The sequence below is a fragment of the Humulus lupulus genome, chromosome 7, assembly GCF_963169125.1.
Source record: "Humulus lupulus chromosome 7, drHumLupu1.1, whole genome shotgun sequence".
Taxonomy (NCBI): Eukaryota; Viridiplantae; Streptophyta; class Magnoliopsida; order Rosales; family Cannabaceae; genus Humulus; species Humulus lupulus.
Genome location: NC_084799.1, coordinates 129,036,205 through 129,108,293, shown reverse-complemented (window position 1 = coordinate 129,108,293; position 72,089 = coordinate 129,036,205). Strand labels below are relative to the sequence as shown.

General features: G+C 36.7%; 3 protein-coding genes across 3 annotated transcripts; 2 read left to right on the top strand and 1 right to left on the bottom strand.

Moving 5' to 3' along the window:
• Window positions 1-24,007: 24,007 nt before the first annotated feature.
• On the top strand, window positions 24,008-36,176 carry LOC133788624 (probable E3 ubiquitin-protein ligase ARI8). Its single transcript, XM_062226182.1, has 15 exons — window positions 24,008-24,482; window positions 26,145-26,269; window positions 26,489-26,594; window positions 26,754-26,844; window positions 27,995-28,167; window positions 28,724-28,828; window positions 30,602-30,690; window positions 31,423-31,530; window positions 31,903-31,993; window positions 32,086-32,175; window positions 33,767-33,814; window positions 34,628-34,699; window positions 34,786-34,885; window positions 34,967-35,093; window positions 35,335-36,176. The coding sequence occupies exons 1-15, from the start codon at window positions 24,288-24,290 to the stop codon at window positions 35,597-35,599; spliced, it is 1,785 nt and encodes a 594-aa protein (XP_062082166.1). The 5' UTR covers window positions 24,008-24,287; the 3' UTR covers window positions 35,600-36,176.
• Window positions 36,177-36,676: 500 nt separating this feature from the next.
• Window positions 36,677-64,351, bottom strand: LOC133788623 (gamma-tubulin complex component 2). The gene is made up of 21 exons (XM_062226181.1): window positions 64,187-64,351; window positions 64,033-64,091; window positions 63,907-63,952; window positions 63,642-63,776; window positions 63,150-63,281; window positions 62,696-62,779; window positions 62,515-62,613; window positions 62,292-62,383; window positions 61,716-61,788; window positions 61,490-61,642; window positions 61,231-61,350; window positions 61,024-61,077; window positions 50,575-50,658; window positions 50,410-50,484; window positions 50,196-50,327; window positions 39,121-39,246; window positions 38,929-39,036; window positions 37,952-38,014; window positions 37,769-37,843; window positions 37,117-37,319; window positions 36,677-37,044 (listed from the first exon to the last, which is right to left on the bottom strand). Exons 1-21 carry the CDS (start codon window positions 64,271-64,273, stop codon window positions 36,918-36,920), a joined length of 2,127 nt encoding a protein of 708 aa, XP_062082165.1. The 5' UTR covers window positions 64,274-64,351; the 3' UTR covers window positions 36,677-36,917.
• On the top strand, window positions 48,142-50,181 carry LOC133788625 (uncharacterized mitochondrial protein AtMg00810-like). Its single transcript, XM_062226183.1, has one exon. The coding sequence runs from the start codon at window positions 48,564-48,566 to the stop codon at window positions 49,728-49,730; it is 1,167 nt and encodes a 388-aa protein (XP_062082167.1). The 5' UTR covers window positions 48,142-48,563; the 3' UTR covers window positions 49,731-50,181.
• Window positions 64,352-72,089: the final 7,738 nt, after the last annotated feature.

Below are 72,089 nucleotides of genomic sequence, written 5' to 3'. Positions count from 1 at the left end.
TTTATACAAGCACGTATATAACTCTTGTGCACATTGCATTGTCAAAGTGTATAAGAGCAAAATGATCAAAGTGCCCGACAAGATAAATCTCGCCAACCACTTAGGGGACAGTATACATAGCAAAAAAAACCTTGCAAGGCATCTCTTAAATGCATGAGGATTAGCTACCCTTATGGATATCAAGGGAGCGAAAAGGTTCCACAAGGACAACCTCGTGATAAAAGCTAATACTTCCACGGGGGGTAAGGTCTCAAGGAGGAAGTATGCCTATAAGCCTAGAGCGGCCACCAAATCTTCTAGCCAAAAATGGTCCTAAAAGAGATGCTTGTAAAAAGGATTTAAAAGGTTCCACAAGGACAACCTCATGATAAAAGCTAATACCTCCACTGGGGGTAAGGCCTCAAGGAGGATGTCCATCAATAAGCCTTGAGCGGCCACCAAGCTATCTAGCCAAAAAGGGTCCTAAAAGAGACGCTTGTAAAAATGGTATTATGCATAATAACTAGAAGGACACTTCTCGAACAAAAATAACAAGCTCCTGCAAAATTTATAAAAGGATGGCAAAAACCCAAAGGGTTAACATGCCCTTACAAAATAAAATATAGTCAAGGTGCACCAAAAATACTATAGTCATCATGCCAAAGAAGGCATAAGGAATTCATCATAAATGAAGGGTTTATCAAAGTCCCTTACACACGAAAGAGGATGATAAAGGCTCAGGAGGCCAATACATCCTCACAACTACTACAAAAATAAAAAGGGGTTCCAAGCATAGAATTTCTACGCATGATGGCGGACTTAAAAAAGTTCCACACATGAAAACGGACTTAAAAGGATCCTAAACATACATTTCTACACATGGTAACGGACTTGAGAAGTTCCATACATGAACAAAAAATCTAAGATTAAAAGGAAAGGGTCATGTGACACCCCTTCCAAGAAGATAGAAGATAAGCCCCAAAGATGGCCCTATGGATCCCCACCTAGACCTCTCCCCTCATCAACCTTCTCAACAGCATAGTCACCAAAGGGAGACAGGTTGACGTCAGGGTAGGTCCTCCACACAGCATGCAATGTTTGCTCAACTATATTGTTTCAACATCTCAAGAACACCAATTTTCTCATTAAGGGATTGTATGGTAGCCTTGAGCCTAGTGTTGAATTGGGAGGTCGATGCAACCTTGGCTATCACAGAATCCCTCTTGTGAACAACCTCGGCAAGGTGGCCCTCCAAATCACTAACGCATGCAGTCATCTCATCCTTCTCTGTTCTTGCCAAGGCTAGGTCCTTCATCACCACCTCGAGCTTGGACTACAAGTGCTGCATTGAGCAAGAACTTGAGGTAACAAAATGGTGTCCCAAGATGGAAGCCTAAGTAAAAATAAGAAAATGAAACAAAATGTCAACAATCGGACACTAATAAAACTAAAAGGCATATAGTGAGTGTCTTGACGCATACCTGAATAGAGGCTCACAAATGAGCCTTGCCAGAATCGATGTCTGGAAAATCATATATAGATTTCCATGCAGCCTCAGGAATCACCATACTGGGCCACCAGAGGATGCCCCCAAGATATAGAGGTATAGGCTTGATGAGGCAAAGCGTGCACATCTGTGGACGCATGCTTAGATAGAAAAGGGTATCGGGAGGGTCCGACCCATCGATAGAAGCATGGGGGCAGAAGTGCAAGGAATCACCTCCTTGGGAAATGAGGTACCCGAGGGTCCCCATCCCAAGTGTGCCCCCGAGGGTGGAAGAGTGTCGTCAAAAGAAGGAAGGATGAAGTTCCTCTTCGGGACAGAGGAAGAAGGAGGAGAAGCGACGAAGATAAACTCATCACTTATTGCTAATGACAGAATTCGAGAAGTAACATCATCGGCGCCTCCATCATCTGTAGCATCCTTGCCCCTATTAGTCAGGGACCTTAAACATGAATAATTCTATTAATCCACCTCAACCTCATCCTTTGTATCCATCAAATCGTCATCAGAATAGTGGTAGTCCTCATCGTCATCATCACCATCATCTGCACCCTCCAGAACAGAAAGTTTGGATGAGACAGAACACAAGGAAATCGTCTAATCAGGAGACAACAACCCATATGAATTAAGGTTTCCTTCAGTGAAAAGAGTACTGGCCTGCTTGCATGTGGATGGCAAAGATAGGATCCTCGTTACACGCATAGATGCTGCATTACCCAAGTTAAGGCCAACTACCCCCTCAAGACCTGAAAACAAAAGAAAGGAAAGAATCCAGTAAGGCAAGCCCTAGGAAAAGGATGAAGATAAAAAAAAATATAAGACAACGAGCTTACTTGATTGGTTACATGCTTACCCTCAAAGTGAACAAATGATGGACCTGCTTCATTGAGGGTCCACCCTGGTGCACTTGCTCGTACAAAACATACAAACAACTCAACATGACCCATGAGTTAGGTGACAACTGGAGGGGTGCCAGTTCAAAGTGGTTGAGTACCTTCATAAAGAATGGATGGAGTGGAAAGGCCCCCCCAAATCTGATCACATATTCGTTAAAAGCTACAAGCCCTTCCGACGGGTTATACGCACGACAGTCGCGAGTCGGAATAGTGTAGTTGATGTTTGGCTATAGTTGATGGGCTTTCAACATGTTGGAAAGCTTAGTCTGATTCATGGTGGGCTCGATGTCCATAATCTCAAAACTTTCGAGGATCCTCCTTGGCATATTCGGTATCTGAATACAAACAAGATGTGGTTTGTGAGCAATTGACTTCGTCAATCCCCTAGAAGACTCATTGTGTGTCCTATGTCTACCTGCATACTGCTTAACCCTATAACATCAGGCCGCAGATGGAGGAAGAAATGAGGGAAAGACCATGGGAAGAAACTTAGGTTCATATGAATTGCCATCAGTTCCCCTATGGGCAAGGCCCTCAGCATCAGTGGCTCCAGCACCATATTCACCACAAGGAGATGAAGGTTGGGGAGCTAGTTTTCTTCTAGGTAGGCAATCTCAGCCAAGTGGTCCTGAAGAGTCGATTTTAGCTAAGCTATATATGACTCATGCCAAGGGGATAATCTTAAACCCTCCCCCCTGGTGACGAACTTAAGTTCACTCTCAAGGCCCCATACATTCTGTCTAAGGTCAGATAGCCGTTGTAGATAGCGCATTTGCATGCCCGAGTTCGCGGGAGGTTTGTGGGTATCAAGTTCGAAGTCAGAGGATGACAACTCGATAGTTTCAACACCAGGAGGGACTTTAAAGGACTGTCGAGACGCCATGGGAAACCTAACACTAGACGGACGTGTAACGCCCTGGTTACCCCATAACAATTACAGTGATCGGTGAACCGGAAATTTGACCCGCTACCCGAGTCCTTTGGTTAAAAACATGCTCTAAATGTGATCAACAGGTTAAGGTAGAAAACTAATAGAAAGGAATGGATATCTTTCATACAAACTGCTCTACAGAGCTAATTAAAACATTTACAAGTTATTCTCAGTACAAAATAGTCATTACTGTTTCAAATTTACAACCCCGCCGACCTAAGCGGCAAAAATAGGGTAAACCCCCTAGTTCCTCTGAGAACACCTTGGTCGTGGTGGTCATGCGGCTGCATATGTACACATCACCGCCTAAGCTCTCCACTCAAGGCTGGGTGAGCTTTTTTTTCCCTTTAACTGCACCACATAGCACCCATGAGCCAAGGCCCAGCAAGAAAGCACAATATAGCATGATATAATATCAACAATGATCGTAATAGTCATCCAGGACTATCAGTCCAAAACAGATAGGTGACAGCCGCAAAAGTCACAATAGTGGGTGCAGCCCCCTCAAGCCATGTGACGATAGGGTCACTCGGGCTTAACTGATAAGTAAATCTTTCATAAGTTTGAACAGGATAGGTGTATGGTGAATAGTCACCAACATAACCCTCCTCATGACCATAGAGTCATAACCCTGGAACATCGTTCCCTAGCCATGTGACAACAGTCACTGGGCCATATGCCCTGGCTCTGAGTAACTAGTCTTAGACTAGCAAGCGCTTATAAGTTCATCGACCTTAGGGTCGGTCCAGTGTTAATGCCTTAGAGCCATTCAACACTGATATCGATTAGATCTAATCCTCGTTCGGCCCTGCGTTCAGGACGCTCATGCCGTTTATGACTCTTAGGTCAGTGTCCCTGACTAGTCAGTGCCATATACAAGTAATCAACATTCACTAGTATTTAATATGCAATCCATGTCCACATTGTCAATCAACATGCCTCAATAACCATCACGTATGTCACATATACACAGGGTGCAGTTTTCTTACCTCAGGTTCGAGCGAGAAATATAATAAGGATGACCCCTGAGAACGATCGATCTTTTAGTTCCTTAGCGATTACCTAATCACAACCAATTATAACCTCCATTAATGAGAATTCACAATAATAGGGTCTTAACATAAGCACTACTCTCGGGACCTCGAAACATGCCAACACGGTGAGTAGATTCGATCCCGGGCCTTAAGGATCGAAACCCCAAGTCAAAAACACTCAAAACGGGACTTAGAAGGAACAAGGTAGCGCTACAGTGCTCAACCCCAAGCGCCCCAGCGCTATACTCAGAACCCCCAACATGCCCAAAAGCCTCCTAAGGAGCGCTGTAGCACCCTAGGGTGGGCACTACCTCCAGACCAAAACTCCCTTGAACCGACCTTCTTCATCTCCTTCGATTCCAACCTGATTCCCACGCTTCCAAATCCCATTATTAATGCCAAATGAACCCAAAAACCATCCCAACACATCCCAAACATCACAAGCATAGGAACCCTAGCCAAAACTCCCAACAAAACCAAGTATTCACCCTAGAAAACTCAGCTGCAAAACAAAGCTAAAACAGGGCAAACTAGAGAATTCTATGGTTAGAAACTTACCCAAAGCTCAGCTTATGATGCTCTTCAATGGAGAAACACACTCCCAAACTCCTAAGGCTTGCTTCCCAAGCTTGAATCCTCAAGAATGGTTCAAAAATTACAAAGAAAACTGAAGGAGAAGATGGTACGGGAGAAACTTTGAAACTTGCTCTGTTTTACTCTCTTCTTTCAGCCAACAATGGTTTTATCTATCCTAGGGGTGAAATGACCATTTTACCCCTAGGTCAATTTAAGATTTCTAAAGGCTCCCAAGGGCATATTTGGTACTTTCCTCCTATCTCTTTAATCATAATTAACACTCTCCAATTCCCGCTATTCTCAATAATCTCAAACACCATTAAATCACATCCTGTTACCCTTTAATTCCCGATAACGGTCTAATCATTAAAATCATCCCGGAACTCAACCCTAGCCCCGAACTTAAACCTATCGTGACTAGACCGCTAATCAATAATCCAAGATTGTCTCATGCCGAATAGCTCGAACAAACCCACATTATAATGTGGTCTCAACATATATCACCGACATGCATAAAAATATACAATTATACCCTCAACGGGCCAAATTACTATCACACCCCTGTAATTAAAATGTGGACTCACATGCATGCATTTAACATCATATTATAATATAATTCACATATACATGCATAATTAAACAAGTATGGCCCTCCCGGCCTATTATTCCCGCCATTAAACCACATCGGAGAATTCGGGGCATTACAGGACGTTTGTGCGTGAAAACAACCCAATATCTACAAAACGAAAAATGGTGCAGTTAAGGTAAAATAAGACCCTATGCATACACATCTAGCAGACCTTGGAAATAAGGAATTCTTAAGGAAAAAAATAAATATGAACCTACAGCCTCTACCCTCGTATAAAAACAAAGAAAAGTACATATGGGTCATCGATAAAGAAAGGCATACCTAGATGTGCATAAGCGGGTCCTTGGATATGTGAGGGCGGACCTTTGGATGTGAAAAGAGGAATCCTTGGCTATGTGAGGGTGGACCTTTGGAAATACGAAGATGACCTCTTAACCTCATGCTTCCTACAAAACTTGCATGGGACAAGGATGAATGAGTAAAAAAAAGGAGGAAATTTAAAAGGGGCAAAAATTACCTCAAGAATGCTTCTATGGAGGATAGAACCTCGGAGCCCTTGGAAATGTCTTAGAAGAAATACCACTAGACTAAGTAAGTTTTAGTGTGAAAAAATGAGTCCAAGCCTTAAGGTACTTGTAGGGAGAGACAAGACTTCCTAGCCTTTGGATCAAATCTAAGGTGAATGGTGGAGATCAAGATCATTGGTAACTTTGGGATCCGCACCTAAAAATAATTGGCTCTCATTTAATTACAAGGAAGCACTTGAATCACCACCCAAGCTATTTGGTTTTTTTGTTTCTTTATACACTACAAAGTAACACACCACCCAAATGCATTTTGTGTTTCTCTATACACTACAAGGTAGCACGCCAACCTTAAGCCTTCCATGTCTCTTGAAGTAAGACGAAACACAAATGCCATACATAGCACATGAAAAACATATAAAAGAGTCTACAAGCACAAATGAAATTATACTTAAAGACTTGGGGGCAAGTGTGAATAGGGAAATTTTTCCCTTGAGAAGTACCTTCAAAAGAACCCCCCAAGGCGACTTTGGGGTTAAGTGGATCGCACACATAGGAGCGCCTCGCTACTCAAGGCTATCCCTGAGCAATGCAAGGGCGAGGCAACCTTGAGGTGGTCATGGCGCAAGACCCAAGGGGACAAAGGCCTCACTATGCGGGATCTAACCTATGCGAATGACCCTTCTAATGAGGTCTGAATATGCAAGGGCCTCGCTATTGGAGGCCCAATCCTCCTGGGCATGTCGCGCGCCTATCTATTTGTCATGAAGTCCAAATATGCAAAGGCTTCGCTATGTGAGGCCACACCCATCTGAAGACCTTGACATAAGGCTCACGTGAAAGATGGCCTCAGTTTGCAAGGCTCAACCAGCCCATAGGGCCAAGGAGGAAGGATTATGTATCCCCCGTGCACGCATGCGCGGAGCTGAATGTAAAAGGTGTCTTACTAAAGGCACAAGGCGCTCAAAGAAGAAGGCCTCGCATAGCGAGGCCATACCTGCCGAACAGCCTGTGCGAGGCCTTGGCATAAGGCCCATGTGAAAGAGGGCAAGGCACCTGATGACGAGGGCCTTGCTATGCGAGGCCAAGACCCCAAGGCACCTTGTCTCATCACATGCAACTCATGCCTCATTGAGAGGCCCTACTTCCCTTCTTGAAGTAGGTGCCACAAGCGAGGCATACCCTCAACGCAGCTTCTCACAAAATGGAAAATTCAAAGCCTCGTGACTATTTGTACGAGGAGAACTAGGAAAGACCCAATAATTATTGGTGTCAAGTCATAATTAATGAAGACGATTGAGTGTGACGTTCATGATAACTCATCAATTTTCCTACACTTAGGAAAATATAAAGAAACTTGGAGCAAAGGCATACCTTGAAAATGTGAGAACAACCATCATGTATGCGACATGTGTATGGGTACGGAACGTACCATACTGAAGAGGTCAGAGGCATGGCCCCGACATTCGTATAACACAAGTAGTGGGGTACAAAATGGTACACAGAGTGGTGAAACTACCTGCATACCTCTGGCCATGTACCAGAGCCAACACCACACTCTTCAGCACCACTACGATTTGTGCCACTACCCTAATAGTGTACCTATCTGCGATCTTGTCCCCTGGGACAACTATGTATCAGGAGTCATTAGAGCTCCACTATAAATAGATCCTCACCCCTTAGAAAAAGGGGTTGGAAAATTCATTGTATACTCAGGTTACTAAGCAATATGAAAATTTTTGCTCCATTGTTGTTTTGCACTTTTCTTCTTCGAGTTCTTTCTAAGTTATTTTCATACTAAGCTTTGAGTTTTCTGACCTAACGTCATTGATGAGTTCTAACCTTCAACAGTTGCTAGTACAGTTTACTAAGCATATGGGATGCGAGTAATCTAGATTCGAATTACTGATGTGGATAGACATTTTGGTAAAGGTGATGTATATAATAAATATTATATATGGCATGACCGATATGAATTAATTATCTTTGTAAACTTACTGTTTGCAATAAAGATTTAATTCAAAGCATAATAGATGATCATTTGTAGATCAGTCTAAATCATGAGTAATCATGAACTCCTGTTTATGTTTATTGGATTTTTTTATTCATTCATTAAGGTCTCTTAATCTAATGAGGCTAATGACTTTTTTTTTTTGGAGATTCAATACCATGAATGGCTGGGAACATGATTTTACAATAATGGAATTCATGCTTTCCTAACGGATCGAATATTGGTTCCCTTAAGGGTTAATTCTGGGACTGAATAGTTATTGAGCTCAAATCTATAATATGGTTATTGATTAATTATTCGCTAGTGAATTAATGGTACTTAAGGAACAAGAGGTAATTAGAAAGGTAAAATGATAATTTTGACCAACTCTAATTAGCAAACCAATAAATGGAGGACAGAAATACATTTATTGATTACATCAATGGACTACAATAGAAAACTCTGTAAATATAATTCTATAAATACTTAGAGTGCAATTCCATATTTCTACTAGAGTAATAATGGAATTGATAAATAAGATTATTGAGTTAAAAAGTTTTATTAATAATATGGTTTATTGGGGCTTCGTATTATAGGTCTATGGTCCCCGGGTCACCTCTGTCCCCATTGTCAAGGGTAAGGGTGTCACAAGGAAGATTAATATAGAAAATGACTAGATTACAATGGAATTAATTTTCTAGGGAAAAGAGATAATTATGGGTAATTGATTAATTATGAATTAATTAATTAACTAATTAGTTTTTATTTGAAAAACTTTATGTTAGTTACAAATAAATATTAATCATGTTTGGATTAATATTTGAGAGGGTTTAACTATTATCTTAGTATAAGATAATTATTCAAAACTGATAGTTTTTAAGATAAGGTTAATTTTGAATTAACTGATATTTATTTTGGGAATAAATATGTTGTCTTGGAATTAATTAAATAAACAAATGAGAAAATTATGGATAACACATTAGTGGCACACGCCACTCACTCTCTCAGACAATGAGTGGCGCCACATATGTGTGTGCCATATCCCTAGGAATTGAATTTTGAATTTCAAATTAATTAATTTATTTAATTATTCGTTTTAAATATGATTTAAATTAAATAATTAAAATAGGTTATATTTGATCATTTTTAATTTAATTAAATAAATAATATTAAAATAGTTTTAATTATCTTTATAAACCTGAAAATAAGCTATTCTTTTCGAAGTCAGCAATTTTTTGTTATCAGACTCTCCCAAAAGAAAAAGAAAAAAGATCCTCAAATTCTAGAAGTTTCCATAGCCTCCTCTATTCTCAAACCTCTCTAGATCTCATATTGAGAATATCTAGAGAGCATAAAATCAACCTGTGAATCCTACGTGTCCACACATGTCCTTGTGTGTTAGAGGAACGATTTGGAAGGCTAGGTGTGAGCTTTCAACTTCGATAGGAAGATCGTTGATTTTATGAAAAGATTTAAGGACACTTGATAGGCTACGAGAGGTAATATCTATATCCTTGTATGTGTTAATTTAATGTATATGTATATGTATGACCCTGGCTGTTATTAATAATTTTTTAAAATCCCCTCCCCTACCATCTGCTACGTATTTTGATATTTTTCTATTTAATACCAACATTAATTCCTATGATCCTCAATCAATACCATGTTCATTGTCAAAGTCTTACCCCAAAATTTTGAACCTAGTCCGGTGTCATGCATTGTACGACCCTTAATGGCCTAATCACCCAAGATCCTAATCACTCAATCACACTTAATGACCATTAAAACCTAAATCAAAGCAATCATAGTAATGTTACCCTAGTTTCCATTTTTAACTCACTTGATTCCCTCTTCCCTTCGATTTTTGAAATTACCCATAATGAGCTCCCAAAAATCTGCTCATCACCTTCATGGCATTAAGCTCAATCAAAGAGAATCAAATCCCTTTAATTAGTTCCCCAATCAGCCATGATGTCGAGCCCCTTGGGGCTCACCCAATCAGCGTCGGCCCTAGGTTGTTGCACCATTTTTGGGTGCACAACAAATCCCTAAGTTTTAGCATTATCTTTTATTTAATTAATTCTTTAAATTGTTTGAATTTGAAAAATTAATTATCTTGTTTTATTTTTATTAGAAAACTAAAATATATTTTAGTTGGTTAAGATCTTATCTTAAATTTAAATAATTATTTTAATTTGATTATTTTAATTATTTAAATTCTACTAAATTAAATAGATAATTAGTTTTAATTAGAAAATTAATTATTGGACCTAATGGATTCCTAAGAATTATGAAGATGGACCTATAGAGAAGGAGAAGCAGTTTGGGGTCTTCAAAACAACTTAAGCCCATTTTACAATTTAACTTTCTATTTTTCAAGGGTTGTAAATTTAGAAATACCCAATAGTACTCGGTTCATCATTTATAGTTTATTTATTTATTTATTATATTTATTTAAATAAATATTAATAGATGTTTGATTGACAACATGATCATGCATTAGTCTCTTACATGTCATACATGAAACCCCACAAAGTTTTGATTAATCATGCATCTTTTAGACACATGACTATCTAGGATTATCCTAGGTGTTTATTTGAATTTTTTTGAAGAAATCAATTGCATGTAAATTGCCAAGTCTTAAATTACCTAAAACTTGGTAAATCACACCATAATAAAGGCAATAGTAATTATAGGCCTTTAAGATAACCAACTTTATTTAAAAAAGTGTTTTAGTAAAGTTAGATGAATACAATGGGTAATTATTTAGATCACTTTAATTGTAGAAACAGACTCTTTTATAATTATATGATTTTTATAATTAATTACATTCATAGGGTTATTAATAAACTAGTAATTAATTAGTTTAATAAACACATATATTCTCAAATAGTAAGAGGGAGAAAGTTAACATCTTAATGTGACCTATGGTCTCCATTATTAGTACAACACCATGAAATATGAAAAGGGCCTCAAGGCGACTTTGTTTTCGTCCCCCTAAGGAAGGTTTCTGGTCATATTAATATCAAGGTTGACTTCTTACGAAGATAGGAAAGAGTGATGTGTTTTAGGATTAACTGGCCCTAAGGCGGCACTCTCTAAGTTAAGTCATAAATTCTGAAATAATGGGTTACACTTACAAAGATACAATTAAGCTTTTGTAGTGAATAATTTTATCTTGACTAAACAAGCGGTTCTTTATTTTTAAAAGAGAAAATATGAGTTATTTTGAGTTTTAAATAATAAAGATAAAAGTGTATTATAAGCTGTCTAAAATTAACTTGACCAACCATAAGGCGGCACTTTATTTGTTGGCTAGTTTTATCGCGGAATAGTAAATGTTAAGTTTATGTGTTTCAATTGTTGCATTCATGCATCATATTTACTTTCCAAATTATTGATATTTTTTCAAATCATAATGTTTTTGTATTATATTTCTTTCAGTAATGTCAAATGGTGGCAATCCTATTACTACTTTACTGTCACTTGAAAAACTTAATGGTGATAATTTTATAAGATGGAAATAAAATTTAAATTTGATGTTAATCTGTGAGAACCATAAATTTGTCCTAACTGAGGAATTTCCTGAAGAACTCGCTGCCAATGCCCCAAAAAATATTCAGGACAAATATGATGCCCGGATTCAATCCAACAATAAGGCTAAGTGTTACATGCTTGTGAGCATGAATGATGTTTTGAGAACAAAGCATGAACCCATGGAGACTGCTTTTGAGATAATGGAATCTCTAAAGGCCATGTTTGGGCAGCAATCTGATCAAAGTAGACATGAGGCTACTAGAACCTACATGACTACTAAGATGAAGAAAGGTGTTTTTGTGTGTGAACATGTCTTAAGCATGATTAACGTGATCCATGAAGCAGAAATACATGGGGTTGTCATTTATGAGTGTATCCAAGTAAGCATCATACTTGAATCACTCACTCCTACTTTCTCTACGTTCACAACCAACTATATTATGAATAAGCTGGAGTTCAACATGACCCAGCTATTGAATGAACTGCATATATTTGAGTCTCTTAACAAAATCATAACTAAAGAGGCAGAGGCAAATGTGACAGAGGAGAAACCTTCATCCTCTGAGGATAAAACCAAGAAGAGGAAGAAGAACAATGACAAGGACAAGAGTAAGGGCAAGAAGTCCAATAAAGGAAAGAAGGCACCAAAAGCCAAGGACAATAAGAATGACAATAACTCCAAAAAGAAGGAACCAAATGGAAAGTGCTTCCACTGTGGGGTTGAAGGTCACTGGAAGAGAGATTATAAAAAGTATCTCGTTGAGCTGAAAAAAAAAAAGGTAAATCTAATTTGCATGTACTTAAAGCTTGTGTAGTGGAAGACAATATGTCATCCTGGGTCGTTGATTCAGAGGCCACTGACCATGTTTGTTATTCTATGCAGATACTTGAGTCATCAAGGGAACTTGTTGATGGCTAGGTGACAATGCAAGTTGGAAGTGGAGCACTCGTGTCAACAAGAGCATTGGGAACAATCCGTTTATATTTTGGGAATAATTTTCTTATTTTGAATGATGTTTATTTTATTCGTGGATTTTCAAGAAACTTAGTTTCTTTATCTATGTTGCATAAATAATCTTTTGACATTGTTTTTTTATAATAATGCGATTGTTATTTAAAAGAATGGTTTCAAGATTTGTGAAGCGGAACAAACAAATGGACTGTATATGCTCAAGCCAAATCGCTAAATAACTTTGATTTATTTAAAGTAGCTAAACCGAAAGGGAACAAAAAACAAAAAGTTTCAAAAGATGATGACACATATCTATGGCATCTAAGGCTTGGTCATATTAGTCTAGACAGAATAAGCAGGTTAACAAAAGAATGACCATTAAGAGAACTAAATGTTGGAACTCTTCTGGTTTGTGAGTCTTGTCTAAAAGAGAAAATGACCAAACGTGGTTTTTTACTAAACTGTGATTAGACAAATGAAAGATATCACAAACACTCACACTTTTACGTGGTTCAATGGTTAAAATCCACCCAGTCCACGAGACAATCTTATTAATCTCTTTAGGGCTCTGGATGAAATTGTTCTTGAAAATTTTAGCAAAGTTTCTGTATATCAAGAATTGGTCCTGCCCATTCCCCTGGTTTTTATAGAGGGTTTTCCTGAACAACTTTGGGTAAGCACGTACATAAATATGGTAAATCATAAATTCGGATAACCTCCCATTTACATAGGGATATGATTGCCTATGGAATTTACATCTATTATCTTGGGTAATAAATGTGTAATAAAATCTGGGTAATAATGAGTGTATAAGGAATCTCCAAGTATTTTGGGATCCTTCACTGTATGTCATGATCAAGCTTCTGCGAGCTGGTCACTTCCTTCGAGTTGAATGCCTCTAAACTAACCTATCCTAACACAGGCTAAGTTTAGAGTTCCAAAGAAGGCGATCTGGCTATCATGCATCTCAAACTAGGTTGTTGGTGCAAGAGGCGATTTGATGATTATCTGGTTGGCGTAAGCTGTAAAGTTGAACTCGAGCTGCTCCATGCGCTTATCTGCCAGTTGTACCCCGTGCTAAGTGATTCAGTTCGGGGTACAACATTTGCCCCCAAGCTCCTGCTCGTGCATGACATCACCGCTGACACGCACAGTAGGGGCTTTTAGGCTTCTGTTATGTGAAATCGTTCCCACCCACTACTCGAGTGAGAAACACGTGGCGACCTGTAATAGATGCATGTTTGAATTTCGAGTAATGTGACAACTGTCTTGTCAACTTTTTGCCGTCGCAGGGGTTATTTAATCTAGGCCCTTGGATCCCGAACTGACCTAATCGGGTGACCCAGATTGGTTCCCAAAGTTTATGTATAAATAGGAGAAATAGGCCTGAACCTCACCACCTTTGCATTCAAAAAATTTCTTTTTCCTTCTCAAAACACCTTCAAAACCTTCGGCATTCCCTCATTCTTCGATAGCTTTTAAGCTACTATCTTTGGGGTTGTCATCACTTCCCTCAACTAAACATCCAATCTATAAGTATCTCTATATCCGGTTTAAATTTCATCTTCTTATTTTTCAATAAGTTTTTCAAAATTTTCCAGTATAATTTCTTACTTCGTTATGTTCAAGTTTAATATGGGTTTTTGTTAGGCCAAAAACAATAGTTCTAGGTTTGATTAGAAATAATGTGCATAAAGAAACGAGTAATTTTTTGGGTTTTGAAAGAGGATCATCTGAGTATGTGTGTAAAAATTTGACGGTTTTTAGGTTCAGTTCTGGGTAGCTTAAGGGTTACGATTTCTCGAGTGGTTTTGCATCGCGGATCCCAAAGTATCAGGGGATTTCCTGAGTGTACAGCACGTGGTTACTGGACGTGTGTGGACACACACGTTGTTGCTAGGGGAAATCTTAGCTCATATATCTCTTAGGTCGAATAGATCAAGTTCAAACCCTCGGGTTGCCATACCTTTACCACCATAGCAAGGTTTTATCTTAGGTCGCCTCTAACAAGCCGATTTGTCGCCAGGCGAGCTAACACATGGCCCACCAGAAGAAGTCAATCGTGAGCTTTTCTCCTCAAAGTAAGAGTAAGGTAAACAGATTGCATCTGAGACCCATATTCCCCACGTTGGCCCAATAGTGGATAGGGAGATCATAGTTGACCCCAACGCCTTTTTTGAGGCTGAGCGCATCGAATCCCAGATAAAGACTTAGAGCAAGGTGAATAACATTTTTTTGAGTCACCAGATCGAATTGGGGTCCGAGGGCCTTGTTGCCCTTCCTCCGCTGGAGGAGATCGAAGCTACACTCCACTCCAGGATGACTTCGGGGCCTGGAGTGACGAGCATCTGAAGGTAGGTTTCGTTCTCCCTTTGGACCAATACTTCGTAGATTTTTTGAACTACATCAAACTGGCACCATTCCAGCTTCCCCCCAATTCGTATCAACTTTTAGCGAGGTTGAAATATCTATTCATGAAGCACGAGTGGGAGGTTCCCACCCCCGCCGACATCATGTACTTCTTTTGTCTCAAAGCCAACCCCGAATAGAAGGGGCGAGGTGATGGCTTCTACTACATCACTAGATTCCCCAATACGGCCTCCATCATCGACCTCCCCAGCCACCCGAATGACTACAAGGATCAATTCTTCATGTCAAACGGATTCAAGAATTGTACCCATTGGTATTTCAACCATCCTCGTAAGTTTCTTAGCTCCTTGAACTTTGTACTTGAATTCTTTTTTAATCAAGTTTAAACATATTCTGATTGAGTTGTTACTTTATGCAGCTATATATAGGAGAACGGGGCGGTCAGAGACCCTCAGAGGTCAATATGAGACGTTGGCTCGTATTCTTGCCAAGGAGAAGAAGTTTCTACTGGTAGTTAATAACACTATCATGGTGGCCTGCAAACTGATCCAGAAAGATCAGACACTGGCCATCAGAGCTCGAGGTCCTCCCCCCGAGCTCCCTCCTCCTCAAGAAGTCATCCTTGTCGTTGAAGACTTTAAAGATGAGGAGGTCGCACAGCTTGTGCACAAAAGAAAGGTCTCTAAAGATGGACAACATCCTGACTAAGGCTGAGTTGAATCGAGGGCAGCAGTCGGCACATCCAACCAAGGTAACCCATATAGAGAATTAAATCGAGCTGCTGGCAATTTTAGGCTAGTTTGATTCAACCCATGACAGCTTGTGAGTCAACATCCGATTGATCCAGACCTGAACGTGACCCTCCTTTAGTGTGTGGATCACTTGGTTGTATGCTACAACCATAGCTACCCCCAGTGTACTGTAGTGGTAGATAACGCCCTTCATTTTAGATCCACCATTTTTTAGGAGTACGATACAAACCTTTTGTCATGGCCTTACCTTCGCCAGGGTGTTTTTTCCATGGGTATTAGGCAGGTCACACATGAGTTTAGTTCAGATAAGGAGCCTGAACACTCTAGGTCCCAAAATGTAATAATATTAGAGTCCCCCACTCTTCTGATAGTCCAAGAGTTAGAGGTTTTACCCAGCCAAATTCGTAATCCAAAATTGATCATAGTAGTTTCCTTCTCTATCTCGGAGGGTAAGGTTCTTGCTCTATTCTTTGCCTTGTATTACCCTGACTAATCATTTCTTGGATCTAAATTTTCTACTCATCCTTTTGTAGATGAAGATATAGACCTGAAGGGCGTCTTCAAGTCCGGTGGGGCCGAAACTGGACCTGTCGTCAAGAAGGAGAGAATATCAAAGAAAAGCACCTCCAGAGCCAGAGCTGCCACTGAATCTCCTGCAAAGGATAAGGTGCTAGCTCCACTCAAACAGCAGCAACAAACACAACTTCCAACTCAAGTAACTGTAGTTACCATTCATGAGGCTTCTCCACCTCATCCTCGCGAACCTGCTCCGGTTCTCTAAGTTGTTCAGGGCAAAGCCTCATCTGTGCAGCTCCCAGTCAAGCCACTCAAGGTTGCAAGGATCCAGAAGCGCTTCGAGGGCCCCTCCATGACATGGCGAACAACATGGTGGGTCATGCCAACCAAAAAAATGTCAAGGACCTGAGGGCCATAGAGGAGCATTTCCCAGGGGACGTCTTGGAGTCATCCTTGGGCATGAACCTGACTATAAGTTATCCTTCTTCCTCCTATAGTATTTCCCTTTTTGTTTTTACTTTCGCGAGCTAATCCTGTCATGCATTTTTCTTTTGCACTCTTGTTTAGCTCAAATCTATTGCATTGCCCGATTTCGAGCTCAAAGAGATGAGTTGAAGGCTGCCCTGGCTGCATCCCAAGACAACGAGCGAATAACCAAGGACCAGGTCATTGAGGTGAGCCACCGACGAGACCAGCTGCAGGTCGAGGTCGAATGCCTCAACAAGAAACTTGAGGAATTCGATGTGATAAAAAATAAGTTGTCTGGGGTTGAAGTCAAAGCCAAGGAGGATGCCAAGAAGGCAAAGCAGAATGTCGAGCAAACAAAGCTGGATGTTGTCAAAGCAAGGAACTCCCTGGAGGAGATGCCTTACCAGTGCTGGGAATACAATTAGGAAGGGCATTTCTCCTTTCTAGATGCGGAGCTTTGAGGATGATATCTTACGAAGTTCCAGAGCCAACTCTCGCAAGAGCCCTCCGAGATCGTGGAGGCTTCTGGAGCTGCTGAGGGGAGTGACGATGAAGTGACATCACAAGGGCCAGTTACCAAAGCTCAATGATGTTTATGTTAGGGTTTTATGCCCTAATTAAAACCCAAATTCTTTGTAATCTAATTTTATTATCAATAAAAGAATATAAATCATTTTTTTTTACTTGGTTAATCACTTTGTTCACATGTTTTATTTTCATGATTATTTGATTAATATAAACTTCTATTAAATCCCGAGCATATAGCTAATCTTATTTATAGTGACGTAATCACAGTGGAATATAAATATGATTATATGTTCAAAATAAGTTAGTCCTATGATTAGTCAGTGCACCAGATTTATGCTGACTTGTCAATCTACGATATGATCTACTTACACATTATAGTGTTATGTTCTTTCCAGAACATTAGCAAAGTAGATAAGATCGGATGTATTTGTTACATCGGACAAGACCGATATTGGCAGTTGATAAGATAAGTAAACATACCGTTATTATCTATTCTAGTCATATCATATAGTTGACCATAGGTCAATTCAATCTCAATTCTGAGTGGTTAGTATTCTAACTGATTGTATTATTTGAGTTCTTTGACTTGTTCGTTACCAGCTTACCCTATGGACTAGCCCATACTTACATCTTGGGAACTCGGTAGTATAATTGAGTGGGAGTGTTAATCATAGATATGAACATCTATAGCTTCTGATGAAGAAGTGAAACGATGGTTTCCTTTTATTTTGGTTCAAGGTGTTAAATGATAGAGATCTCATTTCAGTAATTAAATTAGTTTACTGAAATATCATTTACAATGAACTAAGTGTTTTAAGAATAAAATACAATGAGGGGTAAAACGGTATTTTAGTCCTATCTCATTGTAGACCGTCTATAGAGGATTGAGTGACAATTATGGTTGTGACAATGGATAATTAATAGCGTATCTATATTTGTTATAGAGCGTTCTATGAATTCAAGAGTGCAATTCCGAGTCTATAGTGGAGTCGCGAGGAATTAATAAGTTAGTAAATTTATTTGTTAGATTTATGATAACTTATTGGAGCTTGATTTCATAGGCCCATGGTCCCCATTGTACCTTGGATAAAATCATCTAGATAGTCTCAATTAATTGATTTAATCATCAATTAGAATTATTAAAGTTGACCAGGTCAATTTTGGATAGTTTCATAGAGTTGTGTAATTTTGAGAAGAAAAGAGAAATTATGGCAGATTTATTAATTAAGATAAATTGTTATCTAAATTAATAAATAAGTTTAAATCAAGGTTCAAATTATAAATAATTAATTTGATAAAGGATTTAAATAATGATTTAATTAATTAAATCAATAGAAAATAATACAGGCCTTGGTTTTAAGTCCAATGGGCTTATAATCAAATGAGAAATTTCACGAGCCTATAGCCCATGATAATTTCGACCCAGGGCTTTAAAATTGCTATTATTTTATTGATTTTTTAATTAAATTAAATGGCCTAATTGAGTCTATAAAAGGAGTGCTTAGAGAGAAGTCAAAAATAAGTCACAAGTCAGATTTTTTGATAGTTTTAGATTCTCTCTAAACACAAGTCATTTTCTAAGCCTCTTTGTTATTTTCTCTTCTTCTCTCTATATCTATCTCATGTATTGAGAATTGCCCATACTAGTCTAGGTGGTTCTAAGGATACATTGGAAGATTGTGAAGAAAATAGAAGATCGGTTCAATTTCTTGATAATACTCTGCGACAGAGAGGATACAAGAGTTAGAGAAACTGAAGGAAGGACTGTTTCATTCCGCTGCGTATACTGTAAGTATTCTTGTCTTTGTTTCTCTTTGAATTCAATTTTAGAAACATGTTTTAGGATATCTCATATTAATTTTTTTAATATTAGATATACATGAAAATAAATAAAGATCCTGTATAAAGCTAATCTAACAGAGACAACCTGTCCGCTATGAACATGAGGCACATGTCAATATTTTTGACATAGACAAGGATGACCTATTCACCTTTAGAAAGGCAATGAAGGATCCTAAATAGGAAAAATGGCAAGAGGCCATGAACAAAGAAATGGAATCGATGTATTCCAATTTTGTGTGGGAACTTGTAGATCGACCTGAAGATGTCAGGCCCATTGAGTGAAAATGGATCTTCAAGAAGAAAAGAGGTGTTGATTGAAGTAGAGACTTTCAAAGCAAGGGTAGTAGCCAAATGTTACACTTAGAGAGAGGGTATCAATTATGAATAGACATTTTCTCCTGTTGTCATGCTAAAGTCCATACGCATCCTCTTATCCATAGTTGCTGCCTATGACTATGAGATATGCCAGATAGATGTCAAGACAGCTTTCCTAATGGCTATCTTGATGAAAGTATTTATATGTTACAACCAGAGCGGTTTGTGAAGAAAGGGGAAGTTCATAAGATGTGTAAGTTGCTAAAATCCATTTATGGATTGAAGCAAGCACCTAGATCTAGGAACATTACCTTTGATGAGACAATTAAAACATATGGCTTCGAACATGATGTCGATGAATAATGTGTGTATAAATATGTCAAAGGTGAAGTGGTGATTTTCTTAGTTCTTTACGTGGATGACATTCTTCTCATTGGAAACAATGTAGAGACACTGTCAAACGTGAAGAAGTGGTAAGCTGAAAAGTTTCAAATGAATTATTTGGGTGAAGCAAGCAATGTTCTAGGAATCCAAATCCTAAGGGATAGGAAGAACAAGCTCTTGAAACTTTCTCAAGCTAATTATATAGATAAGGTGCTTGAAATGTTCTCAATGGAAAATTCCAAGAAAGGTCAGTTACCGACCATACATGAAATTACTCTTTCCAAAGAGTAATGTCCAAAGATACCTCAGGAAGAAGAGGTCATGAGAAAGTATCCTTATGCCTCAGTAGCTGGAAGTATAATGTATGTTATATTGTGTACTAGGCCCGACATATGCTATGCAGTGGGAATTGTAAGTCGTTGTTAATCAAATCCTAGTTTGGAACACTGTATTGCAGTAAAGCACATTTTCAAGTATCTTCGGAGAATGAAAGATTATATGCTTGTATATTCATGGGGTGAGTTAAACCCTACTAGATACATTGATTTTGATTTCCAAACAGACAAAGACAGTCGTAAGTCGACGTCTAGGTCAGTGTTTACTCTTGGTGGAGGAGCTGTAGTATGGAGAAGTATTAAACAATCCAGCATTGTAGATTCAACCATGGAAGCCGAGTATATAGCGGCTTGTGAAGCAGCTAAGGAAATTGTTTGGCTTAGGAGTGTCTACACTAATCTAGAAGTAGTTCCAAATATGGAGAAGCCATTAATCATGTACTGCGACAACAATGGAGCAGTAGCTAACTCTAAGGAACTTAGAAGCCACAAGAAAGGAAAGCATATAGAAAGAAATACCATCTAGTTAGAGAAATAGTGCACCGAGGTGATGTGACAGTTATGAAGATAGCGTCGGAACAAAACCTGGCAGACCCGTTCACCAAGACACTTCCTGCAAAGTCGTTTATTGGTCATGTTTGCAATATGAGATTGAGAGAGATGCCTCACTTTCTTTGAGGGCAAGTGGGAGATTGTTAGGGTTTATGCCCTAAAAGCATGTGAAAAGACATTTTATTGTCTTAAATAAAAGTACAATTTTATTATCTTTGAATGTTATAATTATAGTTTGAATAATTTGTATAAATATCAAAAAATTTCATATTCATTTATGAGAATATGATCTTGTATTCATACGAGAGAATTAGATTCTTGACCATTCCTATCATTCAGAAATGACAAAAGGATAGAGAATCTAAAGGAATGAGACATTATTCCGCTACGCATCTCATAAGTATTTTATGTTGTTTTATGTATTGATGAGTTTATTCATATGTGAGCATGTTTTGGTGTTTTCTATTTTCTATTATGTATATGAAAATAGGAAGCATGCATCTAGACAAATATTTAAGTTCCTACAGAATCTTAATGGCGTTAGCATTGGAAGTACTCCATTGGACTCATCCACACACTTATCTCTAAAACGAGACTCCTCAATTCTAAGGTGCTTTAGAATTTCTTCCAAAGATATACCCTCATTCTTACGGGGAATCTTCTTTCTTTAGCCACTCCAAGATGGAGGCAACTTGGCTATTATAGCACCCACCAAAAAAAAAATCGGCAAGGTTATCTTCAAAGTAGATAACTTGTTCACAATGATTTGGAGTTCATGCACTTGAGGGAGTAGGGGCTTCTCATCAAAAAAATTGAATTCCATGTATTGAGTTATTAGAAATTTCTTTGTACCTTCTTCCTCGACCTTATACTTGTTTTCAAGTGCTTCCCAAATTTCCTTTTCCGACTTGGTGTTGGTGTAGAAATTATAGAGGCGATCCGAGAGAGCATTGAAGATGTGACCACGACATATGAGTTCATATTCATCCCGCTTTTCCTTTGTTTAATGATGTCTTAAGAGTCACCATCCTTTGGTGGATCCATAGCCTTGAATTCCTTATCCAAGATGTAGGCGACCTTGAATATGGTGAGAATGAACTTAATTTTGTCTTGTCAACGAACATAGTTTGAGCCATGAAATTTGTCTAGCCTCACAAAATCTTGAGACATGTACTTGAATATCGAAATTTGAAGAGCTTTCTTCCATTGTAGTGAGGATTAGAAACTTTAGAACCCTAGGATTTAGAAATTAGAAATAAAAAAAACCCCTAGGAAAAGAGAATTAGAGATTTTGAATGTTGGGAAGGATCAAAACAAATCATAAACAATTATAATTGAAAGAATTAATTGCAATATAAACAAACAAAGAAGAATTTATGGAGAAGAAAATGTAACCCTAGAACATGAATTTGATTAGGAAAATCAAATTTGAGAATCAAAAGTTTGACACAATTGAAATTGTTGTCCAAAATCTCTATTCTTAGCATTTCTTTATGAATTGATTAAGGCTACAACAATGGTGGAATGATAATGTGATTTACAAGTCGTCAAATTCAACAAGTCAAGCAAATCTTGATGAATTTCTTGGAGAAAATAAGTAATCTTGGAGACCTAGAGGGAGAGAGAGGTTAGAGAGAAAGAGATGTGTAATCAACACCCCAAAAACTCTAAATGACCCCATATATAGTGTAGGCACCGTCATTAGTGTTAACCAATGAGATTAGAGCATTTTAAATTTAATTTTGAAGAAAGAAAAAAAAAGCATTTGTATGGATGTCGTACGGACATCCCATGTTGTGTCGCCATCTAATAGGTGATGCATTACTTGGCAAGTGATATGTCGCCCCCTAGGTGGTGATGCATCGCCTCTTCCAGGTTTTGGCATTTTTTGCCTTCAAGCAATGCATCGCCTCTCAACAGGAGATGCAACGTCTAAGAGCTCTCGAGCCTCCAGAAAGTGTCTTAAACACTTCTAGATGCTCCCAAATTTTTTTGGCACTCTTATATATCCCAAAGTATCACTTTGGACCCAAAATTATAATTTTTAGATGCCTATAACAAAAACTTAAATTTTACATCTTCATTATGTGAAACCATTAGGATTTTGCACAATGCTTGTAATGTGATTGATGTGCAACTTTAATTATTATTTTATTAAAGATACATGTTTGAATTTGATTTAATACATTTTGAATAATAAAATAATGAAAATATCAAAACCTTAAAATTATAATATATAAATATTATTGATTCTAGGTGCGAAATAAGTTTTTCAAGATATCCATATCTCACTTAAAAATATATATATATCCTATTTTTTTCTCTTAAAAAAAAAAAAAACTTGATTTCTAAGCCTATACTAAGATATCATACGTTGAGTACATCTTGTGAATCACAAATCAATCTCATTGTTTCTCTATATGCCCACACACATTTTGAGGTGTAGAAAACGACTTTGGAGATATTAATCTCATAATTTCTCTACATGCTCACACACGTCTTGAGGTGTAGAGAACAGTTTGGAAGATCGTGGTTGAGTTCTTGACGTAAAACTTATATTGAGTGTCCCAAACCGCTTGTCTTAACTTATTTTAAGTTGTTTTAGCTTCTAGGATTAAAAATGCATTTTCAAAATAGTTTGGGTAAAAAATAAAAAAAGTGATATTTTTTTTTAATTTAAAAAGTATTTTTGTAAAAGGTAGAATTCCTAGCTTTTTTTCAAAAGACATTTTTGAGAAACTAATTTTAAAATTAGAATAATTTATTATTCCTAATTTACTTATACAAAATCTATTATAATTAATATTCAAATACTTTAAAATTAACATTTCATTAAAAAAAATATTTATATAATAGTTATAAAATAAATTAAATCCTATATTTTTAGCTATAAATTTTTGTCAATCACACCCTAAAATAATGCTAAATTTACACATTGAAAACTTAAATTTTTAAATATTCTTATTTTAACTTCATAAAATATCTAATATAAACAAAAAATTAATGATAACTATCTAAAAATTAGAATTAAGTTTTCAAAGTATTTCAAAAGAATCAAGCGCATAAGTTAATAATTTTAATTTAGTGAAACAAAACATTTGACTAAAGTAACTCAACTTTTAAAAGGTAAAATAAGAAAATGGCAACAAAAATGAATGATGCTTCAATCGAAAAAAAATCTTGATTTTAAGCAACAAAAAAAAGTTTACTTAAAATTGCAAAAATCTGTTTTATTTTTTTTTGGAGGAAAATCTGTTTTTTTATTATTATTATTGAGGAAAATAATCTGTTAATGGAACATGAAAAGAGAAAAAAATAGTGATAACTAAAAAATTTAAAGATATAATAGTAGTATTATGTCTTTCTCAAAATATATATATATATAAATAAATATTAGTATTTATGTCTCGTTTCCTCTCTCCTGAAAAAGCCAACTTTTTTTTTTCTTCAGAATCCCTCGTTTCCTTATTATATCAACCAAACCCAAACCCCAACTCAACACCGAGATCACCTTTTCTTCTTCTTCGTCTTCTCCTCTCTCTCTCTCTCTCTATATATTTATAATTGTATAAATACACATATATCTAAAATCTGTACCCTATACTTTTTCTCAGGCTAGAAAATTCCTGATCGAATTCCGATAAATTTTCTCGATTTTAGGGTTTTTGATTTTTGCTATTGGTTTTGGAAAATCCTACCAGAGAATTATTGAGATGGAATCGGAGGATGACTTCGACATGCACGATGCCAACGATGATGAGGACGACGACAATGACGACCATTTCTATAGTGGTGGAGACGATGATGCCGCCGCCGCTATGGACAGCGACGACGCCGACATCGGCGATTACGAGTTTATCGATAACGATTCTGATGATTCGGATGATGTTATCACTAATCGATATCAGGTGGATAATTCCTTTTTTTAGCTTTAATTTCACAAAAGGTTTTTTTTATGATCGTTTTTTGTTCTGCGTATTTTTTTTCTTTCCGATTATAGTAATTTATTTCTTATTGGTCCTGGTTGGAATGAACTAGGAAGTGTTGCCCATGAATAATTGCATAGGTGCTAGGTCGATTTTGATGTGTTGTATTGCCTGTATCGGCTATTAAATACGTTATTTTATCTTAATTTGTCCATGTTTTTGTTAGTTATTATGGGTAACATCAATATCATGGTATAAATTTACCTGTGTACTCTTAGGCAAAGGGTATTCATTCAGAAGAATGGATGAATTTGCAAATTGCGTCCTTTTAATTTTAATTATTACGTTTTTTTTTGTAATTTGATTTTCTACCTTATTATTGGAGAAGGATGTTTCAGCTGCATTGGGAAAATTCTAATCTATATAAAATTGTTCTGGAAATTTAATTTTCTCTTGTTTGTGGTAGCAATTGTTCAGCTTGATTTTTTATTTTTGTGTTGGTTGGGTGCTTCTTATTCTGAATCAAATTGGTTCCTTTTAATTTTAATTATAACGTGTTTTTTTGTTTAAATTAGATTTTCTGCCTAATTCTTGGAAAAGTATGTTTCAACTGTATTCGGAAAATTTTAATTTATATAGAAATTTAATTTACTCTTGTTCGTGGTAGTAATTATTGAGCTTGATGTTTGTGTTGGTTGGCTGCTTCGTTCGTATCACAATACTTGGATTGATTTTATGGCACTATTTGGCGAGTAGAGAACTTGACTCTCTTCACTTAGCGAAGTAGTCACCCAAGAGGGGTAGCTCAACCGGTCAAGTTTGTGGTTTGCTCCTGGGCACCTTCATAGATTTTGCTATAGTTTCATGATCTTCAAATATTGTAGGTTAAGCAGAGAGTCTCAATATCAAACTTGGGGTTGCTAAGAAAGTTTGGAAATTTCTGGGGTATTCCCCCGCCACACACAAAAAAAAAAATAGCTCAGTAGTGCATATTGAAACGATGAGCTACTGTCACTGTCAGATTTGCTTAGTTTGGCAGTGCATTAGAAAATGTATCCTCTCTATCTCATAAAAAAAATCTTTAAGGTATTCCTGTTTGGATAACTTGTGAAAGGAAATAGTGCTTTGTTTTGAAGGCAAAAGTAACACATTTTTAAGTTTAGAAATTAAAGTGGGACTAATGTTGTTAACTTTTTATTTATTGTCTGTTATGGGACAAAACAGATATATGTTTAAACATTTACATGTAGCTGTTGTATAAAGCTAAGTGGATGAATGGGCGTATGTTCTCAAAAGTTGTACATGGTATGATGTTTGTTGAACTGGTTTAATAATATATGCTTTTAGGTAGGTGTTATTGGAGGGAAATAGGAGTAGGTCTTTAGCAATTATAAAGCATTTTTAACTGTAAGCATGGTGTCGAGGATAAGAATATTATGTTGAAGTGTTCAATTCTAGTTCAGTTGTTTATGGTAGCAAGTTAGCAACTTTAAAAATGGAATGACATATTGGCTTCTGGCCAAATGTTTACTTCAGAATGGTGAAGTGTATTGGCATTATGATGCCAACAAATTGTTACTACTTTTCTGTCTAAATATTTAGTAGTGGCCATAGCTGATGTAATTTTATGTTGTCTTGTCACAGCAAAACTATACAGTTTTGAATGAAGAAGATATTTGTCAACGTCAGGAGGAAGATATCATGAGGATATCTACTGTGCTTTCTATTCCGAAGGGTGCAGCTAGCATACTGCTCCGCTACTATAATTGGTAAATTTATGTGGTCTTTTTTCTTTTTTTTTATGTATATATATATGGATTCTAGATCTATAAACACAGCTAAACATGAAATATTTTATTTATTTTTCAGTTATATTTGTTTAAAGTCCGAGCTTGTATTTTCCATTCTTATTTGATAGGGTTGAGGTTATTATGATGAATTGGTGTGTGTGCTTGGTCTAAGTAAGCTGTTATTTATTTTATTAACAGGAGTGTTAGTAAAGTACATGATGAGTGGTTTGCAAATGAGGACAAGGTTCGCAGGGCTGTTGGCTTTCTGGAGAGACCAGCTATTGAATATCCTAATGCCAAAGAAGTAAGCCTGTCACGTTGAGTTTGTTGGATAAGTAGCATTTTTTTTTTGGAAAGCTGGTTATGCGATGTCTTATTATTGACTTTGTGCACTCTCAAACATCGACTTTGTGCACTCTCAAACTGGATTACAAGGTTTTAATTGCTCGTTAATTTTTGACAGTTGACTTGTGGGATTTGTTTTGAAGCCCATCCTCGTGATAAGATTCATTCTGCTGCTTGTGGTCATCCTTTCTGTAGTTTGTGCTGGACAGGTTTGCTTCAGAATGTATTATTTACATTATATCTAGATTGCCCTTATAAAGGAAAATTCTACCTGCATCACCATAGTTGAATCTGGTTCATTTCTTGAGTGAAACCTTACTTCTTAATGTTGGTAAAAGTAATATTTTTAGTTGACTCTCATCCCAATCTTATTATAAATTTGTGAAGATTTGGGAGGAGGTCACTCATGGACATGTGACCTTTGTCTCTTTTTCAAAAAAAAAATAAAAAAATTTTAGTTGACCTTACCAGATTTAAACTTTACTTCTTAGTGCCGCCAGACAGGTCTGCTTCAGAATGTGTTATTTACATTTGAATCTAGTTCGTTTCTTGAGTGAAACTTTACTTCTTATTGTTGGTAACAGTAATTTTTTCAGTTGAACTTACGGGTTCTAAGCTTAATTTCTGATCAATCTTATTATAAATTTGTCAAGATTTATTATAAGAATTTTAGAATTTTATAATTCATGGCTGAAGATGCAACTTTGGTGACTATTCTTTATCCGATGGTTGGAGTCCTACCATGTCACTTGTTTTAAAGTTTTTTTTGTAGTTTCAACCTAATATTTAATTTTATCTCATTTGGGACATTTATCATGGAAGACTGGCTTAGCTCTGTTTTGTTGTTGCATAGTAAGTTTCTCCACAAAGAAACCAAATTTGCCTGTTTGCCTTGGAAAATCAATGATTCCCTTAAGGTTTTAACCTCTAACTAGGTTGTCTGTGCACTTAATATTCATGCTAACAGTTAGCTACAAACAATTGGTAGGAATGTTGAGTTTCTTATAAAAATATTATACAATTCAGAAAGAAAGAACGAAAAAAAAATAAAAAGTTCTAGTAGAGCGGAACAGTAACTGTGAAATGAAAATTGATTTTTTTTTTAAAAAAACATTGGATAGTGCTGACCACCTATTATGAAGCTGTAGTTAATTAAGATCTGGTTATTTTGTACCTGTACCTGTACCTGTTCCTGGTCTATTTTCTTTTGTTTTCTACTAAGTGGTCTGTTTAATTCATTACTGCTCACTTCATATCTAACAATCTGGGTTTCTGTTTCGATTTTATTTTATTTATTTTTTATATTTGAAATTTCTCTTGTGATATGACATTTCCATCTCATCCCACCCCTTCTTTTAGGTTATATTAGTACAGCCATTAATGATGGTCCTGGATGTTTGATGTTGCGATGCCCTGATCCATCTTGTGCTGCTGCTGTTGGTCAAGATATGATTAATGGCTTATCTTCTGATGAAGACAGGGAGAAATATTGTCGTTACTTTATTAGATCTTATGTTGAAGACAATAGGAAGGTAATTAATTTAACTTTGGACTTTGATGAATTGAGGAAAACCCCCCTCTTGTACAATAATTAGAAATGCAGCTCTGGAAACATGTTCCAGTGGGTTTTATGACGATGAACATGCTTAAATTAAGATATAGAGTGTGACCAAGTGATGGTTTCTTTTTAGTTGATTGTATGCATGAAAATGTAGAATTGAGTTGCAACTCCCACTGAAGCTTTATATGTCAAGACTTTTTTATACAGAAAAATTGCTTATTTATCTGACTAAAAGTTCTATGTATTTTTTTTTGTTAGTATTTTCTTTATGTAGATTTTCTTGGCCTAGCCTTCAGTTTCTCTCTTTTTTTCACTTCAATATTTTGTATTTTTTAAGTTCAACACAAGTTGATTGTTTTTTGTTTCCTTTACTTTTGCTTAACATACATGATGATTATTCTTGTTGAGACATCATTTATTCGCAATTATGCTATAAGTCAGTGTTGTTTCATATTTTCTCCAAAATAACAAAGGCTATGGTTTGTTGATTATATATGAAGTTATATTTTTGTGGGTTACTTTTGCAGACCAAATGGTGTCCAGCTCCAGGTTGCGATTATGCTGTAGATTTTGTGGTTGGTAGTGGAAGTTATGATGTTACTTGTCGGTGCTCCTACAGTTTTTGCTGGAATGTAATCTCTCTCGCTCTATGTTTATATAAATATATATCTATCTATAATCTATAACATATCTATCTATCTATAATCTATCGATCTATAACATATATCAAGATGGTTACTATTCATTGGTAAAGTTATTTTGGCTAATATTAACAAAATTATAATTATAATTAAATAAAATGTGTATCCAAATATGTATATATGATTGATTAACTATATTTAAAATATATATTAAATGATGAATGTATAATATTATAATATTAAATCTATTTATCTAAATATATTATAATTAAATATATCACTTAATATATAATATTTATCTAAATATGTAACTTTTTTATATATGTTATAAAAAAAACATTATTTTTATTTTCAATAATTAAACTTATAAAATTATCTCTTAATTATCTCTTTTTATTAATAATCTATGTTTAATCTATTTTATTTTCTATTCTCTTTATCTAAAATGGAAATTTTTGAAAATAAAAGTATATTTAATATTTTTCTATAATTTTTTTAATAGTAATATAAATTTCTACAATTTTAATTAATCACTTCTTATATTTTGAAAACAATAAAATTATTTAGTATTATCATTTTTCAAAATATAACTTTACAAAATAATAACTTTGAAAATTTTATTATTTTTGTTGATTAAACATAATACATATTTATATGTAATATCAATAGTAAAATTTATAAAATAATCTATTTTATTTTATATTCTCTTTATCTAAAATGCAAATTATCACTTAATATATAATGTGTATTTAAATATGTATGATTGATTAAATATAATACATATTTATATGTAATATTATCTATTATAACTAAATTATAATTTAATTATTTGTCAATGTTTTAATATTGCAAAAATAAATTATTTTTATTCTCATTAAATTTATAAAATAATGTATTTTATATTCTATTCTCTTTATTTAAGATGCAAATTTTTGAAAACAAAAGTATAATAATAATTTTTCTATTATTTAAAAAAAAACTAATAGAAAGCTGTACAATCTTTAACCCATCACTTCTTATATCAAACAACAAAAATATTTACTATTATCTTTTTTCAAAATACAACTCTACAAAAAATAATAACTTTGAAATCTTTATTATTTTTGTTTTATCAAATGATCCATATGTGGCACTACATTTTTTAATAAAAAAAAAGAAATACAAAAGAATTTCAATTTGAATTTAAAAATTGTATATCATATACATATTTAATTTCTTTGATTAATATTCAATTTTTATGTTTACAATATTAAATAAAATAGGGAATATACTTATTTGATACTATATTTTAACAAAATACAACTTTGGTATCCTAATATTTTCAATAATAATCATCAGGGACTCTCTAATTTAAAAACCAGTATAAAATAGTACTTTGACTCAAATTTAGTCAACAAATTACAAGTACCAAATGAGTATTCACAAATAACAATACGCCATTTTATATTAATTTTCAAATTACAGGAACTAATAATTATTATCAAAAAAATTTCCAACTTAACATGTGCCAATATATATATACGTGGATTGTGTCCCATAGATATGATGTATTTTGTTTAGCTCACTGTTTATGTCCTAAAAGGATACTTTCTCAAATTTATGGAACTTATTGTTATGGTCGTTTTTTTCAGTCCTAATACTCAATTGGGGCTTGGTTCAATCACATGTTTAATTCCTCTTGGGTACCTAGAAGTACCTTTTTTTTTAAAAAAAAGAAAAGAAAAGAAAAATGTCTGACCCTGATCTTACAATTTGACTTTGCAGTGCACTGAGGAAGCTCACCGTCCAGTTGATTGTGGCACTGTTGCCAAATGGATTTTGAAGAATAGTGCTGAATCTGAAAATATGAATTGGTACGGGACAGGATTTTTAATTATTATGTCTGGTCTTACTCTTTAATCTATGTTGCATTGTAATTTTCCTATTTTTCTAAAGATGGTGGACAACATTAGTGATGCTGTCGAGCAATAGGATGTCTATTGAATGAATAGCCTAGTATCAAACATCAAAGAATCCTTCTGCTAATTGTTTGTTGTTATGCTTCTCCATTTGCATTAAACCCTAGGCTACTGATAATTTGGGACCTTGTCATTAAGATACAGTTGTTTTGAAGGTGTTAAAGTTTTGGTGCTAAGTTGGTTGGTTGATTGAGTGTGAAATCAGAAGTCATAAAAAAAGCATTTATTCTCTGTAGCTGGTATTTATAACATAGATTTGAATCATATCGTGCAGCATTGGTCTTCTATCCCCCCCCTCTCTCCCCTTTAATTTTTCTTTTTCTTCTCCAATTGTGATTTCCTCAGTCGTGTCATGGCTACTCTGAAGTGAGTTTTCTCATATTTCCCTCTACTTGGATTTCTTGTATTATGACTATGGCGATGAATCACTTATTTCAGAAATCAGGGCTATTTTGAGGGAGAATGTAATTTTAACTGCTGGTTCAAATCATGACATGAATACAAGATGTCTAGGTCTAGTTAGGATCTATGAATGGCTTGGCTCACTGTCTTTACAAGATGCTTTATTAAGACTTCTCTGGGTACAAAATGCTGTGTTCTAATTTATACATCTTTGGTGATTTTCAGGATATTGGCTAATTCTAAACCCTGTCCAAAGTGCAAACGGCCGATTGAGAAAAACCAAGGGTGTATGCATATTACTTGCACTCCACCTTGTAAATTTGAGTTTTGTTGGTAAGATTCTTTGCAACTGTAAATAGAACTCAGTTTAATTGGAATTACAGGTTTGCTAATTAACTTTTTGCATTTTGTAATTCTAGGAAGGGGTGTTTTGTTGCATTACTCTTTTGTTCTTAGTTAATGTCATTTGTATATGTGAATGCCTTTTGTCATGTGAATCATTGAATTACTGGTTCTAGAGGAATAGAGATCTTTTGTTCAGAACATTGTTTATCATGGATGACTGAAGCCCATTATATTTTCTATTTGTATCATCTCTTTCTTTTCTTTTGTTTTTTTGGCCCATTTCTTTTCTCTTACTAATTCCTTTCAAGAAGAAGTTTACTTGTGGTTGCTTAATCCTAATGAATTTATTAATGCTTCTAGGCTCTGCCTTGGTGCTTGGTCGGACCATGGTGAGAGGACTGGTGGTTTTTATGCATGCAATCGTTACGAAACAGCAAAGCAAGAGGGAGTGGTATATATCAATACAGCTTAAATGTTTATTTGTCACTTGAGACATGTTTCCCTAGACTTTTGGTGCTATATTTAAGTGAGTCAATTTTACAGTATGATGAAGCTGAGAAAAGAAGAGAGATGGCCAAGAACTCGCTAGAGAGGTATACTCATTATTACGAAAGATGGGCAACTAACCAATCGGTATGTACCAGTTCGCCAAATGTGCTAATATTCTTTCAGTTGTTGACGTTTCAATTTAGTCTTTTTTCCTTTTTACTTTGATGATTCTTCTGTTATGATTTATAGCAGAAATTGATCACTCAATATGCGAAGCATTCCTTTTTTTTTCTGCATGGACAATGTTGATTTTAAGGGAAAAAAAGAGTGAAACAATGTACCTTAAAATAGTACCCTTAGTTTACCTTTGGAAAGTGGGATTGGATTAAAAAATAGAAGAGATAAACATAGAATTAGGAGAAAATAAGTTGGATGCAAAGTTGTTAACTTTTTTTTTCTTACCCTGCAATACATAAAAATGAGGGATTGGATAGGATAAAATTATCTCTCAAGTTTTGCAATTAGATTAAGCTATCCCATGTTAGGAGGATTAATTATTTTTTTTAATAGTCTCTCTAATTTTACAACAAAATCACTCTCCAATTTCACAACAAAATCAAATGATAAATATTATCCAATCCAATCCCACCAAAAGAAAATAAAAAAAATTCAAGCCCACTTTCTACTTTGACCTTATTATCTTTTGACAGAAGCGCTTCATTCCCCGTTCATTTAATAGATATATCCCTTTGTAGTAATAGCTGCAATTACCTTTGGAATGTTTTGTTGAATGTATGTTCTGCGTGTTTACTTAGGTGCTTCTTTATATCTAATGTTTCATGCAGGAATGTTTTACTTTTATTACTTTGTAGAAAATAATAATTTTTACTTCAGCTAATAATTTACCAATTTAAAAAAGAAATTGTAGGATCAGTTTAGTGATTGGAATATAGGGAAAAGATAAAAGGAGTGAAGGAAGGCCAATGAAGAATGCGTTAGAAATAGAAATAGAAGAGTAAGAAGATAAGAGAGTGATGTATTCTTATCACTAATTCCAATAGCCTGTCCATATAATTAGGCCTGGTCAAATATGCAGTTCTTACTGAATGAAATCAAAATTAAACAAAATTTGAATTTTACAAATCAAACTTAAAGTGAATTGAAATAGCAAATAAACCCATATCCACATAGTAATCTAGAATATCATAAGCATCTAGTATTTAGACATCATCAACCCATTTATGAATTCATAAGTTTTGAATTGTGACAATAATTGGTACATACATTTGCCTTGACGACTCTTTTCAAACTCAAGGTCCAAAAAGTGAGTTGTGAAAATTAGGAATTCATGAGTTTTGTATTTCAAGACATGAAAATGTCACAGAATTACTATAGGTTTCTGGATATTATTTAATATACAGTTCAGACTCCACTAACATCATTTACAGACAGAGTGGGTCAACAAAATACAACACTTGGTAAGGGTATATATATTGTGGCTATTTCCTTTTTTAGTATTTTATACCAGCCGTTTCTTATAACAAGTCAATTAATTCCTATCAGCTAGTTTGACTTTGATTCGTCTTTGTAGTGAGGTTTTAACAAATAGAATGTGGTGTTTGTTATTCTTTGTTGTTTTGACCCTTGCTAGATTGTCAAGGAACTGTGGATTCTTGCTCTTTTATTATATACGTAATGGTGGAGTCTGATTTCTTATTTTTCATTCTAATTGCAGTCTAGGCAAAAAGCACTTGCAGACTTACAGCAAATGCAGAGCGTGCATGTAAGCATTATTATTACTTTTTTTTTTCTCTTTTCTGAACCAATTATTAGTTTAGTGATGATCTAGTGTGATATGTGCTATCAAATTGTAGATTTCTTCATGTGATATATATACATATTTATGATGTAAGTGATATATTGTTAGTTTCATGATCAAATTGTAGAGTACTTAAATTAATAGGTGGATATTATTATTATTGGTTTTTTTAACCCCCCTCTCTCTCATGCTTATTGTATATTTTTGAGAGGCTGATAGTTTTGACCATGCACGACTTTCTTTTAGGATTCATGGAGTTTTAACTCAATCAATTGCTAATTAGCAAAGGCACATGTTCTTATTAATGTATAAAAATGTGGGACATGCCCCTCAAGTGGTTGTTCTTTTGGTTCACCAATCTTGAATTAGATCTTTAGTTCTTTTTTTCGAATAGAAAAGGAAATAGCACTGCAGAAGTATGCCTTATTATTTTTTGAGCAAAGTATATCCCAAGAGAACAGTATTTCGACTCTTTCCTATTTTGTTTATAACATTAGCTTTTTGTATGTTAACTGTTCATGCCTACTTATCACTTAAAAAAAAAAAATACTTTGCTGCCAACAAATAAGTTCTCTTCAGTTGTAACTATCCTAATTTATAAGATATTTCTGCTTTTGTTTTGCTCAAGCAATATTTATCTTCAATATATAAACCGTGTGTTATTCCTGTGATTGGAGGGAGGCAGATTTTTTTTTTTGTTTTCCTGTTCTACATTTACTTGGCTGAGACTGTTCCTATTGTTACTTATCTAAGTTTTACAATTTATTCAATTTTTAGCTTGAGAAGCTGAGTGACATACAGTGCCAACCTGAGTCACAGCTAAAGTTCATAACAGAGGCCTGGCTTCAGGTAAGATAATTTAACTTTTATTTCAAGGTACAGTTTCTTCACTCGAAGAAATGAAATAATGTTTTCCTTACTATTTTTTTTTTCAGATCGTTGAGTGCAGGCGTGTTTTGAAATGGACATATGCTTATGGATATTATTTACCAGAGCATGAACATGCCAAGAGACAGTTCTTTGAGTACTTGCAAGGTTAGTAGTATTATTGAGCTTGATTCTAAACTTATCTTTGTATTGCCCTCTTTTAAGTTTTAACTTTGGCTTTTTGTGCAGGTGAGGCAGAGTCTGGGTTGGAAAGACTTCATCAATGTGCAGAAAAGGAGCTACATGTTTACCTTAATGCAGAGGGCCAATCAAAAGACTTCAATGAGTTTCGCACAAAACTTGCTGGACTGACCAGGTAGTTGCCAAACCAAAAATTTACTTGGCTTTTTTCTCTGAATCAGAAGGTCCAGTTTCATTGAGGATACTTCACTTGGTTATGGTCTCGTTTTAATTCAGTTAGATCTTTAAGCACATATGCTTTATTGTAGTCCTTGATGGGTCAGATTATACTCAGTCCTTATAATTGAAATTGTCATATATGAAGGAGATAACACAACTTTTCATATTGTCTACTTATTTTGTTTTGACAACAACAGCGTTACCCGAAACTACTTTGAAAATTTAGTTCGAGCTCTAGAGAATGGCCTATCCGATGTGGACTCGCATGGTGCCTGTAGCAGGACAGCAAACACAAAGAGCTTGGGAGGTACAAGTAGTAAGGGGAAAGCCGGGAAAAGCAAGGCCACGACATCTAAGTCGAACAGAAACATTGACGATACAGGCCACTGGTCTTGTGACCATTGCACCTTTGCCAATGTCAGATCAGCTCCTGTCTGTCAGATGTGCCAGCAACGCCGGTAAGTCTCTTTTCCTTTGCAAATCGTCAGGCTAGGGGAGCCTGAGCTTTCTGTCAATGCTTGATAATTGTGGTGGAGAACTACCCTAGAGGGTTGTTTGAGAGGAGATCCTGTTCTCGCCCTTCTTTGGAATTGTGAAGGCAAAGCATTGTGTGGGGGGATAAGAAGGTTACAAGGAAAAGGAATTATAAAACTATATTGTCTGTCTGTTACTGATATATGAGCTATTGTATATAGTGTTGCTTGTTCAACGTATCGTGGCTGTCTAGTTCCCATGCAAATGCATATTCACCTGTATTTTTCTTGTTTATTATTTTAGTTACTTTTAAACTGTAGCAAAGTTTGAGGCATTCAAGCAGGTGTGGAAGAACAATTTGGGGGCAACAAACTGAATTGACCTCTGCATTAATGAAATAAATATGTACTATATATTTCATTATTGCTCTGCTGGTAATTTGAGTTGGAGGGTTTCTGGCATTTCCCCATTAAGCTCAGCTTGCTGAATTGTACTTGTTATCAGTCACAGTTAAATATTTATATTTATTATATATGTAGTATTTATACAAGCATATTTTAGTGATTGGGCAGGTTTTTTTTTTTTTTTTGGAATTCCCTATTATTCAATTTTATAATTCTTTTGAATTCTTGATAATAAAATAAAAATGATATTGATTTTTCCCCCCCATTATGTGTAGAAATTTAGAATTCACATATTTAGCGAACAAGTTGTATCATTCTCTATAATCTATCTATAATCTACACTGGTGAATGCGAGATTTGGACTGCTAGGTTTTTTTTTTATTTCACATCAGCATACCTATTTACTTGACTAATTGATGACTTCAACAATTTGTCACTAATTCAATATATTGAACACTGGGTATCATATGGTGTCCGATACAGTAGTTGGTTAAAATAATTTCAAGTTAAATTTGGGGTTCCAATCGGAAGAAGCATCGAGTAGTGTTGTTAGGTCACCAAGGGTGTCCATAGCAACTCCAATAAATTAGTTGATAGTCTCTAATTCCACAGAATTAATTATATACTTGGATTTTTTACTGTTGAAATTGTCCATCTCTACTGAAAGGCGAATAAAAAGCGCTCTTATAAACAATGAGAATGACACTGGTAGCCAAATGTGAAGAAGACAGATCATTTTACATGTCCATCGCACAAAGAAAACTTTTACTTTCGAAAAAAAATCATCTGACTCACTCTTGAACTAGATATTCTACACACATGCACAAGTCCATCGCAGAGAAAATATATATACAGTTTGTTAACAGTGTAGCAACTCAAGGTAGTGTAGGATCTTCATAAATTCATTGCTCATTTCCAACGCCTAAGATCCACTGTGCTAGGTGGGTCAGATGTGGCTCTGCTTGGGAACTACTGCTAAGAATTGGTTCAAGGCTCTGAAGCTCCGTGTTGAATTCCCTCTCAAAATTGCTGCAATTTTAAGTGTAAGAGAATAAATATTTGCTTAGGTGGGGATGCAAGTGACCAAAATTTTTTACTTACAGTATGGCATCTGTGACATTTGTATTGCTGGAACTTAATTTTAGTGCATGAGATGGGCTCCGTGACTTCAGTTGCTTGGAATTTTCTGACACTTTTGAATCATCAAATGATTCATCTATGCTGGGAATATCGATAGAAGATGTTATTAACCACTGTGTTGCGGCAGCATACTGTACACATAGAGATTTCAGTTTCTCCACTTTCTGCATTTTAAGAATTTGTTATTGCTCATCAAATTACAACAAAAGCATAAAGCCACTAAAAATTATTGTAGGCCCTAGTGTAAAGTTAGCGAAAGGTTTAATCCTATTCTATACGAGTATTCATTCTGTTTCCATCTTCTACTTTCATTGAAAACTACAGGGAATGCAAGTTGTAACGAGAAATCAGAACATGAGATGATGCTTGAATTAAGATTTGGCGAGAAACTCAATGCTTTACTCACTAATATGCTTCCACAAGGAAAATTTCATTTTTGCTAATCTGAATTTTCAAACTATATAAGCCCATTTGTATATTTTATTTAAAGGTTCACTTTTTCATGACCTATGTGCAACTGGTTATCTGAAAGCACAAGCCTATGGATTTATCTGGAGGAATTTATTAAGTAATAATATCAGCACTCAAAAGTAAAAATAGATACAGAACTAACCTTGAGTAACTCAGGCAAAAGAAGCAAACATTCTCTCAGACACTTGTCAAGAAAAAAGTCATGGTGCTGGATAACCTGCTTAAGAAAGAACCATGTGAGAAACATGCGGAGCAGCAACATGTGGGAGCAGAGGAGCCTCATCTAACAGAATGTCAAATAAAATTCTGTGAAGGAAGACTTGACCTCATCTATACTCTTTGCCGACTGAAGTCTATTATGCATCACATGCCAGTTTGGTTCAAGAACCTGAAAGCAATTACTTTGTCAAGGCTGCAAGCAAGTAAAATCTTCAATTCTAAGGGAAACCATATTTCAGGAAACACGTGATAAAATGAATTCCAGATTCATACAATATGCAAGTAAAATCCTCAATACTAAGGGAAACCATATGTCAGGAAAAACATGATAAAATGAACCCCATATCGATATCCTATAAATTAATAGGTCAGAAATCTACCAATACTAAACTAGCAGCTCATCTCTTCAATACAAATTAAATCCTTGCATGCAACACTTTCTCAAAATACAAAATAGCAGTTAATAGACTAATGCACTGCTATTGTCAGATTCAACAACTAGACAATGTGTCAACATGTTAGTGTCATAACATGTACACAAATTGTGTAGCAATTATCTAGGCCACAATTTTTAGCCTATGTGATAGATCCTGGATATTGATAGCATATAGATTACAGAGGGGTATATAAGTCATTGTAGTGAGTAGTAGATGAGCTGGAATATAGTATATGTAAGCATAAGAAGAATGAGGGGATCATGAGAATTGTAGTGAAATGAACAGCAGCTCTTGGGAAAGTATTGGGTGTCTCGAATACCTAGGTGTTACAATGGGGATATCAATAGTAACTCTACCACTTTACCTATTTTTTTTCTTGTTGATCTGTTGTGAGCTATGAACCTACAGGTTTCTACCAATATGGTTCAGCAAAGATTTATAATGTAAAAGTTAACAAACAGAGAGGGGTAAAATAAAAGTAAAATGAAGAGTGCAGCAGATGTAAGTGATGCGAAAAGGAACTAAATTAAATGAGTGGAATACACAGTTTAAACAGAACAGAATGGTGATTTGTGTTTTAAATGAAACCATAAAGGAGAATTCAATGAAAAAAAAAGGAGAGAGAGAGAGAGAGATTTGGATGCACCTCAAATGTTAGATAGTGTAGAAGGCTGTTAATAAATTTAAGCATGCTGCGACAGAGCAATGATGATCTGGGAATGGCAGTTCCACGCATTTTAAGGCTACGAACTCCCTGCAGTCATTAAATTAGAAAAGATAAAAGGGAAAGTGCTAATTGTCCTCAGAAATACAAAGTTGATAGAGGAGTATATCATACTTGATGCACTTGCCAAGCCCCACAAAGCTGACGATCAACATGTTTGCAGTGGAAAAGAAAGCGGAAAATCAACTGATACTTAGTTAGAGCTTTTTTAGAGATAACTATCGACAATGGCCATCGAACCTGAAAAAGAGAGAGAGACAACATTCATAGTGAACTCAGTCAGTTTCATATTTGTATGAACACGGTCACATTTGAAAAGGGTTACACCCAGGAATTTATTCACATTCCAAAAACTAATCCATGGCATTAGTTTGAAGAAAATAAAACCGAAAACCCAATAAGGTTCTCCAAGTTTCAACAATATCACCAATATAATTTATGCAGTAATGGTACACTATGACATTCAATAGTCTGTACAAGCACAAAACGGGGGAAATGTGCAACTCCAGATTATTTTTTTGGTGGCATCTCCAGAACAGTTGACTGGAGAAGGTAATAAATTAAAATCACTGCTCCACTAAAGATTTCTTACAGAAAGATCAACTCTTAGCAGCTATCTGATAGATCTTTCTTAGGTAAGAATAATTCTATCTTTGTTTCAAAATCCAAGAATGGAATTCCTCAAAGAACAGCTTTATTAATAACAATGAAATGTTTACAACTGAGCATTCGAGAGGCTCAAAACTCTCCTAGCACAGCCTTTCGAGAGGGCTGTTCTCTCCACCAAAGTCTTACTTCTATCTTCACACCTCCCCTTACAATTCCCTTCCCCTCCCTATATATAGACTTCCCAAAAATAAGACAGCTCAGCCAATCCAAATAAAGAATAAAGCCAACTAGATACAAGGATTAAAATACAAAAGATATAATATTAAACTAAAGCCAACTAGGACTTAATTCTTTTCTATTATTTTCTGTTGTCTCCTTTGGTATACACGTAGGGCAGGTTTATCATTACCCCCAATAACATTCACCTTGTCCTCAAGGTGGAATAGGGGAAACTGTCCGTTGATGGTGGAAAATGGTTCCCATGTCGCTTCAAAGTCAGGTAAGGATTTCCAATTGATGAGGACTTCAGAAGGGTAGTCGGCTGTTGGAGTATCAAATCGCTGATCCAAGACCGCCTCTGGTTCCACGTGGAGTTCTAAGTCGGTTGTCTACTGAGGAGGGATTGTAGCGGCACTTGGAGCTGGACCTATGGCGCAGCGGAGCTGAGAGACATGGAAAATGGGATGGATTCGGGCATGGTCTGGTAGTTGCAGCTTGTAAGCGACGGGACCAATGCGTTGAATAACGGAAAAAGGACCATAATATCAACCAGAAAGTTTGTCATTGGGACATCGAGCAAGGGACTGTTGTCGATATGTCTTAGTTTGAGGAAAACCATGTCCCCAACTGCAAATTCTTCAAGTCAACACTTCCTGTCTGCTTGGAGCTTCATCTAGAATTGTGCCCGAAGTAGGTGCATCCGGAGGTCGTCTAATATGGCATCCCAAAACAGTAATAGCCCGTCAACAGAAAATATTACAGCCGTCCCCTTTTTGTAAGGAATTAATGATGGAGGATCCCTGCAATAAAGAGCTTTAAAAGGGGTGCAATTGAGTGAAGAATGGTGTGAAGTATTGTAGGAATATTCTGCCCATGCCATCCATTTGGACCATTTTTTTGGCTGCTGGTAGTTGAAGCAATGAAGGTAGGTTTCTAAGCATCGATTGAGAACTTCGGATCGCCCATTTATCTGTGGGTGGTAAGCTGTACTCCTTTTAAGAGTAGTACCCTGTAACTTACAGAGATGGGTCCAAAAGTTACTCAGAAAAATCCTATCTCTCTCTGAGATAATGGACTAGGGTAGACCATGTCAACGGACCACGTCCCTCATAAAGAATTCTGCTACTGTAGGAGCAGAAAATGGGTGTTTGAGCTTGATAAAATGAGCATATTTCGAGAGTCGATCAACAACCACAAGAATAGTGTTCCACCTCTCTGATGTCGGAAGGCCCTCAATAAAATCCATAGTAATCTCATCCCAAACTTGGGCCGTAAGGGCAAGAGCCTGTAGTAACCCGACTGGAGCTGTAGTGAGCAATTTATTTTGCCAACACACCGTACATTGCTGCACAAAATTATGGACATCTGTTCACGACCTTCCCAAAATAATTCGGCTGCTAAACGTTTATAAGTTTTAAGCTCTCCTGAATGCCCACTGAATGGAGTGCTGTGGAATTCCTCCAATATCTGTGGAATTAAGTGCGATTTTTTTGGGGTAACCAGGCGATTCTTATAGTGGAGTAGGCCATTGTGTAAGTGGAAAACATGATGGTTTTTTGTACCAGTTTGAAGAGCATGAAGTAGCTGCTAGAGTACTGGATCAGCTGCTATTTCCGAAGCTAATTCGGGCCATAGTTATCATTCTGAAACAAATAAGTGGTCCACCGTAGCTAATTCACTTTGTCGGGAGAGTGCATTAGCCACTCTATTGCTGGTTCCTGGTTTGTACTCGATCTCAAAATCCATTCCCATCAGCTTGGAAACCCATTTTTGATACTCTGAACTGATAACTTGCTGTCCCAAAAGAAACTTCAGACTTTGATCGGTTCGTACTCGAAATTTGCAACCCAAGAGATAAGGTCGCTATTTGGTCACTGCATAAACTATGGTCATTAATTCTTTTTCATAGATGGATTTTTTTCGTACCTGAACCCCCAAACTTGGCTGAAATAAGCTATTGATTTCTGGTTTTGTTGAAGAACAGCTCCTAAACCATGTCCTGAAGCATCAGTTTCGATAACGAATGGCTGGGAAAAATCAGGTAAAGCTAGCACTGGCACTGTAGTCATTGCTTGTTGTAGGTTGCGGAATGCTTGTTTTGCTTCTAGACCCCACAAGAATTGGTCTTTCTTTAGTTGGTCAATCAATGGTTGAGCTATTTTAGCATAGTTGGTGACGAACTTTCTATAGTATCCTATTAAGCCCAAAAATCCTCAGAGAGCTTTAATAGTTTTAGGTATCGGCCACCCCATCATAGCTTTGATTTTTAATAGGATCAGCCTTAACTCCTTGGTGAGAAATTATATGGCCGAGGTATTCCACTTGTGCTTGGCCGAAGGCACACTTCTTTAGGTTAGCATATAGTTTGTGGTGTCGCAATACTTCCATGACCTCCATTAAATGTTGCTGGTGCAGTTCTTTTGTTCGACTGTATATTAAAATGTCGTCAAAGAAAACTAGCACAAATATGGTCGGAAAACATCGTTCATGAGGGATTGAAAGGTTGCTGGAGCATTTGTTAATTTGAATGGCATTACCAGAAATTCGTAGTGGCCATCGTGCCTCAGATCTAACCCTTATTTGATGGTACCCTGATTTAAGGTCAGTTTGGAAAAAATGAGAGCACCATTAAGTTCATCAAGTAATTCATCTATCACGGGAATTGGATACTTATTTGGTATCTTCACTTTATTCAAGGCTCTGTAGTCGATACAAAATCTCCAAGGCCCGTCTTTTTTCTTAACTAACAACAGAGGACTAGAGAATGGGCTATTGCTCGGTTGTATAATTTTTGCTGTCAACATTTCGGATATCAGCTTCTCAATTTCTGCTTTTTGTGCATAAGGATAACGGTAAGGTCGTACACTAATCGATGCAGCTCTTGGAACAAGAGTGATGGCATGCTCATGTGTACGGGCTGGTGGCAGTCCTACAGGTATTTCAAAAACATCATTAAATTTAGTAATGAAGCTGGATAGGAAATCTAGAATGTAGGGTTCAAAGGCATCTTTCTCCATCGTAACATGATTCAACTCCAGTAATACTCCATGTTTCTCATTTTGTATTGTTTTAATCAGGCCTTGAGAGAAACTAAGGATCTGCCAAGGGAAGGATCGCCTCTAATTATTACACTTCTCTGTCCAAGTTGAAATTACATAGTTTGTAATTTCCAATCAGCTTTTGTCATTCCCAATGTAGTTAATCACTGCAGCCCAAGGATAATATCAGCACTACCAAGCTGTAATGGTAGGAAATCGTCCCAAATTTCAACTCCTTGAAAGTGGACATTCAAATTTTTACAAACCCCATCACACTGCATAAGCTCTCCATTTCCCAAGGTGACCCCATATTCTTTAGTTTTAGACACCGGAATATGTAGCTTGGATATTAGGGCCCTTGATATAAAATTATGGGTAGCCCCGGGGTCGATGAGGATGACAACATCAGCTGACCCAAGCTGCCCTTTGATTTTCATGGTTTTATTGATGGATAATCCTGCCACAGATTGGAGGGAGACTTCAATAGTTTTGTTAACTTCTATGGAATCCAACCTCACGATTTCTTCTCTTTCTTCTTCCGAATCTTGATCCGATATGGTTTCCTCAATTTCGTCGGGTGTCATTACGACTTGGAGCTCCTTTTTGCAGCGATGCCCCAGTGACCACTTGTCATCACAACGAAAGCATAAGCCTTTTTGACACTTTTGCTGGACTTCAGAATCACTGAGCCTTCGTACATCGGTATTGGAATTGGTCATGAAGTTCGAGCTGGTGGCATTTCCATTCTTGTTGAAGTTTCTTGTAGGACCGTGCGTTGGAAAGCAGAGAACCGTTGTTTCTTGGCCTTATTTTTGTCTTCAATGTCTTGAGCAATGTCCATGGCTTCATCTACATTCCATTGTCACTGGATGCGCAACTCGGCCCTTAAAGACGGAACTAACCCATTCATGAAAGTGCTCAGCTACAAGCCGGGTCTATATCCTTTAATGGTGCCAACAACTTTCCTCCTATAATCAGCCATAGTTCCTTCCTGTCGAATAGTCAGAAATTGGTCATGTAGATTGCCGTTTTGGGTGTCCCGGAAATGTCGTAACACCAATCTTTTCATTTCCTCCCACCTATGGATAGCTCTCTTATTGTTTTCGTATTTATACCAAAGCAATGCATCTCCAGAAAATGTGATAAACACAGCTTCAACCTTCTCATCCTCGTCATAGTCATTACAAGTGAAGAACCTCTCTGCTTGCATGATCCATCCATCCGGATTTTCCCCATCAAATTGTGGCATTTTTAATCTCTTCAGTCGATTCTCATGCCTGAATCGAGTCCCCTGAGTTCCCCTATCAAAGGAATTTCGGTCTGAACCACGATTTTCTTGAAATCCACTTGCTGGTGATGTCCCCATGGTCTCTCTTCTGCGTTCTGCTTGTACTTCACTGTGCTGCGGTTCAAATGGCATATCAAATACCCTATTGCCCTCCTTTTGTTGACTGTCAGAAACTTGTACTCCCCCTTCCCGTGGTTCTTGGAGGTTTCTTGACCTTTCTTGCATACTCAAGAGAGTTTTAAATTGTTGTTGTAGCGTCTATTGGAGAGATTGTTGGAGCGATTCTTGGAGTTGTTCTTGTATCTGTCGACCCATTTGTTGAATTGAATCATTAATAGACCCCCTGATTTCAGAAAGCTCAGTCTTCAATGGCTCCATATTTTCCTCCAGAACATTGACCGAATCACTCTTCTTGGGTCCCATGTCCGCTGTTCACAACACCAAATTGATAGATCTTTCTTAGGTAAGAATAATTCTATCTTTGTTTCAAAATCCAAGAATGGAATTCCTCAAAGAACAACTTTATTAATAACAATGACATGTTTACAACTGAGCATTTGAGAGGCTCAAAACTCTCCTAGCACAGCCTTTCGAGAGGGCTATTCTCTCCACCAAAGTCTTACTTCTATCTTCACACCTCCCCTTACAATTCCCTTCCCCTCCCTATATATAGACTTCCCAAAAATAAGACCGCTCAGCCAATCAAAATAAAGAATAAAGCCAACTAGATACAAGAATTAAAATACAAAAGATATAATATTAAACTAAAGCCAACTAGGACTTAATTCTTTTCCATTATTTTCTATTGTCTCCTCTGGTATACACGTGTAAGAAAATCATTCTATTTTTAGTATTATTCTTGTGTGGCTGTAAGTCAGCTATTGTAATTTATTGTTCCATATTTTTAGGGTATAGTTAAGAGTTTTATTCTGTCATTATTATTTGATTTTATTTCCCTTTTAAGGGATCCTTGTACATATTAAATACATGGTTTTTTATGAGAAATAATATACAGAAATTACCCTCTTTGTTGACTTGGTATCAGAGCAAACACGCAACCCTAAAACCTAATCGCAGCCTGCCTCTCTCTAATCCCACTCCACTATGTCTGATAGCAGCGAGTCAGCCACCACAAAAATCAATCCCTCCGAGACCACTATTGTTCCAACCAAATCTACCATTGCTGAATCCCACTCTGTCCAAATTACCATTATTCGCTTGAATGGTGACAACTTTCTGAGATGGTATCAATCGGTTAAGATGTATATGAGAGGTCGAGGAAAGATGGGGTATTTGAATGGTGAGAAAAAGGCTCCAGCAGAGGCAGATCCAACCTACGACACTTGGGATGCTGAAAATTCTATGGTTATGGCATGGCTTGTTAATTATATGGAGGATAACAGCTCGAATTATATGTGCTATCCTACAGCAAAGAAACTTTGGGACAATGTTATCGAGATGTATTCTGATCTCGAAAACCACTCTCAAGTATTCGAATTGAACCTTAAACTTGGAGAAATAAAGCAAGGCGAGAACAGCGTTACGAAGTATTTTAATTCGCTGAAGCGAATATGGCAAGACTTGGATCTCTTCGATACCTATTAATGGAAATCTGTGGAAGATGGTGAACCCCATAAGAAAACAATTGAGAAAACCCAGATTTATAAATTCTTGGCTGGTCTCAACATTGAGTTTGATGAGGTAAGGGGGAGAATTATTGGAAGGCAGCCCTTACCTTCTATTGGTGAAGTTTTTTCTGAGGTTAGAAGAGAGGAGAGTAAGAGTGTTATGCTGGGAAAAAAGGTTATTGGCACTACTATTGAAGGATCAGCCCTTGCTGTTGGAGGAGGCGCTACTCTTGAAGGATCAGCCCTTGCTGTTGGAGGAGGCTATAGTAAGAACACTTCACATCTGCCAAAACCTTATGAGAAACCCTGTGTTTGGTGTGATTTCTGTCATAAACCTCGCCATACTCGAGAAACCTGCTAGAGAATCCATGGAAAACCAGCGAATTGGAAGAGCAAGGCTGAAAGAAATAGTCGCACCCCTACTACAAATGAAGTCGAGGCTAGTCCTTCCACTAAGGAGCATATGGCTCAACTTCATGCATTGCTGAAATCCACTTCGTCCTCATCTGGTATCCCTAATGTTTCTGCAGAATCAGGTAAAGAAATAAATGCTTTAAATTGTTTCTTTCCAGCTTATGCTCCTTGAGTAATTGACTCCGGAGCTTCTGATCATATGACAAATTCTTCTAATTTGTTTGACTCCTATATACTTTGTTCAGGTGATAAAAAAGTTAGAATTGCAGATTGTAATTTCTCACCTATTGTAGGAAAAGGTCTTATACGATTATCTGAAGGAATAGATCTTAAATTTGTTCTTCATGTTCCTAATCTAACCTGCAATCTTCTATCTGTGAGTAAATTATCAAGGGATTCTAATTGTTGTGTAATCTTCCATGAATCTTATTGTCTTTTTCAGGACCAGAGTTTGGAGAAGACGATTGGCAGTGCTAGGATGATAAATGGTCTCTATTATTTTGAAGATAATATTTCTAAGAGTAAAATTGCTCAAGGGCTTAGTAGCACCAGTTCTTCTTTTGTTTATGATCAAATAATGATTTGGCATTATAGGCTAGGTCATCCTAGTTTTTCTTATTTAAAACATTTGTTTCCCACTTTGTTTAAAAAGTTGAATCCTTTGTCTTTTCAATGTGAAAGTTGTTTATTGGCCAAAAGCCAACGTAAATCTTATATTAAAACTGCTTATCATTCTTCCAAACATTTTTATCTTTTTCATAGTGATGTTTGGGGACCATCTAAAGTCACCACTAATTCTGGAAAAAAATGGTTTGTAACTTTTATAGACGACCATACTCGTCTTTGTTGGGTTTATTTGATGGAAGAAAACAATGAAGTGGAGCAGATTTTTACAAAATGGTTGAAACTCAATTTCAAACAAAAATCAGCATCTTACGAACTGATAATGGAACTGAATACTTTAATAAAATTCTTGGAAATTTTTTAAAAGAAAAAGGTATTTTACATCAGTCTACTTGTCCAGATACACCTGAACAGAATGGTGTAGCTGAACGAAAAAATAGACATTTGTTAGAAACAGCTCGTGCTATGATGTTTTATATGCAGATTCCAAAATATTTATGGGGTGATGCTATTCTTACTGCATCTTATTTGATAAATAGGATGCCTACCAAGATTTTGAATTATATTACTCCATTGCAAAGTTTCAAAAAATTCTTTCCAGATTCTAGGATTCATTTTGATTTACCTTTGAAAATTTCTTGTTGTACTGCTTATGTCCACATTCCTAAAAGGTCTAGGTCTAAGTTAGATCCTAGAGCTGAAAAATGTGTTTTTTTGGGATATCCTCCTAATAAAAAAGGATATAAATGCTTTAATCCTATTACTGAACGTGTTTATATAACTATGGATGTGTTGTTTGTGGAAAATATCCCTTATTTTTCGAAAAATTTAATTCAGGGGAGAATTTAGTGGAATCAAATTTTTGGGAAACTGTTCAACCTTTACGTAAAACTTTTGACACTAGTATTAAGGAGATTAATCCTATAATTGTTGAATCTGAAATTGGTTTGTCAGAAAAAGAAATGCTACGATTAATTAAAAATCGTAACAACCTTGAACCTGTGGTATATTCAAGGAAGAATGTCGCTGAAAGAGTTCGAGATCATGTTATCATCCCTGCGCCTAGTCAATTGCCAGCCCTGGACAATGGTGCTTCAAGTATTCCAAGTAATTCTTCATCTTCTATTCCTATTTATGATTCAAATCCACATATTATTCAGCCATCTCAATCTATTTTAAATTCAAATTCTGATCCTAAGCCTACCCCAGAGTTGGCCCCAGAAAATCTTGAAGTAGATAATCTTCCTATTGCTCTTAGAAAAAGGACCCGTGCCTGTACCAAACATCCTATTGCCAAATACATATCCTATGATCACCTATCAGAACCCTATAAAGCATTTACTATTAAAATTTCTGAACTGGTTGTGCCTAGAAATATTCAGGAAGCACTAGATGACCCGAATTGGAGGCTAGCAGTGTTTGAGGAAATGAATGCTCTAAAAAAGAATGGTACTTGGGAAATTGTAGTGTTGCCAAGAGAGAAGAAAATTGTAGGATGTAAGTGGGTGTTTACAATAAAATACAAAGCTAATGGAAGTGTTGAGAGATACAAAGCTAGGCTTGTGGCTAAGGGATTTACTCAAACACATGGAATAGATTATCAAGAAACGTTTGCTCCAGTTGCTAAAATTAATTCCATTCGTGTTATTATCTCTAGCAGTCAACTCTAATTGGCCTTTACACCAGTTAGATGTTAAAAATGCCTTTCTTAATGGAGATCTAGAAGATGAAGTGTTTATGAGTCTTCCACCTGGATTCGAAGATCACCATGGAGTAGGAAAAGTGTGCAAGCTGAGAAAGTCTTTATATGGACTCAAGCAATCTCCTAGAGCCTGGTTTGAACGTTTTGGAAAGGTGTTAAAGTGTTATGGGTATACTCAGAGTCAAGCAGATCACACAATGTTCTACAAACATTCAGAAGAAGGTACAGTGGCTGTTCTAATTGTATATGTGGATGATATTGTGCTCACTGGGGATGATTCTAGTGAACTCGAAAAGTTGAAAAGAAGACTCGGTGAAGAGTTTGAAATCAAGGACTTGGGTAATTTGAACTACTTTCTTGGAAAGGAGTTTGCAAGGTCCAGAGAAGGTATTTTTGTTAGCCAGCGTAAGTATGTACTGGATCTTCTCAATGAGACAGGTATGATGGGTTGCAAACCTGCTGAAACACCTAGTGAACCTAATGTTAAACTTCAACCTGTAGATTTGAAGAATGTGAAGGACCAGGAGTTGTATCAAAGATTAGTAGGGAGACTAATTTATTTGTCCCATACACGGCCAGACATAGCTTTCTCTGTGAGCATGGTAAGTCAGTTTATGCATTCACCTGGTTCAAAGCATTTCGATGCTGTTCACAGAATTCTAAGGTATCTTAAGGGAACGCCTGGGAAAGGTCTCTTGTTCAAACCACAAGGACACCTAGAAATTGAAGCTTATACCGATGCAGATTGGGCTGGAAGTATAGTAGATAGAAGATCTACATCAGGTTATTGCTCATTTGTTGGTGGGAATCTAGTTACTTGGCGAAGCAAGAAACAAACTGTGGTAGCTAGAAGCAATGTTGAAGCTGAATTCAGGGTTGTTGCTCATGGTATCTGTGAAATGATTTGGATAAAAAGATTGCTTGAAGAACTGAAGTCATCACAGTCAACTCCCATGAAGTTGTACTATGACAACAAGGCAGCAATTGCAATTGCCCATAATCCAGTACTTCATGATCACACAAAGCACGTTGAGGTAGACAAGCACTTTATTAAGGAGAAAATTGGCAGTGGTCAAGTTTGTATGCCTTATGTCCCTACTGAACAACAAGTGGCAGATATCTTTACAAAAGGATTATGTAAAACACAGTTTGATTTTCTAACTGGCAAGCTGGCTATGGAGAATATTTTTAGTCCAACTTGAGGGGGAGTGTAAGAAAATCATTCTATTTTTAGTATTATTCTTGTGTGGCTGTAAGTCAGCTATTGTAATTTATTGTTCCATATTTGTAGGGTATAGTTAAGAGTTTTATTCTGTCATTATTATTTGATTTTATTTCCCTTTTAAGGGATCCTTGTACATGTTAAATACATGGTTTTTTATGAGAAATAATATACAGAAATTACCCTCTTTGTTGACTACACGTAGGGCAGGTTTATCACTATCCCAGACCAGTAACTGCTAGGCACAATCATTTGATTTTTTATATACATTATGGGGACTTGGGCCCCAACCACTTCAGCTAGACTCACGTGGCTAGACAGTCTTTTGGTAGACACATCAAAAACTTGAACTAGAAAACAAGGGTGGCCTCCTCATATTGTTTTTTTCAACTTAATTACAGAAAAAGATAAAAATGATGAAAGAAAATGCCAACTCGAAACAGACCTTGTAACTCAATGAAAGTGTCTCAAGTCCGGTTACATTTACTGGCTCCTCTAGGCCATTACCATCGAGAGCATTTCTGCTATTTTCAATATCTTTGAGAGTGCCTAGTCTTTTGAGCAAAGAACATGTTTCCTGAAACAAAAAAATAGATGCGGATTTACGAAAAGTAAAAAAACAAGTTTCTCAGTTGTAAACAGGAGAATGAGTTGTTTACCACACAACACGTTAAGTCCTCATGGCAAGGATCAGCTGCAGCTGCTGTAGTACGCAAAGCTAGGTCTAGCAGAGACTTCAGCAAAGAAACCAGTCATTAAAGCCCCAATATTATAAGAGATATATACATTTTATGTGAAAGATGTGTGAAAGGTAAGGACCAAACCTGCAGCTTTTCCACAGAAATCTCATCAACCTTTTTTATCAGCTCATCCTTGGCTATATCCATAAAATGGACCAGGAAATCACCCTGTAATACATATTACCATTTTAGAACTTCATTTATTGGTGAGACAAAATTAGCACTATATAGGTACAATTCAATACACTGCCAAGAGAAAAATGAAAATGCAGCTATTTCACACCCAAATCGAAACACGCATGGACCCAATGGAATCAGTTTCTAGTGAAGCTGTTTGGGGAGAAAACAATCAAATCAGGGAAATCTACTTCCTCATTCTTATAGAGGTGTGGCTGTATATTTTGTAAGTATAGGGGAAATTATTAGATTCCTAAAATGATGTAGACCTAGTACCTTTATTATATAGGCTGCCGCTGTATCTTATCTATAAAAGGGAGAGTAGTTCTGCCTTTTTCAATGAATATAAATACAATATACTTTCACCTAATATACTGTTTATCATTTATTTTATTTTTCTGGTATACTATATAACAGACTAACAATAATATAGATAGATTTCCAGTTATCCTTTTCAAAATAATTGAATCAATAATTGTTCAATTCTACTATCAATAACATATTTGATCATTTTCACTGAAACAAATACTTTTTTCTAAGCTAAATAAATTTCCCTAGAGCATAATAGTTTGTTTGGCCCATAGAATAAAATACATATGTCTCTGAGTTACAGAACCAGAAGCTTAATATTTGTAAATTCAATAGAAAATGGTGAAAGCAACCTGTGAAAAATGGTGAGAACTAATCACCTTTCTATTTCTGTATATATTTTCTGATGATTCTAAATTACAACTTAGGGCTAGTATTGTATAGGCTACAAACATATCGAGGCTTTGATTACAGAATAATAAAAAATCCTATAAATCAGGGAAGTAAAAGATCAAACCTTTAGGATTTGATTTTCCTATTTGTCAACACTCCCCCTCAAGCTAGATTATAGATATTGATGAGCCCAAACTTGTATACTAGGAAATCAAATAATCGTTCAAATAACCATTTTGTGAGAATATCAACCAATTGATGATCTGTTTGGACATATTTAATGCTGATAATTACTCCATCAGTCTTCTCCTTAATAAAGTGTCGATCCACTTCAACGTGTTTAATTCTGTCATAATGTATAGGGTTATGGGCAATATTGATGGTAGTAGACTGGTTATCACAGTAAAACTGAATAGGGGCTTTATACTCAATCTTCAACTCCTCTAATAGGCGTTTGATCCATATTGTTTCACACTCCATGGGCTATGGCTCTATATTCTGCTTCCGTACTGATTCTAGCAACCACTATTTGCTACTTACTACGTCATGTTACCACATTGCCCCATACCACTGTACAATACACAGATGTAGACTTTCTATCATCAACTGACCCAGCCCAATCTGCATCTATTAACGCTTCAACTTTTCTTTCAGTTGTCTTTTGGAAGAAAAGACCTTTACGTGAAATATGCTTAAGATACCTCAGAATTCTATATACTACATTGAGATGTCCTTGACACGGATCATGCATATATTGACTGGCAAGATTTATTGGGAGGGCGATATCTGGTCTGGTGTGTGAGAGGTAGATTAGCTTTCCTACTAGTTGTTGGTACCTTCCTATGTCAATTGGATTTCCTTCAAACATCCTCTTTTTGTCTCCGAGCTCAATTGAAGTTTTGCTTGGCTTGTTTCCAAGCATACCTATCTCTTTTAGAAGATCAAGAGTATATTTTCTTTGGGACACAGAAATACCCTTCTTGCTTCAAGCAAATTCCATCCCTAGAAAATACTCGAGTGTGCCGAGATTCTTGACTTCAAACTCTTTTGCCAACATTTCTTTGATTGAATTCATATCTTCGGTGTTATTACCAGTGACGACTATATCATCAACATACTGATAGACCACCTATCACATACGTGTACACAAGAGCAGAGAGGAAAGCAAGGGAGACACGTGGCTGAAATATGGTTAGGAGGGTTTTATTCTATTAGATTTAGGTGCAAGGGGTATGGTGCACTTAAAGCAAATAGTAAATAAACATTGTATTGGGTGAAGGGATTTTCTTTTGTGCGTATTTTATGAATTGTATGGACTGAGGAGAGATTTCCTGGCTCTCGAATTCCAGGGGAAGATTTATATACAGTGGATATTATTTCTGGGTTCCCATATCTGTGCGTGTTGTTATTCTTTTTGCAGGAGTTTGCCTAACAAATTGGTACCAGAGCCCTTCTTCTAATGGGACCAAAAAAGGACGCACCTATGGAGGTTATCGAGGAGCGATTGGAAGATCTACAGTTGGGGTTTCGGTCGGAATTGATGGGGGTTCGATCTGATTTCCAGCACTTACCCCAAGAGATGGATGCGTTGAAATCGGAATTTGCTTCAATGCAGAAGAAAATGGACTTCATGGTGGCTCAAATGACTCAGTTCTTCCAAGCAGCTGGGCAGCCCCGACCAGAGACGACTGCAGCTAGCATCGACAGACAGTGGAAGGCGGTAGAGGCAGAGAATTCGTCGGCAGCGGGACCGGCTACAAATGCTCCAGGTCCATCTTCCCATCCTCACTTCCACAGGTCCGATCAGTGGCCTTCGCCAGAACACCCACACGGTCGAGACTACCGGCCACCACGAATGGAGCTTTCGTTGTTCTCCGGCGACAATCCCAACAACTGGATATTCAGAGTCGAGCGTTTCTTTCTTCTGAACAGGATGTCAGAGGAACACATGCTAGAGGCGGCAATCATTGGATTAGAGGGAGATGCTCTATCCTGGTTCCAATGGGAAAATCAAAGGAGGCCGATAACGTCCTGGATGGCGTTGAAGACATTATTGCTGTTACGATTCCGCACAGTTCCAGTAGGTTCCACAGCGGAGGAGTGGTTGTCCGTGGTGCAGGAGACCACTGTCAAGGACTACCGCCTGAAATGGGAGACACTGGCATCTCGGGTCAGTGGGGTACCCGAACATATTTTGGAAGGGAGTTTTGTTAAGGGGCTGAAGGAAGAAATCAAAGGGCCCTTGCACATTTTGCAACCCGTGGGCCTAGCCCAGATAATGGAGACGGCCCAACGTATAGAGGAAGGGCAACAATTGTTGCTATCTGGCCCAAATGTTAAGGTACCAGCTGCTAAGCCCACCCCAGGAAACACATCCTTTCCACGATACCCTCCCTTCTTCTCGTCCAGGAGCTTGCCGCCAGCTACATCTTTTGGGTCATCTTCCACGGCGCCGTCGTCCACCACAGGGGCTAAGTTGTCCCCGCCGATCAAGCAACCACAAGTGCACCGGCTGACAGAGGCCGAATACCAAGATAAAAGGGCTAGGGGAGTTTGTTTCAGGTGTGATAAAAAGTTTCATAGGAGCCATGAATGCGAGCAGAAGACGCTGCAAGTTATGTTAATCATGGACGAGGAAGACAGTTCACCAAATCTGGAATCACCACCAGCAACTCCAGACTCATCCTCAGAAGACACCACAGAAGAAACGCTTGCAACATTATCTCTCAACTCCTTAGTAGGGATCTCTTCTGCCCATACCATGAAGTTGGCTGGGAAAATAGGGCAGCAACAGGTCACTGTGCTTATTGATAGTGGCGCGACACATAATTTTATATCGTCGGAAGTAGTTCGGGCAGCTAACATACCACTAACAGACACAACCTGCTATGGCATATTGCTGGGAACCGGGAGTAAGGTGCGGGCTGAAGGAATTTGTTCCCAAGTTACACTGGATTTAGGAACCTTACAAGTAGTGACTGATTTTTTGCCACTTGATTTGGGGGGAGCAGATGTTATACTCGGCATAAAGTGGCTTGAAACGTTGGGAAATATGCAAGTAAATTGGCGAACAATGGTGATGCGGTTTGAGATAGCTGGAACATTGTTCACATTGCAGGGAGACCCGACTCTCTGTAAATCACAGATTTCCCTCAAAGTCATGATACGAACAGTCCAAAACGAGGGGCAAGGATATTGGGTGCAGCTGAGTTCTTTGGTTCAAGGGGACATAGAGCCGGCAGAGTTGGGTTCACAAGAAGAGGTGGCAGCAGTTTTGCAGAAACATGAAGAAGTTTTTAATATGCCAGCTGGATTACCACCCACAAGAGTTCGAGAGCACGCGATTACACTGAAAGAAGGGGTCGGGCCGATTTCAGTTCGTCCTTACCGTTATGCCCAGGTCCAAAAGGATGAAATAGAGCGTTTAATGGCAGAAATGTTACAGTCCGGAATTGTACAGCCCAGTACTAGTCCCTTCTCCAACCCGGTGTTACTAGTCAAGAAAAAGGATGGAAGTTGGAGGTTCTGTGTGGACTATCGTGCACTGAATAGGGAAACAGTAGCTGATAAATTTCCTATTCCAGTTATAGATGAGCTCTTAGATGAACTACATGGGGCCACAGTATTCTCGAAGTTAGACCTCAAGTCCGGTTATCATCAGATTCGAGTAGCAGCCAAGGATGTAGAGAAAACAGCTTTTAGGACTCATGAAGGGCATTATGAGTTCTTGGTCATGCCATTTGGTCTCACAAATGCCCCCGCGACGTTTCAGGCACTTATGAATGAGGTGTTCCGTGATTTTTTAAGGAAATTTGTACTTGTTTTCTTTGATGACATTTTAGTTTACAGCCCCACACTGGAAGCCCACGTTGGCCACTTGGAGTTGGTACTTTCACGGCTTCGACAACACGAGTTGTATGCCAATAGGAAGAAGTGCCATTGCAAGACCCTTAACAGACCAACTACGCAAGGAGGCTTTTGGGTGGAATGCGGAAGCGCAAGACGCCTTCGAAAAACTCAAGGCTGCCATGTGTTCGGTGCCCATCTTAGCGCTGCCCGATTTTTCAGCCCCTTTTGTACTAGAGGCGGATGCGTCCGGAGCGGGTCTAGGGGCTGTATTAATGCAGCGACAGCGGCCAATAGCTTATTACAGCCAGGTTTTGTCTCAACGGGCTCGCACTAAATCAGTCTATGAAAGGGAATTAATGGCGATAGTATTATCTATTCAAAAGTGGCGCCCATACTTATTAGGGAGGAAATTTTTGGTGCGAACGGATCAAAGAAGTTTGAAATTCTTATTAGAACAGCGGCTGGTTGCTTCGGAACATCAAAAATGGCTGACGAAATTGTTAGGATACGACTTCGACATTCAATACCGACCGGGTTTGGAAAACAAAGCAGCTGATGCTTTGTCTAGGGTGTCGCATGAGGGGGAGCTAGCTGCCATATCCATTCCGACAGTGATGTCTATGGCAGATTTGCAAGCCCATGTGATGGCTGACCCACAGTTGTCAAAGTTGATTACAGAGGTCCAAACGGGGCAAGCTAAGGAGGGGTATACTTATATTCACGGCTGTTTGAAGTACCGAGACAGGTTGGTATTGCCTACCTCCTCTCCATTTATTCCAATACTTTTACAAGAATATCATGGGAGTAACATTGGGGGACATTCGGGAGTCCTTAAGACACTTCAAAGGGTTGCTAGTGATCTGTATTGGCAGGGAATGCGGCGTGATATTCAGGAATTTGTTGCTGCATGTGCCATTTGTCAACAAAACAAGTACTTGGCTCAGTCTCCAGCTGGCTTATTGCAGCCCTTACCCATTCCAAATCAGATTTGGGAAGACATTTCCATGGACTTCATAGAGGGTCTTCCTCAATCCAATGGATTTGACTCAATATTTGTTGTAATAGATCGTTTGTCGAAGTATGGCCACTTTATTCCTCTTCGCCATCCATTCTCGACTACTACTGTGGCTGCCATCTTTGTGCGCGAGATTGTTCGCCTTCATGGAATCCCACAATCCATTGTATCGGATCGTGACAAGATCTTTCTTAGTTTGTTTTGGAAGGAACTGTTTCGTTTGCAGGGCACAACTTTGAAGCAGAGTTCAGCCTATCATCCACAGTCCGATGGGCAAACGGAGGTCGTAAATCGTTGTTTGGAGACCTATTTACGCTGTTTTGTTAGCTCCAAACCTAAGCAGTGGGCTAAGTGGCTTCCTTGGGCAGAATATTGGTACAATACCTCTTACCATTCTTCCGCTGGAATGACTCCTTTCAAAGCAGTTTATAACCGCGAACCGCCACCTTTGATTCACTATGAACCAGCCCAAACCCGCGTCTCAGCTGTGGAGTACAATCTGCAATCTCGTGATGAGATCATTGAACTTCTTAAGGTGAATTTACAGCGTGCCCAGCAGAAGATGAAGAACCAGGCAGACCGCAAACGGCGCGATTTACAGTTTGAAATAGGAGATTTGGTGTATGTGAAGCTTCGCCCGTACCGACAGAGATCTTTGGCCAAACGCAGAAATGAAAAGTTAGCTCCACGTTTCTTCGGCCCATTTCCAGTAGTAGCGAAGATTGGGGCAGTGGCTTACAAATTACAACTACCACCGGAGTCCAAAATACACCCAGTTTTTCACATTTCACTCCTACGGGCAGCTCTTGGACATCAACAAATGGCAACTGAACTTCCCAAGGATTTGACAGAAGAATTAGAGTGGATTTTAGAGCCCGAACAAGTCTTGGATGTGCGCCCAGGGACCCAAAAACAGCAGCCACAAGCTCTAATTAAGTGGGTTAACTTACCAGCATTTGAAGCCACTTGGGAAAACTTTGATGTCATCAAACAGCAATTCCCCAGTTTTCACCTTGAGGACAAGGTGAGACTTTGGGCAGGGGGTATTGATAGACCACCTATCACATACGTGTACACAAGAGCAGAGAGGAAAGCAAGGGAGACACGTGGCTGAAATATGGTTAGGAGGGTTTTAATCTGTTAGATTTAGGTGCAGGGGGTATGGTGCACCTAAAGCAAATAGTAAGTAAACATTGTATTGGGTGAAGGGATTTTCTTTTATGCGTATTTTATGAATTGTATGGACTGAGGAGAGATTTCCTGGCTCTCGAATTCCAGGGGGAGATTTATATACAGTGGATATTATTTCTGGGTTCCCATATCTGTGCGTGTTGTTATTCTTTTTGCAGGAGTTTGCCTAACACATACACAATTAGCACTGACATTTTTCCCTTCCCGGAGTGTTCAATAAACATAGTATGAATAGTCTGACCTTGCGTGTATCCAAGTCCCTTGACTACTTTCAAAAAACGGTTGAACCATGCTCGAGGAGATTCAAGTTATATATAGACTTATTTATCTTGCAGACTTTAGTTGTATTGGGAGATTTTTCAAACCCGGGGGCTGACTCATATACACTTCTTCTAAATCACCATTCAAGAATGCAATCTTCACATCAAGCTACTGCAACTCCCAATCCAGGTTAACTGCAAGCGAGAGTAATACTCCATCAGTGTTGAGTTTGGCAACTGGAGCAAAAATTTCAGTGTAATTAATTCCGTAGGTTTGAGTAAAACCCTTGGCAACTAATCGAGTTTTGTACCTCTCAATAGATCCATTAGCATTGTATTTGACGGTAAACACCCATTTGCACCCTATCACCTTTCCGGGTGGCAATTACACTAATTCCCAAGTTCCATTCTATTCAAGTGCTCTCATCTCTTCAAGAACTGTTGTTTTCCATTGAGGAGTACCAAGTGCTTCATCGATATTCCTGGGGATCACAACATCTAACACACTAGAGGTATAAGCTTTAAATGTGATGACAATTTTGAATAAGAAATAAATTGTGAAATAGTGTGTTGAGTGTAAGATCTAGTTCCCTTTCTCTATGCAATAGGAATATCTAGATCTGAATGAATATCTAGATCAGATGGAGGTTTAGAAGGTAGAGTACCTAGATCTTTTGAAGTTCACGCTCAAAAAACATTGGAGATTTTTCAAGCTCAGGAGAAGAGAAAGGAGTGATTTCAAACTCAGAAACCATTCGAGAGATTTCAGGCTCTGGAGAAGAGAAAGGAGTGCGTTTAGGTTCAAAAGAGAGAGGAGGGGATAGATCTGTGCTCTTATACCACTATGATATATTAACACAGAATAACAAAGCTAAACAATCAACTCAGTAGCTCAAACAATTCACAGCCAGTCTTTTCATTGAAATACCAAGAATTCGAGAGCTTGGTTCTCTCCAAAATACAATAAACTCTCAGACAAAAATCACACCCTCTCACACTAACCAAACACACTATATACTAAGGCTTACGGCTCTATCGTATACCCCAACATACCAAACAATTTCCCTTCTAACTAACTCTATTCCTTCTCTGCTGACTTGGCGTTCTTTTGCTTCTATCCTTCCTGGCATACACGTAGGTCAGGGGTGGTCTATCAGCTTCTTGCTCGTGATGATTATGATGCTCCCCCGAAGCGAGGTAGAAGTGAAGTAAGTACTTTCGAAGAAGGTGACATCACGTGAGGTATAGGATTTTCTGGTGAGAGGACAATAACATCAATAGCCTTTCTGTGTAGGAGAATAACCCAAAAACAGTCTTAATGGCTTTAGGATCAAGTTTACTCCTATTTTGGGAGTGAATGTGGACAAAATAAGTACAAACAAAAATTTTGACTAGCAAAGTATTTGTGGACACACGAGGATACATAGTTTAAAAAACAGAATATGGTGTTTTGAACTGAAGGGGTCGACTAGGAAGACGATTGATGAGATAAGTAGCAGTGAGGATAGCATCGCCCCAAAGATATTTTGGAACATGCATGGTAAACATGAGAGCACATACAACTTCTAATAGGTGACGATTTTTTCGTTCGGCCACCCCATTTTGTTGTGGTGTATCACACAGGAACTTTGATGAATAATCCCATAATGAAGGAGAAAGGGACTAAGAGTAGTATTAAAATATTCAGTACCATTGTAGTGTCCGAATAGATGTTTGAAACTGCGTTCAGATCATATGATAGAAGTTTTGAAAAACTTGACAAGCTTCAGATTTATGTTTAAGCAAATAAACCCAAGTGTTCCGTGTGTAATCATCAATGAATGTAATGAACCAACGCTTACCATGAGAAGTAGTGACTTTTGAGGGATCCCAAATGTCACTATAAATAAGAAAGGAAGGACGGGAAGGTGCATACATTTTTTGAGGAAAGGAGACCCGTGTGTGTTTGACAATTTGACAAATATCACGTTGAAAATCAGCAACCTTTTTATGAATAAACCAAGATGGAAATAATTGTTTTAAGTATAAAAAAATTTGGATGCCCAAGTCAATAGTGCCATATCATAATTGTTCGATAAATTAAATCAAAATCAGATTTTGAAACATAGGAATTAGAAATAGAACTTGAATTCAAACAAAGTAAAGAAGGTTGCTCTGTTATTTGAAGTTGCCCATCAAAGAAATAAAGTCCGTCACGAATCCTAGCACAGTCAATCATCCTTCCCGATGATAGATCCTGACAGTGACAAGAATTTGACACAAATTTAGCAAGGCAGTGATTATTAGAAGTTAACTTATTATAAATTGAGATTAAATTGCATTTCAAGGAGAGTACATAAAGAACTGATTTAGGATGTAAATTAGCAGACAATTTGATGGTGTCAATTCCTACAATAGGAGAGTAAGAGCTATCTGCGATTTTGATACTAAAGTTAGTGGAACATGGATAACAAGAATCAAACAAGTGAGGTAAACCTGTCATGTGATCAGTTGCGCTAGAATCGATTATCCATGATGTAACCAGAGTGTGCAGCTGAGGTACTATGAGAGTCGGGAACAAAATTGGCTTTTAAGGAAGGTGGATGAAGGTTTGTGGGCCTAGACTTAATAAACACAATGGTGGATTGATTATGGGCCTGAGCTTGGGTCTGAGTTTGGGTGGGCCCACTAATTTGAGAAGAAACAGGTGGACATCGTGACCTGTGCGACTAGGAGACCTCAATGGAAGCTGTAAGATCTGAAGGAACCGAGGCTTGCGAGGAGAACGACTAACTTTCTAATAGTCGAGAGTTGTTGTACCAACGATGGGTCTGGACGAAGGGCTATGTTGGACTGGGCCTCCTGACAGAGGGCTTCGGCACCGAGGATTGGACGGAGAGGATACTGGACTAGAGCGCCTGGAACCGAAGAGATCATCTGAAGTAGAGGATGCGATAGGAGGAGACCTGCGACTAGAGTTGCGACTCGATGACTGGAGGATGGGCACCTAGAGATTGTCGGAAATAAAATAAAAAAAAAAGATAGTCGGACCAAGCTAGGACGATCGGAGAAGATAGAGTCGTACGGCTCGGAGATGCGACAGAGGTGATACCATGTGAAAAATGGTGAGAAATAATCACCTTTCTATTTCTGTATGTATTTTTTGGTGATTCTAAATTACAACCTAGGGCTGGTATTATATAGGCTACAAACATATCAAGGCTTTGATTACATAATAATAAAAAATTCCTATAAATCAGGGAACTAAAAGATCAAATCTTTAGGATTTGATTTCTCTATCTGTCAACACAACCAGCTTCTATTTTGTTAATAATAGAGCATCATAAGTTTTTGATATACCTGATCAAGTAGAAGATAGTGCTTTATAGATCGCAGTTTTCCCATAAGATCATACTGCAATAAAAATAGCATAATGATCATAGGAGATTGATCAATAATGTAAATCAAGTGCCATTTAGAAAATACCATATGAATATAATATTCTCTCAGAACTTGAAATAAAACAAGATACAAGACAATGCATTTCAGAAATAAGTTGAGCTTCACCTTTTCTTTGATGAGATTAAGGAGCTCTCCACTGGCAAAGTCATAAGCTGATTTTATACATTCAAGATAATGATGATTTGTACCAAAACTCATCAATTTTGAGCTTTCTGATACAGGAACCTAGACATAAATTCCAATCAATAAAATCTACAAAGAGGGCAAGGGAATTTACTATTATTATCTTTAATTTCCCCTCCATAACAATAAACATAAAAATAATTTTAATGAATGAAAGCAAAGATATAAATTATAATTGAACCTGAACATTGTGCCCACATTCTCTCATGACATTTAGATATTTTCCTGTTGTCAAAATAGTCCCGGCTGTATTTGCAAGGAAACTGGGAATCCCATCTTTAAGACTATAGCGTTGCCTCCAATACTTAGCATCATAATCTTGTGTTAGGCTCTCCTGTAGAATTCTAAAACTGTAAATATCATAAAACGACTTGCACCTGGACTCATTCTGAAAGAAAATAATTTACCTTCTGAAGAGTTTTGTTCTCAGCAATGAAAAATTCACCATAAGGATCATCAATTACCCCTTCGTAGACCCACCTGAGGTGTTTATTATTACCATACAAGAAACAAAATCAATCAGAATGAATTGATAATTATGATGCAAAAGATACCGGTAGAAAATGCTCAAGGCCAAGAGTGCCCAGATAAAAGAAATAAAACAAAACATGGCATGGTTTTACACATATTCAACCAAAAAAATAGATTTAAAACAACAATAATTAATTCTATCCAAAATAATATAATAATGACAAAATATTTCCACAGTGCTATCTTGAGCGTCAAAGGATAATCATTTCTAAAAGATTAAATTTAAGTCCAACATATAAAGCGATTAAAGGAAAAACAATACGAATGGAAAAATACATCATGTCCTAAATATTTGAGATCCTTTCCAAAAACATTACACGAACAAGTACACCAGATAGAACATTTTATAGTCAAATCCAAAGTCCATAATCAAGTGAACACTTTTAAAGTTGATTGAGGAAATTTTGCTGCAAACAACAAAGTAATATTGAGAGGAGACGTGTAGTATGTACCTCTCTAATATGCTAAGGTATGCATTGCTTGCACATTGTGCCATCTTTTCTAGCAAGGATCTTACAGCATTATCACCAGCCATTGCCTTAGCCTAAATATTGAAAGAGTAAATCAATTTGAAAACAAAAAGGAGGGACATTTAGCCTACAGTTGATGAGTGAAGCCACAATGAAATGACATTTTATTGTTCCAGCAAATTAAGTCTTATGTGTGAGATGTAACCTGGCTTTGCAAGAGGTTAAGAACTGCAGAGCCTGCAAAATTGTTAGCAGAAGTCTTCTGTATGACAGATGATAATGCTTGCATGGACCCCATCATTGGCTACAACATACCATAGAGAGAGTCCTGAGTAAACAACCTAATGACCTTTATGCAAATAAGAAAATTTTAAGAGAAGCCAAACCTGACAGTAAAACCACAACCCTTGTAGTGAGAGTCTTCCAAGTCGAAATTGATGTTCAAGCTGTGCCACCATGGCATTGTAATCCTAGAAATGAAAAAACAAAAACACACAGTCAGTGAGGTGAGGCATATTGATTGTATTAGCAAATTCAGTAATCAATAGATTACCAACCAAAACATCAGAGCATATTTGAATTCCAAATGAATCTCCAGTTTTGACTTTCTTTTCTTACAGTTCAACTTTAACCTAAAAGAAACAAGTTGATAACAAGAATCAACCAAATCAAAGCTACTTTAGTTGATTCTACTAGTTAAGAAAATACACATCTTAGGGTTTGACAGAAACAGTAGAGCACTGCAGTTATTTCTACTGATTAGGCATATTACACAACAAATTAACATCAATCTGAATTAAAAACTAAGAAAAATTAATGACTTGAAGGAAGAAAACCTACTAGAAGCAGTGCCCTTAGTGCAGCAGCGAAAGCATGGTTGACCAGGCCATTCTTGAATTGTGACCTTGATTCAACAAATTGGTTGATCAACATGAAGCTTTCACACAATGGAAAAATCCGCTTAGCTAATTCCTGAAGCAGTATGTATCAACCAACACAGATATCTTAAGTTAAAAAACTAGAATCAGCTGTAAAGTAAGAGGAAAAAATGATGATTCTACACTTCTTTAAATGAAATAATTGAACAAGGCCACATGCTATTGGTGTCCCAATTCAAAAATAAAAAATCAGCTTAAATTTAACAGATTAAAGCACATTAAACACTCAGTAAACTAATCACTATTTTTTGGCTGGTAAAGTTTATTTTAAATTTTTAATAGCCATAAAGTCCAGAAATTAGAATTAACAAAGCCACATTATATTTTAAGGAAAACCCCACATGGCAAAACGTATTCAATTATACAACAACTAAAAAGTTGTACTAAACTGCACCTGTAGTGCTAAATCCATGGACGCATCCACCTGGAAAGTAAAACTATCCTCCATTCCACGGACCCTTTTAATGGAAATGTATCTTCCTTCAATTCCAACCAATGCAGAAAGTAGGTCATCAATAAGAATAAGTTCCTGCATAATCAAACAACATCATAATAAGATCTAATTTTCAGTTATTTCCAGTTCACGAAATGAAGTTCCAAAAAAGAATGACATAATCGGAAAATCAAAATACACAACAAATAGGGAATATAGATTTTACCTGAACCGCAGCATTGTAACACCCAATAGGATTTTCCGATCCCAGGCTGCAACAAATTCAAAAAGTAAATAAATATGTGTTCACTTTTTTCTTCAATATTACCAGAATTGATAACTGATCCGATACCTAAAAGAATCAACGGAATGGCTCTTCGTTTCGGCGAAGCGGGAGGTGGTCTTGGTTTCCTGAATGGAATCTAATCAAATCCCCAATCCCGGAAAATTGTAAAGTTGGATGGAATTAAGAAAAATGGGAAAGAAAACGGAGAGGTGAGAGTGACCTGGTGAAAGCGACCTGTGAGGAAAGGCCTGTCGGAGTTCCAGCGAGGGGTCGAAGGAGACGAAAGCGTCGAAGAAGAGGTCTCCATGGGTACGGACAGTGGGAGAGAGTAAAGACAGCACTGAAAATTGAATATCGAACTTTGTAATTTTATTTTATTTTATGTTTTTTTTTTTCAGCAGTCCCCATTTTCTCACAAGTTAATTTTTTGTATTATTGCGTCATAAGTGCCCGGGAAAGTAAGACCCAATCTTTTTTTAGTATGAAGACTATCTAAAATCAAAATCAGTCAAATTGTAATTGTGTTAGTACCCGTCAATTGAGTTCCATTGTACCATGATATCATCAATACATGTCACTCTTCCAACTCATAAATATTTTTAAAAATTAGTTTATTAGATTTTAAATTTAAAAAATAGTTAAAATTAATTTAAAATAAAAAAATAATAAAAGCTGGTTTCTTTTTTTTTTTTTGACAAAAAGACTGATTTAAAAATAGAAAGAATAATAAAAACTCATTTAAAAATCATTAAAACTTATCAACTTAAAGCATAAAAAAATTAAAACAAAAGAAACATTATTCTTCTTCTCTCTCTTTGTAAGCTTGTTCTTCTTTTTCTTCTTCTTATTCTTCTCAGCCATGACAGCAGATGCCAGGGATCAAATCTCGGGACCACAGGTTCTAAGAACAAGGTGTTGGTGCTTCGCATTTCTTGGCACCTAGGTGTTGCTCTCAAATGCAGGGTTGCACGGAGTGGAGTTGCTTGGCTTTTGGGAGGGACGACGAAGAACGCCTGGGTTCGTGGATCTGGGGTGAGGCTCAAGGATGGTGGAGCACGGATCTGGGTTCGCTGCAATGAAAGACGCGCCTGGGGTGCACAGAAGCAGGTGGGCTCGCAATTTCTGCATGCTGGGTTCAGACGGTGTTCACGAGGAGGGGTGGCAAAAGTCGACGAGGTGTTGGCTGGCGACTGGGTTCTTGCGAGGGAGGTCTGTGGGTTTGTGTGCTTGGGGATCTTTGAGCTGGGTTTCTGGGTTCTAGGTTCAACAAGGGACGAAGAGAGAGAAAGTGGGGGAGAGAGAGATCAATGGAGTTTTAGGGTTTAAAATTTTAAAATGTATTTCTAATTTTTATTTAATTATTTTTAATTTTATATTATTTTAATTTGTTTTAAAATTTTAAAATTAATTAAAATGATTTTTTCAAAATATTTATGAGCTGAACCAATCACGGAGTGACACGTGTTGGTCCAGTCATTGTGTGACGGAGCTCAACTGACGGAGACTAACAGAATTACAGTTTTACTGACTTTGGGTACTCTATCCACTAAAAAAAAGATTGGGTCCATGCCGGGAATTTTCCCCAAACATTGGGTACTTATGCCGCAAATATATGTTGTTGCGAATTTTATAGCTACACAAGTATACGTAATCGCAATTTGTAATAAACCTCGATAAGAACAAGTATCATCCCACGAAGACTGATTTATCATTTACCAAATAATTAATTTATAGTTTCTATTTGGCTAATGAAAACTGGATTTGTGAAATTTGAAAATAAGAAAACAGAAATAAATGAAAATTGCATAAATAAATGAAAATTGCATAAATCAAATAATAACAAGAACACAAGGATTAAATTCACTATGAAACAATTAGGAGTCCTAATCTTCTCTACTATCCACTCTATTAATCTTTAATGCAATTACTACTGAAACTCTTCTCACTGAAATGATAGGCATGCAAAAATGTTAACTATTCGAGTTAAGAAATAGAAACTCGACCTAATGTGAATTCCCTATATTTCTATGGTCAATTCAAACAATAGGAAGCAATGAATACAGCCATAAATCACATAAACTAATTTGATACTCTCGTTCTAAATTGAAATCTATGTCTATTCAATTTTAGCATATTCAAATCTCATTTTTTCAGATTTTGATTCAAATTCATAAATCATATGTAAAAGGTGCGCAGTCAATTATATACACAATAAACATAAACTGAATAGATTTCAAATGAAGAAGAAATAGATAAATGCATTAAATCATAATAGAGTTTCAAGAGAGTCAATTAGAAAACCTAAACAAAAATTTAGTTCATAAACATGACTAAATCAAACATAAACATAGAATTTAGCATAATCTAAATCAAAAGATAAAGAAAAGATCTCTAGGTTTTTGTTTCTTCTCTAGCCACCTTGTTGCTTAATCTGATCCCCCGCTCTAAAAACGTCATTAAGGAAGCTTTTATAGACCCTAATTCATTTTGCATGAAAAGACAAGATTACCCCTGAAAATTCCCCTAAATTTCGTTTACGTACGGACCCTAGCGCTGGGGCGCCACGGGATGGATAGCGTTGGGGCGTTATAAATAAGTCTCAAAACACGTTTCTGGAAAATTGATGGCGCTCGGGTGCTGAAATGTTGCGCCTAGGCACTACAACCTGCATTAAATCATGCTCTTTGTTTCTCGACAGCGCTGGGTTATGGCGCTGGGGCGCTACTTTATTCAAAATAAAACTAAACTTGTCTCGAACAGCCTACAGCGTCATCTCATCGTATTTCAATTATAACTCCTTCGATATAACTCCAAATTGAATAATTCAAAAATATATGGAAAGCTAAGAGAAATATCTACAACTTCTATTTCTAGAAGTGTTTCCAGAAAGTGAATAAATCCTGGTCAAAATGCAGCTTGAAGTCATAGACTTACGTTATAGAACATAAACGACGTGTATTGAGCATCTTCAATGTAGTATTTTCCACACATAATGTCTTGAAACTCCACAATCAACACTAAATCCATCTTATTCATCATATTTAACATGTTTCTTCTCATTTCACTTCATATTATGTACTTGACCATTAAAACCTGAAACAAGAAGAAAATAATATGTTACAACTCTATGCAAAATATTACAATAGATAAGAATTGATTAAATAAAGTGTTACAACTCTATAACTGAAATTACAAATAAAAAAGGAAATGAAGAAGAAGAGAATAGTAAAATACAACTCTAAGCAAAATGTCACAAATAAAGTAAGGTGTTTGAAACAAAAGTAAAGAAAAGATTACAACTCTTGAACAAGAAATACAAGTAAAAGAACAAGAGAATAAGAAGAAAACAATACAATAGAAAGAAGAACAGAAATGCAAGAAACTCTCACTTACACAACCTAAGTGAAGACGGTTGGGGATCACCAACTTGAACAAGGTTTAAAACCTTTGTCCAAAAGCTTATTTCCCCCTAACTCAAGCACTAAGGGATCTCTCTCAGATATTGGAAAAGCTTTATGGAATTATCAAGCCTCAAGGTGTTTCTAGCCAAGTGCTCTAATGGATAGAAATGTTGTGTCTTACAAGTGAGCTATAGGCTCCTATTTATAGAGTTTAGAGACACCATTTGAATTTCAAATTCCACCAACCCCCATGGCTGTTACCAATGTTTAATTGGATTAATATGGAATTAAAAAAGAGATTTGGGAGTTATTTGGGTTTTTTGAGCCGTTTAACAAAGATTGAAAAAACTGAAAAATTGGTCAGTTTTGGCCTGTGGCCGCGGCCACCGACCAATTTCAACACAAAAAATGTGCTATTTTTCCAAACGGTTCCAAACCCTCTCAAATGATTTTTTAACTCCCAAAACACATTATTGGGGTTAAAATCATATCTCTAACAGCCATATCACATATGACTTTATGAAATTCATCTTAATATTGTGTAACAACAATTTTACACAATAAAAAGTAATATTTGGAAGTTACAAATTTGTAACACCAAATATGTTACATTATTTGGATATATCTCATATATCTAAATATTGTAACTCTCTATTATAAGTTACAATATGTGACACACTTTGTCACATTTATTTAATCTAAAACATTATATAATATTACATTATATTATAAAATAATATAACATTCTCCCACTAGATTAAATAGTTATCTATTGTAACACTTATTTAATCAATCATTATATTTTGAAATATAACATATCCCCCACTTGATTAAATAAGAACTCTCTCTTATATGAGTCATCGGATTAGTACATAAAGCAAAGTGTTTTTCAACTTGAACTTTATTATAGTGTAATTATCACAAATTTTGTCGAAATTAGGTTGCACTAGGCATTGAACCATATTGTCATGATGACAAATCAGTGATAACACACACACCTTTACGATGTTCACTTGAGACCTCTATGTCTCGCTTTGCACCGTTAATGGCCGTGTGCACTTTCCATTCATGGACGTTCTTGAGAATACTCCCAATTCTCATGAGAGGCGACACCACCCCTAGGTCCATATAGGTAGAATTCTTACAGTATTTCGTTACCAAAAATACTTGTTCTTACAAGACTGAATTCTATTAAAAAACCTTTCGGTTTTAACCCTCCACTTGGTAACACACAAGTACTCAATATCTCATATGGGACTTGTTTTGAGTACAACTAATATTCACTTGATTGACTTGTTGTTACCTATTGAACCTAACACTAGTTGAATAACTAGTGTTAAGATAGGTTACCATCAATCGTGAATCTCTTTAGGGAGTTTAAGTCACATCCCTCGAGATGATGCAGCCACTAAATCCCTCGTTAGTGGCTTAGTGAAAGGATCCGCCAGATTTTCACTTGTTCTCACATAGGATATTGAGATGACTCCTCTTTGAATCAATTCTCTTACATATCCATGTCTTAGACTAATGTGTCTAGACTTCCCATTATACACTCCGTTGTATGCTCTAGCCAATGTCGCTTGGCTATCACAATGTATCGATATAGTAGATACATTATCTTTGATTAGGGGAATCTCTATCAACAGATCCCTTAACCATTCGGCCTCTTTGCCGGTAGCAGCTAGAGCTATGAACTCTGCTTCCATAGTGGAATGACATATACAGGTTTGTTTCTTGGAACCCCAAGAAATTGCACCTCCACCAAGTGTAAATACCCAACCAGTTGTGGACAAGTTGTCCCCAAGATTGGATATCCAACTTGCATCTGTATATCCTTCTAATATCAAAGGAAATTTGGAGTAGTGAAGGCTTAGTCCTTTGGTTTTCTTGAGATAACCTAGGACTCTTCCAATTGCCTTCCAGTGATCCACACTTGGATTACTTGTAAACCTACTAAGTTTACTTACCGCAAATGCTATATCAGGTCTAGTACACTGGGCAGCGTACATTAGACTCCCTATAGCACTAGCGTACTCCAATTGAGTCACCGCTCTTCCTTCATTCTTCTCTAGTTTTACACTATGATCAAATGGAGTATTGGCATCTTTAACCTTGAGATGGTTAAATTTGTTCAATATTTTCTCAACATAGTGGGCTTGCCCTAATGCAAAACCCCCACTATGTCTCTTTACTTTGATACCGAGTATGGTATCAACTTCTCCAAGATCTTTCATCTTGAAGGTTGATGATAGAAACCTCTTCGTTTCTTGTATCCCTTTCACGCTATTACTTAGAATAAGCATGTCATCCACGTATAAGCAAACAATGATCACATATCCCTTACAAGTTTTGGAATACAAACACTTGTCTCCATTGTTATGTCTAAACCCATTAGACATGATGGCTTGATCAAATTTCTCATGCCATTGCTTAGGAGCTTGTTTCAATCCATATAAGGATTTTACAAATCTACACACTTTATGTTCATATTTTGGTAGGACAAACCCTTCGGGTTGTTCCATATAGACCTCCTCATTGAGGTCACCATTAAGGAATGTCGTTTTGACATCCATTTGATGAACATACAAGTTGTGTATAGAAGCTAAAGCGATCAAAATTCTTATAGAAGTTGTTCTTGCATCAGTCGCATAGGTATCGAAATAATCGATACCCTATTTTTGCCTAAACCCTTTAGCTACTAATCTAGCTTTAAAGGTTTGGATAGTGCCGTCAGCGTGATATTTTCTCCTAAATACCCACTTACACCCAATTGGCTTAGACCCCGATGGGAGGTCTACCAATTCCCAAGTGTTATTGGAAAGAATGGAATCCATCTCATCATTGATGGCTTCTTTCCAAAATGCACTATCTCTCGATTGCATAGCTTCTCTATAAGTCTTAGGATCATCCTCAACGAGAAGTACAATAGGAATTTTCCTAATGACTTCCTCTCTATTTCCTTCTACCATGTAGAATGAAATTTGTTGAGAATCTATCTCATCTACTACTAGACTTTTATGATTTTTAAGCCTTTGACTTCTTCTAAGTTCCAGAAAGTGAATAAATCCTGGTCAAAATGCAGCTTGAAGTCATAGACTTACGTTATAGAACATAAACGACGTGTATTGAGCATCTTCAATGTAGTATTTTCCACACATAATGTCTTGAAACTCCACAATCAACACTAAATCCATCTTATTCATCATATTTAACATGTTTCTTCTCATTTCACTTCATATTATGTACTTGACCATTAAAACCTGAAACAAGAAGAAAATAATATGTTACAACTCTATGCAAAATATTACAATAGACAAGGATTGATTAAATAAAGTGTTACAACTCTATAACTGAAATTACAAATAAAAAAGGAAATGAAGAAGATGATGAAGAATAAGAGAATAGTAAAATACAACTCTAAGCAAAATGTTACAAATAAATGAAGGTGTTTGAAACAAAAGTAAAGAAAAGATTACAACTCTTGAACAAGAAATACAAGTAAAAGAACAAGAGAATAAGAAGAAAACAATACAATAGAAAGAAGAACAAAAATGCAAGAAACTCTCACTTACACAACCTAAGTGAAGACGGTTGGGGATCACCAACTTGAACAAAGTTTAAAACCTTTGTCCAAAAGCTTATTTCCCCCTAACTCAAGAACTAAGGGATCTCTCTCAAATATTGGAAAAGCTTTATGGAATTATCAAGCCTCAAGGTGTTTCTAGCCAAGTGCTCTAATGGATAGAAATGTTGTGTCTTACAAGTGAGCTATAGGCTCCTATTTATAGAGTTTAGAGACGCCCTTTGAATTTCAAATTCCACCAACCCCCATGGCTGTTACCAATGTTTAATTGGATTAATATGGAATTAAAAATGAGATTTGTGAGTTATTTAGGTTTTTTGAGCCGTTCAACAAAGATTGAAAAAACTGAAAAATTGGTCAGTTTAGGCCTGTAGCCGCAGCCAGAGACATTAGTGGCCACGGCCACTGGTCTCTGACCCACAGGTCGCGGCCACTGAATGTTGGTGGCCGCGGCCACCGACCAATTTCAGCACAAAAAATGTGTTGTTTTTCCAAATGGTTCCAAACCCTCCCAAATGATTTTGTAACTCCCAAACCACATTATTGGGGTTAAAATCATATCTCTAACAGCCATATCACATATGGCTTTATGAAATTCATCTCAATATTGTGTAACAACAATTTTACACAATGAAGGGTAATATTTGGAAGTTACAAATTTGTAACACCAAATATGTTACATTATTTGGATATATCTCCTATATCTAAATATTGTAACTCTCTATTATAAGTTACAATATGTGACACACTTTGTCACATTTATTTAATCTAAAACATTATATTATAATATAATATAATATTACATTATATTATAAAATAATATAACAATGGGAATTGGGAAAATATATTGGAGACTATTTGACATTGGGAAACATAATTGGTGATTAATTAGATGATGATAACTCTACAAAATAGAGTTATTTTACCATATTTTATATGCTAATTGTTGCTTAGTTCTTAAGTTTTTAATTAACTTATTAAAGTTTTTATGTAATTTTTAATTTATTAGTCTTATTGTAGTTTTCTAGATTTTTATATGTTTTTATATATATTTTATTATAATATGTTGTAGTTTAATTATTTGAAATTTGTGTTGTTAGATTATAAGTTAAAAAAAAAAAGTGATTTTATTGAACTTA

Excerpts from the sequence above, each read along its gene's own strand:
- LOC133788624 (XM_062226182.1), top strand. The coding sequence starts at position 24,288 with ATGGAATCGGAGGATGACTTCGACATGCACGATGCCAACGATGATGAG. Across the intron at positions 26,595-26,753 it reads AATATCCTAATGCCAAAGAA|TTGACTTGTGGGATTTGTTT; the intron begins GTAAGCCTGTCA and ends AATTTTTGACAG. Across the intron at positions 28,829-30,601 it reads CCTACAGTTTTTGCTGGAAT|TGCACTGAGGAAGCTCACCG; the intron begins GTAATCTCTCTC and ends TTGACTTTGCAG.
- LOC133788625 (XM_062226183.1), top strand. The coding sequence starts at position 48,564 with ATGAGTCTTCCACCTGGATTCGAAGATCACCATGGAGTAGGAAAAGTG.
- LOC133788623 (XM_062226181.1), bottom strand. The coding sequence starts at position 64,273 with ATGGAGACCTCTTCTTCGACGCTTTCGTCTCCTTCGACCCCTCGCTGG. Across the intron at positions 39,247-50,195 it reads CACTTTCATTGAGTTACAAG|GTTCGATGGCCATTGTCGAT; the intron begins GTCTGTTTCGAG and ends TCTCTTTTTCAG. Across the intron at positions 38,015-38,928 it reads TACACTATCTAACATTTGAG|GTTCTTGAACCAAACTGGCA; the intron begins GTGCATCCAAAT and ends AATTGCTTTCAG.